The 71,372-nt window shown below is 35.2% G+C and overlaps 8 protein-coding genes and 2 long non-coding RNA genes across 10 annotated transcripts in view; 5 read left to right on the forward strand and 5 right to left on the reverse strand.

The window, feature by feature from the left end:
- The window catches only part of LOC126686600 (uncharacterized), a 3,208-nt gene extending 2,934 nt beyond the window's left edge, over positions 1–274 (reverse strand). The window contains exon 1 of the mRNA XM_056106447.1: positions 1–274. This exon is cut by the window's left edge and continues 402 nt beyond it. The gene's annotated coding sequence lies outside the window, so the exon portion shown is untranslated.
- A 31,976-nt stretch (positions 275–32,250) lies between these two features.
- On the forward strand, positions 32,251–32,770 carry LOC130015647 (uncharacterized). Its single transcript, XM_056106191.1, has 2 exons — positions 32,251–32,345; positions 32,485–32,770. The coding sequence occupies exons 1-2, from the start codon at positions 32,251–32,253 to the stop codon at positions 32,768–32,770; spliced, it is 381 nt and encodes a 126-aa protein (XP_055962166.1).
- Positions 32,771–35,184, reverse strand: LOC126686603 (uncharacterized). Its single transcript, XM_056106192.1, has 4 exons — positions 35,079–35,184; positions 34,882–34,989; positions 34,413–34,804; positions 32,771–32,774 (listed from the first exon to the last, which is right to left on the reverse strand). Exons 1-4 carry the CDS (start codon positions 35,079–35,081, stop codon positions 32,771–32,773), a joined length of 507 nt encoding a protein of 168 aa, XP_055962167.1. The 5' UTR covers positions 35,082–35,184.
- Positions 35,185–41,935: 6,751 nt separating this feature from the next.
- Positions 41,936–44,809, forward strand: LOC126686604 (uncharacterized). The gene is made up of 7 exons (XM_050380737.2): positions 41,936–42,172; positions 42,378–42,402; positions 42,445–42,485; positions 42,769–42,915; positions 43,059–43,898; positions 43,985–44,299; positions 44,429–44,809. The coding sequence occupies exons 1-7, from the start codon at positions 41,936–41,938 to the stop codon at positions 44,807–44,809; spliced, it is 1,986 nt and encodes a 661-aa protein (XP_050236694.2).
- A 448-nt stretch (positions 44,810–45,257) lies between these two features.
- LOC130015713 (uncharacterized) lies at positions 45,258–46,557 on the forward strand. The gene is made up of 3 exons (XM_056106400.1): positions 45,258–45,402; positions 45,543–46,060; positions 46,187–46,557. Exons 2-3 carry the CDS (start codon positions 45,735–45,737, stop codon positions 46,377–46,379), a joined length of 519 nt encoding a protein of 172 aa, XP_055962375.1. The 5' UTR covers positions 45,258–45,402; positions 45,543–45,734; the 3' UTR covers positions 46,380–46,557.
- A 226-nt stretch (positions 46,558–46,783) lies between these two features.
- LOC126686279 (uncharacterized) lies at positions 46,784–49,564 on the reverse strand. The gene is made up of 5 exons (XM_056106193.1): positions 48,430–49,564; positions 48,016–48,324; positions 47,836–47,923; positions 46,996–47,763; positions 46,784–46,894 (listed from the first exon to the last, which is right to left on the reverse strand). The coding sequence occupies exons 1-5, from the start codon at positions 49,398–49,400 to the stop codon at positions 46,784–46,786; spliced, it is 2,247 nt and encodes a 748-aa protein (XP_055962168.1). The 5' UTR covers positions 49,401–49,564.
- Positions 49,565–50,016: 452 nt separating this feature from the next.
- LOC130015648 (uncharacterized) lies at positions 50,017–51,313 on the reverse strand. Its single transcript, XM_056106194.1, has 4 exons — positions 51,305–51,313; positions 50,697–50,960; positions 50,479–50,565; positions 50,017–50,210 (listed from the first exon to the last, which is right to left on the reverse strand). Exons 1-4 carry the CDS (start codon positions 51,311–51,313, stop codon positions 50,193–50,195), a joined length of 378 nt encoding a protein of 125 aa, XP_055962169.1. The 3' UTR covers positions 50,017–50,192.
- Positions 51,314–51,941: 628 nt separating this feature from the next.
- On the forward strand, positions 51,942–54,416 carry LOC130015626 (uncharacterized). Its single transcript, XR_008790901.1, has 4 exons — positions 51,942–52,035; positions 52,121–52,199; positions 52,305–52,372; positions 53,479–54,416. It is a non-coding gene; the product is annotated as an uncharacterized LOC130015626 (long non-coding RNA).
- A 5,775-nt stretch (positions 54,417–60,191) lies between these two features.
- On the forward strand, positions 60,192–62,639 carry LOC126653639 (uncharacterized). The gene is made up of 4 exons (XR_007632291.2): positions 60,192–60,301; positions 60,387–60,465; positions 60,571–60,638; positions 61,745–62,639. It is a non-coding gene; the product is annotated as an uncharacterized LOC126653639 (long non-coding RNA).
- A 3,976-nt stretch (positions 62,640–66,615) lies between these two features.
- LOC126653629 (uncharacterized) lies at positions 66,616–67,469 on the reverse strand. Its single transcript, XM_050347568.2, has 2 exons — positions 66,955–67,469; positions 66,616–66,885 (listed from the first exon to the last, which is right to left on the reverse strand). Exons 1-2 carry the CDS (start codon positions 67,458–67,460, stop codon positions 66,684–66,686), a joined length of 708 nt encoding a protein of 235 aa, XP_050203525.1. The 5' UTR covers positions 67,461–67,469; the 3' UTR covers positions 66,616–66,683.
- Positions 67,470–71,372: the final 3,903 nt, after the last annotated feature.

The raw sequence follows: 71,372 nt of genomic DNA on the forward strand, positions 1-71,372 counted from the left end.
AAATGAGCCACCCAAAACGCAGAGTTTTAAAAACGTCACTTTTTAGCGACGGAATTATATTTCCGTCGCTAAATTATTGGCGCTAATTATTCCCTCCAAAATCCCGCCAATTTAGCGACGGCTTAACGACGGACATTCCGTCGCTAAATTGGCGGGCACCGTCCCGCCAAAGTTTTCAATGATTTTGGCGACAGATTGCTCTTCTGTCGCCAAATCCGTCGTAAATATGTGATTTTTGCGACGGACATGGAGTCCGTCGCAAAAGTCCGTCGCAAAACGATGGTTTTCTAGTAGTGTTTTGTTCAGCTTCCAACTTCATCCGGTACGCGTAGGGGGTCAAAAAAAGCACCCAAACTCCCCTCCATGAGCAATTTTGGTGGATGCAGAAAAGCCCCAAAAACGGGATAAAATGATCATTTATTTATCAAATAACTTTTCTATTGTTATAATTAATCTCAACTATAAATGTTGTCCGAATAACCTAAACTTATCGGTCGAACAAAATTCCTAGTTAAACTCAACTTTTCAAAAATCCCTTTTCTAACCTACTTCGGGCTATCAAAACGCTTACTTAAATTAATCTGATTACCAAACCAATTGAACATTCTTATTTTCCGAAACCTCATCGATAACTTCCGCTTAGGTTCCAACTTCATCTTTTACACGTAGGAGGTCAATAAACGCACCCAAATTCCCCTCCCTAAGCAATTTTGGGGAATGCAGAAAATTCCCAAAAACGGGATAAAACGATAATTTATTTATTAAATCACTTTTCTATGATTATAAATGATCCCAACTAGAAACATTGTCTGAATAACAAATAACTTATCGAGCTAACAAAATTCCTAGTTAAACTCAACTTTTCAAAAATCCCTTTTCTAGCCTACTTCGGGCTATCAAAACGCTTACTTAAAACAGTCTGATTACCAAACTAATTAAACATTCTTATTTTCTGCAACACCGTTTAAAACTTTTGTTCAGCTTCCAACTTCATCCGGTACGCGTAAGGGGTCAAAAAAAGCACCCAAACTCCCCTCCCTGAGTTGTTTTGGGGAATGCAGAAAAACACCAAAAATGGGATAAAACAATAATTAATTTATCAAATAACATTTCTATGATTTTTATTAATCCCAACTAGAAACGTTGTCCGAATAACCGATAACTTATCGAGGTAACAATATTCCTAATTAAACTCAACTTTTCAAAAATCCCTTTTCTTGCCTACTTCAGGGTATCAAAACACTTACATAAAACAATCTGATTACCAAAAAAATTGAACATTCTTATTTTCTGCAACACCGTCTAAAACTTCCGTTTAGGTTTCATCTTCATCTGGTACACGTAGGGGGTCAATAAACGCACCCAAATTACTCTCCCTAAGCAATTTTAGGGAATGCAAAAATGTCCCAAAAAGGGATAAAACAATAATTTATTTATCAAATCACTTTTCTATGATTATAAATAATCCCAACTATAAACTTTGTCCGAATAACCAATAAATTATCGAGCTAGCAAAATTCCTAGTTAAACTAAACTTTTCAAAAATTCCTTTTCTAGCCTACTTCGGGCTATCAAAACGTTTACTTAAAACATTCTGATTACCGAACTAATTGGACATTCTTATTGACTGCAACACCCTCTAAAACTTTTGTTCAGCTTCGAACTTCATCCGGTACGCGTAGGGGGTCAAAAAGCGCACCCAAACTCTCCTCCCTGAGCTGTTTTGGGGAATGCAGACTAGCCCCAAAAACAGAATAAAACGATAATTAATTTATCAAATAACTTTTATATGATTTTCAAATATCCCAACTAGAAACGTTGTCCGAATAACCGATAACTTATCGAGGTAACAATTCCTCTCTCTTAGCAATTTTAGGGAATGCAGAAAAGTCCCAAAAATGGATAAATAAATAATTTATTTATCAAATCACTTTTCTATGATTATAAATAATCCCAACTATAAACATTGTCCGAATAACCAATAAATTATCGAGCAAACAAAATTCCTAGTTAAACTCAACTTTTCAAAAATTCCTTTTCTAGCCTACTTCGGGCTATCAAAACGTTTACTTAAAACAGTCTGATTACCGAACTAATTGGACATTCTTATTAACTGCAACACCGTCTAAAACTTTTGTTCAGCTTCTAACTTCATCCGGTACTCGTAGGGGGTCAAAAAAAGCACCCAAACTCCCCTCCCTGAGCCATTTTGGGGGATGCAGAAAAGCCCAAAAACGGGATAAAACGATAATTTATTTATCAAATAACTTTTCTATTAATTTAAATAATCCCAACTAGAAACGTTGTTCGAATAACCGATAACTTATCGAGCTAACAAAATTCCTAGTTAAACTCGACTTTTCAAAAATCCCTTTTCTAGCCTACTTCGGGCTATCAAAACGCTGACTAAAAAAAGTCTGATTACCAAAATAATTGAACATTCTTATTGACTGCAACACTGTCTAAATCATCCGTTTAGGTTCCAACTTGATCCAGTATGCGTTAGGGGTCATAAAACGCACCCAAACTCCCCTCCCTGAACTGTTTTGGGGAATGCAAAAAAGCCCCAAAAATGGGATAAAACAGTAATTAATTTATCAAATCACTTTTCTATGATTATAAATAATCCAAACTATAAACTTTGTCCAAATAACCGATAACTTATCGAGCTAACAAAATTCCTAGTTAAACTCAACTTTTCAAAAATTCTTTTTCTAGCCTACTTCGGGCTATCAAAACGTTTACTTAAAACAGTCTGATTACCGAACTAATTGGACATTCTTATTTTCTGCAACACCGTCTAAAACTTTTATTCAGCTTCCAACTTCATCCGGTATGCGTAGGGGGTCAAAAAAAGCACCCAAACTCCCCTCCCTGAGCTGTTTTAAGGAATGCAGGAAAGCCCCAAAATCGGGATAATACGATAATTAATTTATCAAATAACATTTCTATGATTTTTATTAATCCCAACTAGAAACGTTGTCCGAATAACCGATAACTTATCGAGGTAACAATATTCCTAATTAAACTCAACTTTTCAAAAATCCCTTTTCTTGCCTACTTCAGGGTATCAAAACACTTACATAAAACAATCTGATTACCAAAAAAATTGAACATTCTTATTTTCTGCAACACCGTCCAAAACTTCCGTTCAGGTTCCATCTTCATCCGGTACACGTAGGGGGTCAATAAACGCACCCAAATTCCTCTCCCTAAGCAATTTTAGGGAATGCAAAAATGTCCCAAAAAGGGATAAAACAATAATTTATTTATCAAATAACTTTTATATGATTATAAATAATCCCAACTATAAACTTTGTCCGAATAACCAATAAATGATCGAGCTAAAAAAATTCATAGTTAAACTAAACTTTTGAAAAATTCCTTTTCTAGCCTACTTCGGGCTATCAAAACGTTTACTTAAAACAGTCTGATTACCGAACTAATTGGACATTCTTATTTTCTGCAACACCGTCTAAAACTTTTGTTCAGCTTCCAACTTCATCCGGTACGCGTAGGGGGTCAAAAAAAGCACCCAAACTCCCCTCCATGAGCAATTTTGGTGGATGCAGAAAAGCCCCAAAAACGGGATAAAATGATCATTTATTTATCAAATAACTTTTCTATTGTTATAATTAATCTCAACTATAAATGTTGTCCGAATAACCTAAACTTATCGGTCGAACAAAATTCCTAGTTAAACTCAACTTTTCAAAAATCCCTTTTCTAGCCTACTTCGGGCTATCAAAACGCTTACTTAAATTAATCTGATTACCAAACCAATTGAACATTCTTATTTTCTGAAACCTCATCGATAACTTCCGCTTAGGTTCCAACTTCATCTTTTACACGTAGGAGGTCAATAAACGCACCCAAATTCCCCTCCCTAAGCAATTTTGGGGAATGCAGAAAATTCCCAAAAACGGGATAAAACGATAATTTATTTATTAAATCACTTTTCTATGATTATAAATGATCCCAACTAGAAACATTGTCTGAATAACAAATAACTTATCGAGCTAACAAAATTCCTAGTTAAACTCAACTTTTTAAAAATCCCTTTTCTAGCCTACTTCGGGCTATCAAAACGCTTACTTAAAACAGTCTGATTACCAAACTAATTGAACATTCTTATTTTCTGCAACACCGTTTAAAACTTTTGTTCAGCTTCCAACTTCATCCGGTACGCGTAAGGGGTCAAAAAAAGCACCCAAACTCCCCTCCCTGAGTTGTTTTGGGGAATGCAGAAAAACCCCAAAAATGGGATAAAACAATAATTAATCTATCAAATAACATTTCTATGATTTTTATTAATCCCAACTAGAAACGTTGTCCGAATAACCGATAACTTATCGAGGTAACAATATTCCTAATTAAACTCAACTTTTCAAAAATCCCTTTTCTTGCCTACTTCAGGGTATCAAAACACTTACATAAAACAATCTGATTACCAAAAAAATTGAACATTCTTATTTTCTGCAACACCGTCTAAAACTTCCGTTTAGGTTCCATCTTCATCCGGTACACGTAGGGGGTCAATAAACGCACCCAAATTACTCTCCCTAAGCAATTTTAGGGAATGCAAAAATGTCCCAAAAAGGGATAAAACAATAATTTATTTATCAAATCACTTTTCTATGATTATAAATAATCCCAACTATAAACTTTGTCCGAATAACCAATAAATTATCGAGCTAACAAAATTCCTAGTTAAACTAAACTTTTCAAAAATTCCTTTTCTAGCCTACTTCGGGCTATCAAAACGTTTACTTAAATCATTCTGATTACCGAACTAATTGGACATTCTTATTGACTGCAACACCCTCTAAAACTTTTGTTCAGCTTCGAACTTCATCCGGTACGCGTAGGGGGTCAAAAAGCGCACCCAAACTCTCCTCCCTAAGCTGTTTTGGGGAATGCAGACTAGCCCCAAAAACAGAATAAAACGATAATTAATTTATCAAATAACTTTTATATGATTTTCAAATATCCCAACTAGAAACGTTGTCCGAATAACCGATAACTTATCGAGGTAACGATTCCTCTCTCTTAGCAATTTTAGGGAATGCAGAAAAGTCCCAAAAATGGATAAATAAATAATTTATTTATCAAATCACTTTTCTATGATTATAAATAATCCCAACTATAAACATTGTCCGAATAACCAATAAATTATCGAGCAAAAAAAATTCCTAGTTAAACTCAACTTTTCAAAAATTCCTTTTCTAGCCTACTTCGGGCTATCAAAACGTTTACTTAAAACAGTCTGATTACCGAACTAATTGGACATTCTTATTAACTGCAACACCGTCTAAAACTTTTGTTCAGCTTCCAACTTCATCCGGTACTCGTAGGGGGTCAAAAAAAGCACCCAAACTCCCCTCCCTGAGCCATTTTGGGGGATGCAGAAAAGCCCAAAAACGGGATAAAACGATAATTTATTTATCAAATAACTTTTCTATTATTTTAAATAATCCCAACTAGAAACGTTGTTCGAATAACCGATAACTTATCGAGCTAACAAAATTCCTAGTTAAACTCGACTTTTCAAAAATCCCTTTTCTAGCCTACTTCGGGCTATCAAACCACTGACTAAAAAAAGTCTGATTACCAAACTAATTGGACATTCTTATTGACTGCAACAACGTCTAAAACTTTTGTTCAGCTTCCAACTTCATCCGGTACGCGTAGGTGGTCAAACAACGCACCTAAACTCCCCTCCCTGAGCTGTTTTATGGAATGCAAGAAATTCCCAAAAACGGGATAAAACGATAATTTATTTATTAAATCAGTTTTCTATGATTATAAATGATCCCAACTAGAAACATTGTCCGAAGAACAAATAACTTATCGAGCTAACAAAATTCCTAGTTAAACTCAATTTTTCAAAAATCCCTTTTCTAGCCTACTTTGGGCTATCAAAACGCTTACTTAAAACAGTATGATTACCAAACTAATTGAATATTCTTATTTTCTTCAACATCTTCTAAGACTTCCGTTCAAGTTCCAACTTCATCCGGTACGCGTAGGGGGTCAAAAAGCACACCCAAACTCTCCTCCCTGAGCTGTTTTGGGGAATGCAGACTAGCCCCAAAAACAGAATAAAACGATAATTAATTTATCAAATAACTTTTATATGATTTTCAAATATCCCAACTAGAAACGTTGTCCGAATAACTGATAATTTATCGAGCTAACAAAATTCCTAGTTAAACACAAGTTTTCAAAAATCTCTTTTCTATTCTATTTCGGGCTATTAAACCACTTACTTAAAACAGTCTGATTACAAAACTAAATAGACATTTTTATTGTCTGCAACACTGTTTGAAACTTCTGTTTAGGTTCCAACTTGATCCGGTACCCGTAAGGGGTCAAAAAACGCACCCAAACTCCCCTCCCTGAGCAATTTTGGGGATAGCAGAAAAGTCCAAAAACAGGATAAAACGATAATTAATTTATCAAATAAATTTTCTATTATTTTAAATAATCCCAACAAGAAACGTTGTTCGAATAACCGATAACTTATCGAGCTAACAAAATTCCTAGTTAAACTCAACTTTTCAAAAATCCCTTTTCTAGCCTACTTCGGGCTATCAAAACGCTGACTAAAAAAAGTCCGATTACCAAACTAATTGGACATTCTTATTGACTGCAACACCGTCTAAAACTTTTGTTCAGCTTCCAACTTCATCTGTTACGCGTAGGTGGTCAAACAACGCACCTAAACTCCCCTCCGTGAGCTGTTTTAAGGAATGCAGAAAAGCCCCAAAAACGGGATAATACGATAATTAATTTATCAAATAACATTTCTGTGATTTTTATTAATCCCAACTAGAAAGGTTGTCTGAATAACCGATAACTTATCGAGGTAACAATATTCCTTATTAAACTCAACTTTTCAAAAATCCTTTTCTTGCCTACTTCAGGGTATCAAAACACTTACATAAAACGGTCTGATTATCAAACAAATTGAACATTCCTATTTTCTGCAACACCGTCTAAAACTTCCGTTGAGGTTCCATCTTTATCCGGTACACGTAGGGGGTCAATGAACGCACCCAAATTCCTCTCCCTGAGCAATTTTAAGGAATGCAGAAAAGTACCAAAAAGGGATAAACAATAATTTATTTATCAAATAACTTTTATATGATTATAAATAATCCCAACTATAAACTTTGTCCGAATAACCAATAAATGATCGAGCTAAAAAAATTCATAGTTAAACTAAACTTTTGAAAAATTCCTTTTCTAGCCTACTTCGGGCTATCAAAACGTTTACTTAAAACAGTCTGATTACCGAACTAATTGGACATTCTTATTTTCTGCAACACCGTCTAAAACTTTTGTTCAGCTTCCAACTTCATCCGGTACGCGTAGGGGGTCAAAAAAAGCACCCAAACTCCCCTCCATGAGCAATTTTGGTGGATGCAGAAAAGCCCCAAAAACGGGATAAAATGATCATTTATTTATCAAATAACTTTTCTATTGTTATAATTAATCTCAACTATAAATGTTGTCCGAATAACCTAAACTTATCGGTCGAACAAAATTCCTAGTTAAACTCAACTTTTCAAAAATCCCTTTTCTAGCCTACTTCGGGCTATCAAAACGCTTACTTAAATTAATCTGATTACCAAACCAATTGAACATTCTTATTTTCTGAAACCTCATCGATAACTTCCGCTTAGGTTCCAACTTCATCTTTTACACGTAGGAGGTCAATAAACGCACCCAAATTCCCCTCCCTAAGCAATTTTGGGGAATGCAGAAAATTCCCAAAAACGGGATAAAACGATAATTTATTTATTAAATCACTTTTCTATGATTATAAATGATCCCAACTAGAAACATTGTCTGAATAACAAATAACTTATCGAGCTAACAAAATTCCTAGTTAAACTCAACTTTTTAAAAATCCCTTTTCTAGCCTACTTCGGGCTATCAAAACGCTTACTTAAAACAGTCTGATTACCAAACTAATTGAACATTCTTATTTTCTGCAACACCGTTTAAAACTTTTGTTCAGCTTCCAACTTCATCCGGTACGCGTAAGGGGTCAAAAAAAGCACCCAAACTCCCCTCCCTGAGTTGTTTTGGGGAATGCAGAAAAACCCCAAAAATGGGATAAAACAATAATTAATCTATCAAATAACATTTCTATGATTTTTATTAATCCCAACTAGAAACGTTGTCCGAATAACCGATAACTTATCGAGGTAACAATATTCCTAATTAAACTCAACTTTTCAAAAATCCCTTTTCTTGCCTACTTCAGGGTATCAAAACACTTACATAAAACAATCTGATTACCAAAAAAATTGAACATTCTTATTTTCTGCAACACCGTCTAAAACTTCCGTTTAGGTTCCATCTTCATCCGGTACACGTAGGGGGTCAATAAACGCACCCAAATTACTCTCCCTAAGCAATTTTAGGGAATGCAAAAATGTCCCAAAAAGGGATAAAACAATAATTTATTTATCAAATCACTTTTCTATGATTATAAATAATCCCAACTATAAACTTTGTCCGAATAACCAATAAATTATCGAGCTAACAAAATTCCTAGTTAAACTAAACTTTTCAAAAATTCCTTTTCTAGCCTACTTCGGGCTATCAAAACGTTTACTTAAATCATTCTGATTACCGAACTAATTGGACATTCTTATTGACTGCAACACCCTCTAAAACTTTTGTTCAGCTTCGAACTTCATCCGGTACGCGTAGGGGGTCAAAAAGCGCACCCAAACTCTCCTCCCTAAGCTGTTTTGGGGAATGCAGACTAGCCCCAAAAACAGAATAAAACGATAATTAATTTATCAAATAACTTTTATATGATTTTCAAATATCCCAACTAGAAACGTTGTCCGAATAACCGATAACTTATCGAGGTAACGATTCCTCTCTCTTAGCAATTTTAGGGAATGCAGAAAAGTCCCAAAAATGGATAAATAAATAATTTATTTATCAAATCACTTTTCTATGATTATAAATAATCCCAACTATAAACATTGTCCGAATAACCAATAAATTATCGAGCAAAAAAAATTCCTAGTTAAACTCAACTTTTCAAAAATTCCTTTTCTAGCCTACTTCGGGCTATCAAAACGTTTACTTAAAACAGTCTGATTACCGAACTAATTGGACATTCTTATTAACTGCAACACCGTCTAAAACTTTTGTTCAGCTTCCAACTTCATCCGGTACTCGTAGGGGGTCAAAAAAAGCACCCAAACTCCCCTCCCTGAGCCATTTTGGGGGATGCAGAAAAGCCCAAAAACGGGATAAAACGATAATTTATTTATCAAATAACTTTTCTATTATTTTAAATAATCCCAACTAGAAACGTTGTTCGAATAACCGATAACTTATCGAGCTAACAAAATTCCTAGTTAAACTCGACTTTTCAAAAATCCCTTTTCTAGCCTACTTCGGGCTATCAAACCACTGACTAAAAAAAGTCTGATTACCAAACTAATTGGACATTCTTATTGACTGCAACAACGTCTAAAACTTTTGTTCAGCTTCCAACTTCATCCGGTACGCGTAGGTGGTCAAACAACGCACCTAAACTCCCCTCCCTGAGCTGTTTTATGGAATGCAAGAAATTCCCAAAAACGGGATAAAACGATAATTTATTTATTAAATCAGTTTTCTATGATTATAAATGATCCCAACTAGAAACATTGTCCGAAGAACAAATAACTTATCGAGCTAACAAAATTCCTAGTTAAACTCAATTTTTCAAAAATCCCTTTTCTAGCCTACTTTGGGCTATCAAAACGCTTACTTAAAACAGTATGATTACCAAACTAATTGAATATTCTTATTTTCTTCAACATCTTCTAAGACTTCCGTTCAAGTTCCAACTTCATCCGGTACGCGTAGGGGGTCAAAAAGCACACCCAAACTCTCCTCCCTGAGCTGTTTTGGGGAATGCAGACTAGCCCCAAAAACAGAATAAAACGATAATTAATTTATCAAATAACTTTTATATGATTTTCAAATATCCCAACTAGAAACGTTGTCCGAATAACTGATAATTTATCGAGCTAACAAAATTCCTAGTTAAACACAAGTTTTCAAAAATCTCTTTTCTATTCTATTTCGGGCTATTAAACCACTTACTTAAAACAGTCTGATTACAAAACTAAATAGACATTTTTATTGTCTGCAACACTGTTTGAAACTTCTGTTTAGGTTCCAACTTGATCCGGTACCCGTAAGGGGTCAAAAAACGCACCCAAACTCCCCTCCCTGAGCAATTTTGGGGATAGCAGAAAAGTCCAAAAACAGGATAAAACGATAATTAATTTATCAAATAAATTTTCTATTATTTTAAATAATCCCAACAAGAAACGTTGTTCGAATAACCGATAACTTATCGAGCTAACAAAATTCCTAGTTAAACTCAACTTTTCAAAAATCCCTTTTCTAGCCTACTTCGGGCTATCAAAACGCTGACTAAAAAAAGTCCGATTACCAAACTAATTGGACATTCTTATTGACTGCAACACCGTCTAAAACTTTTGTTCAGCTTCCAACTTCATCTGTTACGCGTAGGTGGTCAAACAACGCACCTAAACTCCCCTCCGTGAGCTGTTTTAAGGAATGCAGAAAAGCCCCAAAAACGGGATAATACGATAATTAATTTATCAAATAACATTTCTGTGATTTTTATTAATCCCAACTAGAAAGGTTGTCTGAATAACCGATAACTTATCGAGGTAACAATATTCCTTATTAAACTCAACTTTTCAAAAATCCTTTTCTTGCCTACTTCAGGGTATCAAAACACTTACATAAAACAATCTGATTACCAAACAAATTGAACATTCTTATTTTCTGCAATACCGTCTAAAACTTCCGTTCAGGTTCCATCTTCATCCGGTACACGTAGGGGGTCAATAAACGCACCCAAATTCCTCTCCCTGAGCAATTTTAGGGAATGCAGAAATGTCCCAAAAAGGGATAAAACAATAATTTATTTATCAAATCACTTTTCTATGATTATAAATAATCCCAACTATAAACTTTGTCCGAATAACCAATAAATTATCGAGCTAACAAAATTCCTAGTTAAACTCAACTTTTCAAAAATTCTTTTTCTAGCCTACTTCGGGATATCAAAACGTTTACTTAAAACAGTTTGATTACCGAACTAATTGGACATTCTTATTGACTGCAACACCGTCTAAAACTTTTGTTCAGCTTCCAACTTCATCTGGTACGCGTAGGGGGTCAAACAACGCACCTAAACTCCCCTCCGTGAGCTGTTTTAAGGAATGCAGAAAAGCCCCAAAAACGGGATAATACGATAATTAATTTATCAAATAACATTTCTGTGATTTTTATTAATCCCAACTAGAAAGGTTGTCTGAATAACCGATAACTTATCGAGGTAACAATATTCCTAATTAAACTCAACTTTTCAAAAATCCCTTTTCTTGCCTACTTCAGGGTATCAAAACACTTATATAAAACAGTCTGATTACCAAACAAATTGAACATTCTTATTTTCTGCAACACCATCTAAAACTTCCGTTCAGGTTCCATCCTATCAAAACGCTTACTTAAATTAATCTGATTACCAAACCAATTGAACATTCTTATTTTCCGAAACACCATCGATAACTTCCGCTTAGGTTCCAACTTCATCTGGTACACGTAGGGGGCCAATAAACGCACCCAAATTCCCCTCCCTGAGCAATTTTGGGAAATGCAGAAAATTCCCAAAAATGGGATAAAACGATAATTTATTTATCAAATCACTATTCTATGATTATAAATAATCCCAACTAGAAACATTGTCCGAATAACAAATAACTTATCGAGCTAACAAAATTCCTAGTTAAACTCAACTTTTCAAAAATCTCTTTTCTAGCTTACTTCGGGCTATCAAAAGGCTTACTCTAAACAGTCTGATTATCAAACTAATTGAATATTCTTATTTTCTTCAACACCTTCTAAAACTTCCGTTCAAGTTCCAACTTCATCTGGTACGCGTAGGGGGTCAAAAAACACACCCAAACTCTCCTCCCTGAGCTGTTTTGGGGGATGCAGACTAGCCCCTAAAACAGGATTAAACGATAATTAATTTATCAAATAACTTTTATACGATTTTCAATAATCCCAACTAGAAACGTTGTCCGAATAACCGATAATTTATCGAGCTAACAAAATTCCTAGTTAAACACAACTTTTCAAAAATCCCTTTTCTATCCTATTTCGGGCTATCAAACCACTTACTTAAAACATTCTGATTAAAAAACTAAACAAACATTTTGATTGTCTGCAACACTGTCTAAAACTTCCGTGTAGGTTCCAACTTGATCCGCACGCGTAAGGGGTCAAAAAACGCACCCAAACTCCCTTCCCTGAGCTGTTTTGGGGAATGCAGAAAAGCCCCAAAAATGGGATAAAACAATAATTAATTTATCAAATAACTTTTCTATTATTTTAAATAATCCCAATTAGAAACGTTGTTCGAGTAACCGATAACTTATCGAGCTAACAAAATTCCTACTTAAACTCAACTTTTCAAAAAACTCTTTTCTAGCCTACTTCGGGCTATCAAAACGCTGACTAAAAAAAGTCTGATTACCAAACTAATTGGACATTCTTATGGACTGCAACACCGTCTAAAATTTTGTTCAGCTTCCAACTTTTTCTGGTACGCGTAGGGGGTCAAAAAACGCACCTAATTTCCCCTCCCTGATCTGTTTTAAGGAATGCAGAAAAGCCCCAAAAAGGGATAATACGATAATTAATTTATCAAATAACATTTCTATGATTTTTATTAATCCCAACTAGAAACGTTGTACAAATAACCGATAACTTATCGAGGTAACAATATTCCTAATTAAACTCAACTTTTCAAAAATCCCTTTTCTTGCCTACTTCAGGGTATCAAAACACTTACATAAAACGGTCTGATTATCAAACAAATTGAACATTCCTATTTTCTGCAACACCGTCTAAAACTTCCGTTGAGGTTCCATCTTTATCCGTAGGGGGTCAATGAACGCACCCAAATTCCTCTCCCTGAGCAATTTTAAGGAATGCAGAAAAGTACCAAAAAGGGATAAACAATAATTTATTTATCAAATAACTTTTATATGATTATAAATAATCCCAACTATAAACTTTGTCCGAATAACCAATAAATGATCGAGCTAAAAAAATTCATAGTTAAACTAAACTTTTGAAAAATTCCTTTTCTAGCCTACTTCGGACTATCAAAACGTTTACTTAAAACAGTCTGATTACCGAACTAATTGGACATTCTTATTTTCTGCAACACCGTCTAAAACTTTTGTTCAGCTTCCAACTTCATCCGGTACGCGTAGGGTGTCAAAAAAAGCACCCAAACTCCCCTCCCTGAGCTATTTTGGGGGATGCAGAAAAGCCCCAAAAACGGGATAAAACGATAATTTATTTATTAAATAACTTTTCTATGATTATAATTAATCCCAACTAAAAACGTTGTCCGAATAACCTAAACTTATCGAGCTAACAAAATTCCTAGTTAAACTCAACTTTTCAAAAATCCCTTTTCTAGCCTACTTCGGGCTATCAAAACACTTACATAAATTAATCTGATTACCAAACCAATTGAACATTCTTATTTTCCGAAACACCATCGATAATTTCCGCTTAGGTTCCAACTTCATCTGGTACACGTAGGGGGTCAATAAACGCACCCAAATTCCCCTCCCTGAGCAATTTTGGGGAATGCAGAAAAGTTCAAAAAATGGGATAAAACGATAATTTATTTATCAAATCACTTTTCTATGATTATAAATAATCCCAACTAGAAACATTGTCCGAATAACAAATAACTTATCGAGCTAACAAAATTCCTAGTTAAACTCAACTTTTCAAAAATCCCATTTCTAGCCTACTTCGGGCTATCAAAAGGCTTACTTAAAACAGTCTGATTACCAAACTAATTGAATATTCTTATTTTCTTCAACACCTTCTAAAACTTTCATTCAAGTTCCAACATCATCCAATACGCGTAGGGGGTCAAAAACGCACCTAAAATCCCCTCCCTGAGTTTTTTTGGGGAATGCAGAAAGCCCCAAAAACGGGATAAACCGATAATTAATTTATCAAATAACTTTTTTATGATTTTCAATAATCCCAACTAGAAAATGTTTTCCGAATAACCGATAACTTATCGAGCTAACAAAATTCCTTGTTAAACTCAACTTTTCAAAAATCTCTTTTCTATCCTATTTCGAGCTATCAAACCACTTACTTAAAACAGTCTGATTACAAAACTAAATAGACATTTTTATTGTCTGCAACACTGTCTAAAACTTCCGTGTAGGTTCCAACTTGATCCGTACGCGTAAAGGGTCAAAAAACGCACCCAAACTCCCTTCTCTGAGCTGTTTTGGGGAATGCAGAAAAGCCCCAAAAATGGGATAAAACAATAATTAATTTATCAAATAACTTTTCTATTATTTTAAATAATCCCAATTAGAAACGTTGTTCGAGTAACCGATAACTTATCGAGCTAACAAAATTTCTACTTAAACTCAACTTTTCAAAAATCTCTTTTCTAGCCTACTTCGGGCTATCAAAACGCTGACTAAAAAAAGTCTGATTACCAAACTAATTGGACATTCTTATGGACTGCAACACCGTCTAAAATTTTGTTCAGCTTCCAACTTTTTCCGGTACGCGTAGGGGGTCAAAAAACGCACCTAATTTCCCCTCCCTAAGCTGTTTTAAGGAATGCAGAAAAGCCCCAAAAAGGGATAATACGATAATTAATTTATCAAATAACATTTCTATGATTTTTATTAATCCCAACTAGAAACGTTGTACGAATAACCGATAACTTATCGAGGTAACAATATTCCTAATTAAACTCAACTTTTCAAAAATCTCTTTTCTTGCCTACTTCAGGGTATCAAAACACTTACATAAAACGGTCTGATTATCAAACAAATTGAACATTCCTATTTTCTGCAACACTGTCTAAAACGTCTGTTAAGGTTCCATCTTCATCCGGTACACGTAGGGGGTCAATGAACGCACCCAAATTCCTCTCCCTGAGCAATTTTAAGGAATGCAGAAAAGTCCCAAAAAGGGATAAAACAATAATTTAAAGAAGGATGCTAACCTGCTTCCTAACTCCATCATTGAAGACATCTTCACTAAGGCAAGCGCCATTGCTGGAGATAACAACTCTACCACTCCAGGCTCTCTCATCGACCTTCAGACTGTGCAAGGACAGTCTTCTGATAAAAGAATTGCTCCCCTATAATGGTGGGTTGTTGTATCTCTTCCCTCTATTATTATTTTTAATGAATTTAAGTCTCTTTATTTGGAATTGCCAAGGGGAAACAAGTGATGCCTTCTGATAGGAGTAAAATACTCCTATATTACGAGTCACTTTTGCATTGCTTTGTATACTTTTATCGCATGTTTCGAGTGATTATATCGCTTATTACGTGTGTCAGTGTTTCAGGATAAACGGAGCGTATGTGAAGGGTTTTGAGTCCAAAAGAGCAAAGAATCGATGATATTTGGAAGTCGGGAGATGGATTGAAGCGAAAGAGCAATTAAAGATCGAATGAAGCTTATTTCTGCATGGTCTCGATCGAGAAGCAGATTATGCCTTGGCTTCTCGATCGAGAAGAAAGACCATATTTTCCAGATTTTTGAGAATTATTGCTTCTCGATTGAGAAGCTGACTTTAATGAAGCTTCTCGATCGAGAAGCCCCAGATTTCAGCATCTCAAATCCTTTTGGGTTCTTGTGTTCTCTTGGCCCATTTCCACTTTTGGCCAAACAAGCTTGTAATAGGATGTTTTTTATTTCCTTTTTGGGTTTCACTATTTGTAGGCACCTTATGTCACATTTTAGGTCAAGCCTCCTTTTGGTAGAAACAATTAATTCTCTAGCAATTATTCTTTTTTTACTTTCTTGCTTGTTCTTGGAGATACCTCCATTGTTAAGGCTTCAAGCTTTTATTTCCAGATTTTGGGGTTTTGAATTCATCTTTAATACAAGCTTAGTTATTAAATCTTCATTATCTTGTTCATGCTCTATTGTTCTTCATTGTTATTTGAGGTAAACTTCCTCACTTTTATTATGTTGATTTAGTATTGCTTAGTTGTTGTTCTAGCTTTAATCATGAGTAGCTAAACTCCTAGTCTAGGGGTTGTCTATGATTGCCATGTTTAATTGCTAGATGATTGGTTAGGGTTGTATGGGTTAGGGTTTTGTTGTGTTCAAACGATCTTAATGCTTAGATTAAGTTAGCTTCTTAATCTTTGATTAGTGTTTGATTAGTGAGGGCGAGAGTTAAGCTAATCGAATAGACCTAGTTGAGCATAAGCTTAAGACTTAAGTGCGCGAGAGTGATTTAGGGATTTAGCGGTTGTTTGAGTTTGCGGATTAATCGGATTGATTGTTGTAGTCGAAATCCAACTCACTCTCGCACAATTGGATGTCGACTACAACAATCAATCCGATTAATCCGCAAACTCAAACAACCGCTAAATCCCTAAATCACTCTCGCGCACTTAGGTCTTAAGCTTATGCTCAACTAGGTCTATTCGATTAGCTTAACTCTCGCCCTCACTAATCAAACACTAATCAAAGATTAAGAAGCTAACTTAATCTAAGCATTAAGATCGTTTGAACACAACAAAACCCTAACCCATACAACCCTAACCAATCATCTAGCAATTAAACATGGCAATCATAGACAACCCCTAGACTAGGAGTTTAGCTACTCATGATTAAAGCTAGAACAACAACTAAGCAATAGTAAATCAACATAATAAAAGTGAGGAAGTTTACCTCAAATAACAATGAAGAACAATAGAGCATGAACAAGATAATGAAGATTTAATAACTAAGCTTGTATTAAAGATGAATTCAAAACCCCAAAATCTGGAAATAAAAGCTTGAAGCCTTAACAATGGAGGAATTTCCAAGAACAAGCAAGAAAGTAAAAAAAAGAATAATTGCTAGAGAATTAATTGTTTCTACCAAAAGGAGGCTTGACCTAAAATGTGACATAAGGTGCCTTCTTTCGTACTTTTCTTTCTTTCCGCAAATGTTATAATCCTACTCTTGTTGTCTAAGTCAAACCCAGAATTGCAGGGATCAAAGCTGACAAATTCATCCGTCACTCTGGCTTTGATTATTCTCATCGAGTGGAGGATCAAGGGTTTTCCAGGGGGATTTGCCTCCTTTGGAACTCTAATATTACTGTTTCGGTGCTTCTCAACCACCGTCAATTCGTCCATGCTTCTATCAACTATAGTGACGGGACCAGCAGTGCTAACTTTCTCTTCACTGCTATTTATGGCAGCCCTCACCCTCATCCCCGCCAAGTTTTATGGAGAGAGCTTTCTTCCCTTGGCTTTAGAATCTCTAAACCTTGGCTTCTTGCAGAATATTTCAATGCTATTCTTAGCGCTAATGACAGAAAAGGGGGTTCTCGTATCAGAAACTTTGGTTGCCCTTCCTTCAATCAGTTTCTGAATATTAATGCTCTTACCCAAACTGATTTTGTTGGCCCAGGTTTCACTTGGAGGCGTGGGAGTCTTTTCCAACGTCTGGATAAAGGCATCTGCAATAATAACTGGCTGCAAACCTTCCCTGATGCCGTTATCCATCACCTAGCGAGAATTCATTCCGACTACAGACCCATTCTCGTCAAGCTCAGTGCTGGAAATCATATTGTTCCTTTGCAAAGACCTTTCCGTTTCCTTGCTCCTTGGCTAACCCATCAGGATTTTTCTGTTTTAGTTAAAGATTGTTGGAACAACTATGATTCTATCCAAAATAACATTGCTTCTTTCTCTTCTAGGATTAAAGATTGGAATTACAACACCTTTGGTAATGTGTTCAAGCAGAGGAAGATCTTGTTGGCCCGTATAAATGGCATCCAGAAATATCTCGATAATTGCCCTTCCACTTTTCTTCAAAATCTGGAAATTCAGCTTAAGAATGACCTGGATGAAATCCTCCTCCGAGAAGAGGCCATGTGGCTGCAAAAATCTAGATCCAATTGGATCATGTTCGGCGACAAAAACACGTCTTACTTCCACGCCAAAATTGTTGCTCGGAGAAAGAAAAAACGCATTCTTACCCTGAAAAATTGAAATGGCAGCTGGTGCGAAGACCAAACTGATTTGCGCAACATGGCCGTTTCGTTTTTCACTGATCTCTACACTGAAGATAATGCGAACAGGCCTGTGTACCAAATTCATGGCTTCTTCCCCGCTCTTGACAGCAAAATGGTGCATATGCTCAGCAATAATGTCAACAGTAGAGAGTTCCATCAAGCTCTTTTTCAAATGGACCCTTGGAAAGCTCCAGGCATCGATGGAATTCCGGCAGCCTTCTATCAACACCAATGGACTACTGTCGGCACTTCTCTTTGCAAAATGGTTCAGAGGATTTTCTTTGAGGGATGTATGGATATTGATACAAATAAGACTTTAATTTCCCTTATTCCTAAATCCTCCAAACTTGCTACTATCAAGGATTTTCGGCCGATTAGTCTTTGCACTGTCACGTATAAATTGGTTACAAAAGTTATGACTAATCGTCTCAAATCTATCATGCCTCGCCTTATCAGCCCTACGCAAGTTAGTTTTGTCGCCGGCCGCAATATCACTAACAACATCATTATTGCTCAGGAAGTTATTCACTCTATGCGTTGCAAAAAGGGAAAGGAAGGTTGGTTCGCTATCAAAATGTAACACCCCGTATTTTTCTAACTTGTTCCGTTAAGCCTTAACGGTACCTTGGGTTCGTTTGAGTGGTTCGACCACTTAGATTCGCGTTTCGAAGGTTCCAAACCTTTTAAAATGTGTTTTAAGATGTATTAGAAGTAACCTCGGAGTTTGAAACGTTTTCGATTTAAATTTCAAAATCTCAAAATTTCATCGGAGGCAGTAGCATTTCGCGGGCGCGACATGCATGAATCACGGGCGCGATTCATGTATCGCGGGCGCGATATAGGTGTAGCGGGCGCGACTCGTGCACTGTTCAGTTCGCTGATTTCTATTTAAACTCACCTTAATTCGACCTAATCTGATTTTACACTTTTCAAAAAACCCTAAAACGGCACATACTCTCTGATTTTCATATTCCACCTATTCCTAAGCCTTTGGTGATCATTGTAAGTATTTTTAATCATTTCCTTATGGTTTAATCCATTGATTATCATATCTATCAACTATAAATTCATTAGCTATCATATGAATTGGTTGTAGGCTGATTGTAGATCAATATTTTTCTGAGTTCCTCTCTTGATTGTTGTTCTTAGTTCATCTCAAGAGGTTAGTAACTTAAATCCCTTGTTTTGATTGTAGAGATTGCTATATATTCATTTGTTTTGATATCTTGGGTAATTTGATTATATTTTCTGTTTTGTATTGATCTAAATTCTGGAAATTTTCACTTGATGTTATATTAGTCTTTTGAATTTCAATTGTACATTGGGTGATTTGGTTTTAATGTTATAATTGATAGACTTATCGAATTGCTAAAGGTTTTGGGTTATAAACTGTTTTTGATGCTTATTTAAAAATCTGGAAATTTCAAAGTAATGGATCTTAGGGTAATAGATGCTAAACAATACATGGGGTTATTTTGAGAAATGGTTTAAATGGAATAGCGTATAGTTTGGGTTAACATTTTTGAATTTAAACTCGGTTTGAATTTATTACTAAGGGCTGGAAATTGTTTCGAAGATGGTTTAAAACTTGTTAAAAGAATGTTAGATTATCGTAGGTTGTGGTTTAATGTAAATTAAGTAATATAAGGCATACAAGGTATTATATGTCATGTAAGGTTTCGATTGAACTATTTTAGCTTCAAGATAATACTTGAAAGGTGTTGAGTTATTGATTCTATTTGAGGTGACTTAAATAAATGTACTTGGGATGCTACTTGCTAAGTGTTAGCAAGCTGATTTGTTTATGGCATTATTAAGTTACGGTGCGAGTTCTTATTTAAAATAAATTTGATTTTATTTAAGGTTTAATTAAAGACTTTGGTTTTAAACTTGGTTTATGGATGGGTCGGGTTAGACGTGGTCTCCCGACATGTTGTGTTGAGCTATACTCCAGTAAGGCTAACACACTACTTTGGGAACTGTAATTGTTGTGAAAGACTATTTAAGTATTTAAGTACTTTGGTTTCGTTTTAAAAGATAAGAACTCACCTAAGCTTAACTTGCCTTATTTGTTAATAAGTTGTATGGATATTTGGTGATATTTTAATTACCTTGTTTGAATCTTTGGTTGTTGTGCTGTGAAATGCTAGTACTATGTGGAGTCTAGTATTCTTAGAGTTAGGGATGGTTCGGATTTTGACTTATATATGTTTTAGACCCGTCCACTGCTCGTGCTTCGGAGTCTACGCAGGGTTAGCTGTTTGCCAAGATTCACGTGGACAAGCAAGCAATGAGTTTGTACTTGCTATTTACCGCTTTATTAAGTAAATTGCTATTTTAATATTAAGTATATATACAGTACGTATATTTCGAACTGTTTTTGTATTATGGCTCTTAGTTGGAACATGCTACCTAATGGGCATCATTAGGACTGCGTGCGCACCGGTAATGATCTGGGAAAGATAATTATGGTAATGTGGTAACTCGGTGTGAGCATAGCTCTCGGGACCAAGTAGAGTAACTCGGTGTAGCTCAGCTCTCGGGACTCTGGTATAAGTGTGGTCAGTGGTAACTCGGTGTAGCTCAGCTCTCGGGACCAGACCTGTTGGATTATGTTTATTATTTAGAATTGTGGATTAGGGTTCCAACTATTATTCGTAATATCGTATTTAAACGTTTTAAACGGTTTTAAAGGTTTTCCACTTAATAAATGTAGATAGTGGTATAAACTCATCTCAGTATATCTGACCCCATTGTTTTCCCAATTTTCCCCAGGGTTATGATCTGAGAGAGTCTGGTGATCTCCGCATTTACTTTTCCTCGGAGGTTTCTTTTATTTTTAATAAAACTGTAAAACTGTTTTATTCTTAGACCGCAGTAGTAACTAGACGTCTTTATTATTATTATATTTTTGTCGGATTGGTTCGACTGATTTTATTGCTTTGGCATGTTATATTATTTACATTGGTTGATGATAAACCTATTTTAGGCTCGGAATTGATTAAGCATGTTATATTAACTGTTGAATATTATAACTGTTAGTTTTAGGCTGAAGTCTCGGTTGCCCCCGAGTATTGGTTTTCTGCAGGTTTATGTGTTTATGTGATAAATGGAAGGCTAGCTACGGGTTTCGGTACTACATTACCCATACCCTAGCGCCGGTCGCGATTCATGAAAATGGGTCGTGACAAACGTTGACCTTGAGAAAGCTTTTGACCGTCTTAACTGGAACTTTATTGAGGACACGCTTTGTGATGCAGGCATTCCTCCTCACCTCACTCGGGTTATTATGTCATGTGTTTCGTCCTCCCACCTGAACTTACTTTGGAATGGTTCAATGTCTCAAGAGTTTAAGCCTTCTAGGGGAATCCGTCAGGGGGATCCCCTTTCCCCTTATTTATTTATTATGTGTATGGAACGCCTCTCGCATTGAATTGATTTTGATATCCGTAGAGGTGAGTGGCAGCCGATTAAATTAAATAAAAAGGGCCTAATCTTTCTCACCTCTTTTTTGCAGATGATCTAGTGCTATTTGGAAAAGCCAAAGAAGATCAGGTCATGAATATCAAGAAAATTTTGGATGATTTCTCAATCAGTTCGGGGCTGAACGTTAGCCTGTCAAAAACAAAAAATTTCGTCTCCTCCAATGTGGATTTCCAGCGAGCAGAGGCTTTTAGCAACATTTTGGGTTTCACAAAGTCAAATGATTTAGGAAAGTACCTTGGAGTCCCTCTTCTTCACTCGAGAGTCACTAAAGAGACCTATGCTTACATTTTAGACAAGATTAAGCAGAAGCTCAATGGCTGGAACGCTAACCTCCTTTCTCTAGCCGGAAGGATAACGCTTGCTAAATCTGTCCTCGTGGCTATTCCCGGTTACACTATGCAGACCACTTCTCTCCTGAATGGGCTTTGCGATAACATTGACCGTGTTGTTCGTCAATTTATTTGGGGTAGCAAAGATAGTTCTCGGAAACTCAGTCTTGTAAATTGGAAAGACATGTGCAACCCTTGCAACAATGGTGGCAGCGGTATTTGTGAGTTGAAGATGCAAAATAACGCCTTCTTAATGAACATTGGTTTTGCTATTATTTCTAAACCCGACCTGTTTTGGGTTCAAGTTATTCGAACCAAATACAAGTGGAATGACAATAATTCTCCTCCTAACATCAAAGGCCGTTGTTCGACTATTTGGAGAAACATTTCCTATCTTTAGACTGACATCTCTCATGGTACTCATTGGGCCTTGGGAAACGGTAAAGGAATCAATTTCTGGAGCGATACTTGGCTTGGAGACCTCGGTCCGCTGCGACTTCAAACAAATTCCATGCTTCAGAACTCTGACCTTGCAAAGACGGTGAATGACGTCGTTACCAACGGAAATTGGAACTGGGAGTACTTCTCAAATCTTCTTCCTTGCTCTGTGTTGCTTCGTATTGCTGCTGTAAAGCCTCCTTCAAACATTGATCATGCGGACCAAATGTATTGGGGCCTCTCTAGCTCTGGCAATTTCAGTGTTTGCTCCGCTTACAAGGCTCAGATCACGCTGCGCAAGGACGACGAAAACATCAACTGCAAAGCTATTTGGCAATGGCCTGGTGCTCATAGAGTTCAAACCATGCTTTGGTTAATTGCTAAAAATAAACTCCTAACAAACAGTGAACGTAGCAGAAGACATTTGGCTAACGATGAATCTTGCGAAATCTGTGGTAGCAGCGTTGAAGACAGGGACCATATCCTTCTTCATTGTATCTTTGCTAGGGAAGTGTGGAGGAAATTAATTCCCTCTTTTTCTGTTCATAATTTTTTCAGCCTGCCTTTTGATCTTTGGTTCTCCGATAATTTGCAGGAAAAAGATACTGAAGATGGCGAGAAGTGGCTTATCACCTTTGGCCTTACCTGCTGGTCTTTATGGAATCATCGAAATAACTTCATCTTCAACAACGACCGGAGTAGCTCTGAGATGCTTGTTCAATCAATCCTCTAGATGGCGCACTACACGATTTCTGCTAAGAAGTTTGTCAGCTTGTCCAATCCAGGCTTAAAGTCGAAAACGGAGCACCTTATCGGCTGGGATCCGCCCCCTGAAGGATGGGGTAAAATTAACACTGACGGAGCTGTCCGCAATTTTGATAACATGGCAGCAGCGGGTGGGTTAGCGCGCTCAAGTTGTGGTGATTGGATCTTCGGGTTCAGCAGGAATATTGGAGTTTGTTCGTGTTAGAAATATCAGAAAATATTAACTAAAGATTAATGCTAAGATCCTAGTCAATATTTTCCTGATTCTGGGCTAATTAATTCCCTGGTTAGCTGCTGTAAATTAGCTGTTAGGTTAGCTGATTTTATTGTTTGATTTGTATTTACAGCAAATGATTTCTTTCCTAGTTTAGGCTATGTCAACAGTGTATATATAGTTGGGTATGTGAATAAGAAAAAGTATCCAGAAATTCTCAATTTCATGGTATCAGAGCAAGGTTCAGCCAGGACCTAATCCAAAATTTTTTTATTGTTCTCCTAATCTCGAAACTATGGCTGGAATAATCCAGTCCCAAATCACATCTGATTCCTCCTCATCTATATCAAAATCCATACCTTTCTCTACCCCTGACCTCGGCCATACTCTGCAAATCACCCAACACAAGTTGAATGGATCGAATTTCAGAGAATGGTATCAATCCATTCTGCTGGTCATTCGAGGAAAAGGGAAAGTAGCCTATCTCACCGGCGACACTCATCAACCAGAAACTAATGATTCAAGTTATCAGCAATGGGAAGCAGAAAATTCTATTGTCATGGCATGGCTTATCAACTCAATGGAAACACGGATTGGCAGGACGTTTTTATTTTACAAAAATGCTCATGAAATCTGGAAAGGCGTCCAGGAGATGTACTCGGATCTTGAGAATACATCTCAGTGTTTTGAGATTCGCTCACTCCTGCGAACCACCCGCCAAGGTACAATGACGGTAACAGAGTATTACAATCGGTTAGTCGATTTATGGCAGGAAAGGGATTTGTTTTATTCTATTCCCTGGAAGTGCAGCGATGATGGAGTTCTGTACAGCCAAATTCTTGAAAAAGATCGCATTTTTGATTTTCTTCAAGGGCTTAACAAGGATCTTGATGAAGTCAGGGGGCGCATCCTTGGAATGAAGCCATTGCCTTCGCTGCGAGAGGTATTCTCTGACGTTAGTAGGGAAGAAAGCCGGCGAAGAGTTATGTTAACATCAAACCAAAGAAGAACAGCCACAAGGATCAGCCCTTGCTTCCTCACATTTTCAAAATTACAAGACGGATAAGGATGCCTTCCACCGGTGCAAGCATTGCAATAAACCCTTCCACACAAAGGCGAGATGTTGGGATATTCATGGAAAGCCAAAGGATTGGAAGCCGCAAAGCAAACGTATTGAAAATCCATCTGCTCATATAGCCGAGCAAGTCCAGGCAGCATGCTTCGACAACAACAAACTCACTCCACAAAAATTGGAGATTTTGAAGTCCCTTCTCCGTGAGTTGCAGTGTTCTGAAGCAACCGAACCAGCCCCGAAAACTGCTACCGTGCAGCGAGGTAACATCTCAGCATCCTTATTGACCAGGAAAGCTGATTTAAATGATTGGATTGTAGACACTGGCGCTACCGATCACATGACTGGACAGAATACAAATTTAAGCAACTACAAACCATGCGGTGATGATATTAAAGTATATGTGGCAAATGGCAACTTGCTACCAGTCGTAGGGATTGGTGATATGATATTTCAAGGACTTCACTTAAAATCTGTTCTTTATGTGCCACATTTAAAATATAATCTTCTTTCCGTAAGTAAATTGACTAAAGATCAAAACTGTCAAGTAACTTTTCGTTGCAATTCTTGTGTATTTCAGGATCCATGTTCGGGGAAGATGATTGACAATGCTAAAGTACAACGTGGTTTTACTACCTCAATGGTTCTCCAGATTGTCCAACTTCCTATTTGTCACTTTCTGCATCAAGTATGTTAAATTCAGATGTTATGCTTTGGCACAAACGTTTAGGGCATCCTAGTTTCCAATATATGAAGCTTTTATATCCAAACTTATTTATCAATAAAGATGTTTCTTCTTTTAATTGTGAAACATGTATTCTTGCAAAAAAAACACGAAAACACTATCCTATTCGTGATTATCAGCCCTCAAAACCATTCCACATTGTTCATAGTGATATTTGGGGGGCTGCTCGGACCGAAGATCTAACTGGCAAGAGATGGTTCATCACCTTCATAGATGACCATACTCGAGTATGTTGGGTTTTTCTACTCAAACACAAATCAGATGCTGCAAATGTGTTCATACAGTTCCACAAAATGATCAAAAACATATTACAAAGCAATATTCATATATTTAGAACAGACAATGGTGGAGAGTATTTCTCTCAAATTCTAGGAAGCTACCTCTCAGAAAATGGAATTTCTCATCAAAGTTCATGTACTTCAACCCCTCAACAAAATGGGATCGTTGAACGTAAAAGCAGACACCTTTTGGAGGTATCACGTTCAATCATGTTTTCTAGTCATGTCCCACATTCGTTTTGGGGGGGAATCAATCTTAACAGCTACTTATCTCATAAACCGGCTTCCCTCAAAACCCATTGGCTTCCAAACACCAATCAGTGCCCTTAAAAAGGCATTTCCTCATTCTCGAGTCATTAATTCCCTTCCGCCAAAGGTCTTTGGATGTTCAGCCTTTGTTCACAATATTAGTCCCACGAGAGGAAAACTTGATCCAAAATCAATCAAATGTGTATTCGTAGGATACTCATCAACTCAAAAAGGATACAAATGTTTTAATCCCCTCACAAAACGATTTTGTATATCTTATGATGTCACATTTCTCGAAGATCAGCCATTCCATTCCCATGATTCTCTTCGGGGGGAGAATTTTAGTGAAGACAGTCATTAGGATCCATCCATCTCTTTTCCAGTATTGCCTACTTGCGAACCATTATCACCATTTGTACCTTCAGCCACACAACACATAGCCATTCCTGAGACTGTTCAAGGGGGAGAACCATCTTTACGTGTCTACTCAAGGAGACCACGTGTAACTCAGCAGATCCAACCATTGGAACTGAATTTGGATTCTCCACAAGAATTGCAGCGGGAGGAACCTACAGTAGATAATCTTAATGTTCCTATTGCAATACGAAAGGGGGTAAGATCTTCTACTCAACATCCTATTTCAAATCATTTGTCCTATGATCGCTTGTCTAACACTCATAGGGATTTTGTATCTCAACTTGATGAGACCAACATTCCTTCAACCATTCATGATGCCTTAAAAGATCCAAAGTGGAAAGCAGCGGTCTTAGATGAGTTGAAGGCACTAAATGAAAACAAAACATGGGAAGTTGTTGACATGCCTGAGGGAAAGAAACTAGTAGGTTGCAAGTGGATCTTCACTGTGAAAGTTGGCAAGGAAGGGGTAATTGAGAGATACAAAGCTCATCTAGTTGCTCGAGGATACACTCAAACATATGGAATCGACTATGAAGAAACTTTTGCACCAGTCGCTAAGTTAAATTCTATAAGAGTTCTATTATCCATGGCAGCCAATCTTGATTGGGAATTACATCAAATGGATGTGTCAAATGCTTTTTTAAATGGAACTCTAGAAGAAGAAGTTTACATGAAGCTACCCCGGGGTTTCGAGCAGCAAGAGAAAACTGGATCTGTATGTAAATTGAAAAAATCATTATATGGGTTAAAGCAATCACCCAGGGCTTGGTTTACTCGTTTCAGCACAGTTATGAAGACTTTTGGATACAATCAAGGGCAGGCAGATCATACTCTGTTTGTTAAAGAATCAAAGAGCCAAAAGAGATCTATCTTGATTGTATATGTCGATCATATGATAATAACAGGAGACGATGTTGATGAAATCACCAACCTCAAACGACTACTACAATCTGAATTCAAAGTCAAGGATCTAGGAAAGCTACAATATTTTCTCGGAATGGAAGTTGCGAGAAGCAAAGATGGGATTTTCATTTCACAAAGGAAATATATCCTAGACCTTCTAATGGAGACAGGAAAGATTGGTTGTCGACCAGCAACTACTCCACTAGAAAAAAACTGGAAACAAAAGTTGACCGAAGAAGACCCTCCAACAGATAAAGAAAGGTACCAGCGATTGGTGGGAAAGCTAATCTATCTATCACTCACTAGGCCTGACATTGCTTATAGTGTTAGCGTAGTTAGTCAGTTTATGCATGCTCCAACTGTTCGTCATGAGAATGCAGTTTATCAGATTCTCAGATATCTAAAAGGAACACCTGGTAAGGGAATGCTTTATAGAAAAAGTGAGAATCGAAAAGTTGAGGGATTTGCTGATGCAGATTGGGCTGGTTCAGTGGAAGATAGAAAATCAACAACAGGGTATTGTACCAAGTTATGGGGGAATGTAGTCACTTGGAGAAGAAAAAAGCAAACCGTGGTGTCAAGAAGCAGCGCTGAAGCAGAGTATCGTGCCATCGCACAAGGAATTTGTGAACTAATTTGGCTGGACAGGTTGCTAACTTAACTGAAAATTAAAGTTGATGGTCAAATACAGCTATACAGCGACAGTCAGTCGGCAATCGCCAACATTCATAATCCTATACAGCATCATCGGATGAAGCACGTTCGTATTGGTAGGAACTTCATCAAGTCAGAGATTGAAAGTGGAAAAATGAAACTCTCTTATGTACCCTCGAAAGATCAAGAAGCTGATATTCTTACTAAACCTTTACTCAGGGCAGTTTTTGAGTTAAATGTATCCAAGCTAGGAATGATTGATATACATTCACCAGCTTGAGGGGGAGTGTTAGAAATATCAGAAAATATTGACTAAAGATTAATGCTAAGATCCTAGTCAATATTTTCCTGATTCTGGGCTAATTAATTCCCTGGTTAGCTGCTGTAAATTAGCTGTTAGGTTAGCTGATTTTATTCTTTGATTTGTATTTACAGCAAATGATTTCTTTCCTAGTGTAGGCTATGTCAACAGTGTATATATAGTTGGGTATGTGAATAAGAAAAAGTATCCAGAAATTCTCAATTTCAGTTCGGTCCTTCAAGCTGAGCTTTGGGGTGCGCTTGACGGATTAGAAGCTGCCTGGAACCGTGGCTACAGACATGTCATCTTGGAAATGGGCAGCAAGCTCGGAGTGGACAGCCTGAACAACGAAGACAATTGCGTTAATGGCAATACGAACATCCGAAGGGAAATCAGGAGAATGATTGACAAAGACTGGCATATTTCCATCGGTCATATTCGCAGAGAAGGCAACCGTGTTGCTGATCGTATGGCTAATATCGGATTCTCTCACCATGTTGGGCTGCTGCATTACGATAGTATTCCGAAGGGTATCTATAGCTTCATTACTGATGACAACGCCGGGATCTCTATCCCCCGTATGTGTAGGAGCTTGTAGCTTTCTTCTTCTTTGGCCTTGGCCTTTCTCTGTGATCAAAAAAAAATTGGTTATAAATATTAAATAATTAAGAGTAGATTTTATTTAGGGATGATAATAAATTGTACATCTTTAAGAAAAAGAAATTGTAATATATTATGTATTATCATATTTGATTCATTTTATTTTATTTTTTTATAAAGAGAAACCAAAAGCCTTGATTGTTCAAACTAGCAAAAAAGAAACAAAGGGATAAATCCCAAACAATAAAGCCTAATAAGAGAAACTAACAGTAGCTTATCAAATTATCTTTGCATATCTCTAAGGTAAACAAATTGAGGATGACTATCGTTTATATCCTATATTTATCTAACAAAATTTGTTAAATAGTATAATCATTTTGATTGAAAAATTCTTGTTTTTCACTCTCCAAATCTGGTAAATAGTAGTGGCGAGAATCAATCTTCTTAGTTCAACCAGCTTGCTTTTGCATGCTGCTCTTCTACAGAACCAACTCACGCATTCTGTGGTGAACCTGAGCATCACAAAGGGGAAGGATATGCTGCCAAACTTTTTTTAGCAAACTTGCAGCCAAAGAAGCAATGTTCTATAGACTCAACTTCAGTATTACAAAGGACACATATATCTTCTTCAATTACACCCTACCTTTTCAGCTTGTCTCTGGTTCTAATCTTGCACTTCATAATAAGCCAAAGCATGAAATTGCATCTAACGCAAAAAAATTGTAACAATTAAAAGAAAACAACATTTTAATCCAATTCAAAGAAATTACTCTTCCATCATTAGCTTTAAATAAGTGTATGAATTGGAACAAAATAAAAAATTTAAAAAGTAAATACCTAACATGTTTGATTCAGCTATTTCTTTTAGCTGGTGGCTGTTAGCTGTTGCTGATAACTGTTAGCTGTTGGCCGGTAGCTGATAGCTGATAGATTATGAGTGTTTGGTGAAATTCAATTAGTTGTAACTGTTTATATATAAAATGACCATAAAGGGCATAATTTTTATTTTTTTTTATTAAATTATGAGTATATTATATCTAAATTATGATACGCGCAAATAATATTATTTTTTTATAAAAAAAATATTTAGTTGAAACTTATTTAGATATTTTTTTAATAAATTTATAATAATTTTTAAAAAAATTATTAAATTATAATTGTTTTAATATAAATAAAATAATTTTGTATAATTTATAAATGATTAGAGTTAAAAATAATTCAAAAAAAATTTATATATTAAAAAATGATATATTCTAGTAGGGATAATTGTGTCTAAATAATTAAAAATATTGAAACAGCTATCAGTTGTTGGCAAAAAACTCCAAAATAGAGCTTTTCAAACAATAGCTGTTGGAGGTTCAAAAAGATCCAAAAGCTCTAAAACAATTCTCACCAAACACTTTGGTGGAGCTTTTTAAAAAGAGAGATTTATGTAGAGAAAAATTAATAAGTACCCAATATAGGCAAACTTATTATGAAATTTACGGTTGACAAAAAAAAATTGACAACATTAATTATTAGTTTATAAATTACACAAATAGATTAGTTAATATAACAAATACGGTGGATATGTGAGAAAGGAAAGATGGTGAATCTTTTGTAATGCTTAATTATAGCAACAGTTGTGGAAAAGATCCTGATATGATACAAATAAATCTATTAAAATCCTTAATTGCTAATAAAAGACCACATAAAACGGAGATTCAAGCAAAAGAAGAAAATCAAAAAGTCGAAAACTTGACAAAAAATAAATTTCAAGCAGAAGAAGACCTTCATAAAATCAGCCTTTCAAACGGGTTAGTGGTTTCTTGAATTAAAACAAAAAAATTCATATATATTATGCTGAAATTATCTATTATAGATGGTGAATTAGGTGTTTACTAATGATTCGAATCAGTGATGATTCGAAAACATTAGTGATTCAAAACCAACGATATAATAATTCATCAGCTTAAAAATTTGAGTTATAAGTAGTGAATTACATGTATATTGAAGAAAAAAATGTTAATGAACTTGCGTGCAATTGTTAACCTGAATGATGCATATTAATGATGATATTAACTGACAATTTTTTTTTCAAGTGAACTATTAGTGTACTAATCGTAAACTAAAGGTTAACTTAAGTAACTGATGACATAATTTATTTTTTTCAAAAACTGCAGGAATGACAACATTGAAGGTTCTTGTATACTATGATGGAGTATGGGATGAGAATCTAAACTACTCAAATTATAAGATCAAGGGTATTTTAGTTAAAGACGATAAGGAATTTGAAACTCTAAAAGCATTGATTTTCAGTATACTTAAGGTTAAATTTGGGGAAACTGAAATACACATCAAGTATCAGTTGGAACCAAATCAGCAAGATGTGGACATTGATGATAATGAAAGCCTTCAATTTTATATTGAGATTAAAAGAGAGGATGCTAGAATTACACGTTTTCCACTGTGCATCACAACTACAGGGTATGAGATTCAGAATGTCATTGAAATGGACACTGAAACAGTTGAAGATACGAATGAAGACATACATGAGGCGTCATATCCCAGTCCTACAGCAATGGATATTGTTACATATGCTGAAATGATATTCAAGCAGATGGAACATGACGAAGCAGAACGACAAACAATCGAGGACGGGGAGAATGAAATTGTATCGTCACAAAGTGTCAAAGAAGTCTTTAAAGGGCAGATATTCAAGGATAAAAAGACAATGAAATCATGTTTGTGTTTTTACGCAATTGAAAAAAAATTTCAGTTTGCTGTAAGTAAATCGTGCAAGCTCGAATACGTGATTCATTGCCTCTATGATCAATGCAACTGGAATTTAAGGGCTTCGAAAGGCGGAAAGACAAGCATGTTTATTATAAGAAGAATGGACGATATTCACACATGTCCCCCGGAATTCAGAATGGAAGAACAACGGCAAGCGACATATTCAGTAATTGGGGACTTGATAAAATCAAAATTCTTGAATATAAAGACTGTGTACACACCGGCAGACATTATTTCCGATATGCAAAGAGATTTTGGAGTTGTTTTACAACAAGGCTTGGAGATCCAGAGGAAAAGCACTTGAGTTAATTAGAGGTAAACCAAGAGATTCATATTCAGTTTTGCCTAATTTTTTGAATATGCTTGTGAAAACAAACCCAGGATCAGTTGTAGATCTACAAACAGCAGAAGGGAATAAATTTAAATATGTTTTTACCGCTTTGGATGCATCCATAAAGGGCTGGAATTTTGTAGACCGGTTATTGTAGTGGATGGAACTTTTTTAAAATCAAACTATCGAGGAACACTACTAACTGCATCTACACAAGACGGTGGGGGTAAGATATTTCCACTTGCATTTTGTGTGGTCGATTCTGAAAATGATGAGTCTTGGCATTACTTTTTTGAGAAAATAAAAGGAGCTTTTAGAGAAAAGGAGTAGTTATGTATTGTATCTGATAGACATGATAGCATTAAAAAGGCTGCAAATTCAGTATTTCCTCTTGCTAGTCATGGTATTTGCGCGTATCATCTCTTGTGTAACGTCAAAAAACAATTTAAAGTTAATCCTAAAAATCCAAAGAGTTTGAAGGACTGTTTTTTGGGGATGCGAAGGCGTACACGAAAAAAAGTTTTGATTACTTTATGGCAGAACTAGATAGCATCAACGTAGCAATACGACCATACCTTGTTGGTGTTGGGTTAGAAAAATGGGCAAGAGCATATTCAACTGAAAACAGGTACAAAAATTGATTACGATATTTTGTTTTGCTAAATAAATAATAAGATGTTTATAATTAACCTATAATTCACTATAAGATTACTTACAGTTAACCATTAATTTAGTTTTTTAAATACTAATCATTGGAGTTTTATCAGGTACTGGACAATGACATCGAATATTGCTGAGTCTTTTAATGCAGCAATCAAATCAGCAAGGGAATTACCAGTTGCAACACTTCTGGAATATTTGAGGGTATTAGTTCAAGAGTGGAGCTACAAAAATAGAAACATAGCTTCTTATACTATGACAAAACTGACAAATAAAGCAGAAGAAGCACTTAGGGAAAACTATTCACTAGCTAGAAGAATGATGGTAACATCAGATGTTATTTCAAATATATTTATACATTTAACTTGTAGAATAATTTTAGTAATTTTCTAGTTAACTAAAAATGTAATTAAAATGATACAGGTTATTCCATCAGTAACATGTATATACAGTGTGGAAGATGGCACAAAGACTTCAATAGTAGATCTCATTGAGAGGACATCACTACAAAAAATTTGGCTTCTTGTGACGAATAAAATTTATCATGTTAAGCCCAAAATTTGTCACAACAACGTTACTGTGACTACTTTGTGACGAATTTTGTTGGTCACAACAAACAAGTCACAATAAGTCAATTTTATAGTTTGTCACCATAAATTTTCTATTGTGATAAAATTGTTTTGTCACATTCATATTTATTGTGACGAAAATGTATATCACAAGTAATCCAATGTTGTCAAAATTTGTCGTAATATACATCGACTTCTAGTGACAAAACGCTAATAACATGACAAAAAAATATTTTTCACAATTCATATAAATTTGTCACTACATACACCGAGTTATTAGTGACAAAAAGATTATATGGTGATAAAACCATATTTATCACAATTAATATACATTTGTCACCACATACGCCGAGTTATTAGTGACAAAAAGATTGTGAAGTGACAAATAAATATTTATCACAAGTAATCAATCATAAAGTGACGAAATTGATTGCCATAATAATTAATTAATTGTGATACATGTAATTTATCACAACAAGTAATTTAACATAATGTGACGAGATTAATTGTCATTATAATTAGGTAGTTGTGATAAATTTAATTTATCATAAGAAGTAATTTAACTTAACGTGACGAAATTAATTGTCATAATAATTAGTTAGTTGTGATAAATTTAATTTATCACAACACGTAATATAATGATAATGTGACAAAATTAATTGTCATTATAATTTGTCGACGGTGACAAATTTAATTTATCAAAATAAGTAATTTATCATAACGTGACGAAATTAATTGTCATTATAATTTGTCAACGGTGACAAATTTAATTTATCACAACAAGTAAGTTATCATAACGTGACGAAATTAATTGTCATTATAATTAGTTAGCTGTGACAAAAATAATTTATCACAACAAGTAAGTTATCATAATGTGACGAAATTAATTGTCATTACAGTTTGTCATCGGTGACAAATATAATTTATCACAACAAATAATATATTATAACGTGACGAAATTAATTGTCATTATAAGTTGTTAACGGTGACAAATTTAATTTATCACAAGAAGAAATTTATCATTACGTGACGAAATTAATTGTCATTATTATTAGGTAGCTGTAACAAAATTAATTTGTCACAACAAGCTATTATTTCCATTTTTATTGATACCAAAATAATTGAATACGGTAATTTGTTGCTAAAATCAATGAATAAAAAACAAAATCAATTCAAATATTACATAAAATTATCAATGATTAAGTCTTTAATAACACTAAAATAACCGATCGTATGAAACATGTAAACTATTTGCTATAAAGAAAAGAAACTAAATTAGGCCTAACTTTTGATATAGGAGACGTCCATCTTCTTTCATTCAATTCCAATCTGCAAGAAAAAAAATACGTTTATTATATACACTTTTATTTTCAAACTGACATAATTAAGTGAATAATTTTCAAATTATAGAAAAAATTTAAAAGCGTAACGAATTAAAAAATATATTTAAGTAAGCCGTCACATACCAATCATTAGATGGTTCGTCATCAAGAGATTTTTCACAGCCATCGATACATGTTTCGTCGCCATCAATAGATATTTCCTCATCATCTTTTGCATTCAACATTTGTTGAACAAGATGCTTGAGTTTGCTATATGATTGAGAAATGTTATCAATTTTCACCTGTTGATTTTGAATTTGGTCATTTAGTTCTTTAACTTGCTTTTTAGTCTCAAACTTCTCTGCTTGTAAACGAGCTTCAAACTCTGATTCTTTAGCTGTTATCCGTTTGGCTCCATATCCGAGTCCACGAGCATAACCAGACTTCGGTATATCCAAAACCTTTTGTAGAATTTTCCTCCCATCAATTGCAACGCCTTCCTCGAGTGCTTTTGAGCGAATAGCTTCCATTTGTTCCTAATTAATTAAATATGCTTTAATAACACTTTATAAAATTGTGTTTAGATAACTATATATATAAAAAAAGAACTTACGTATTTATCTCCAGCTTCTGGGTCAATCCATGAGCCGTCTTTTTTACGGTGTGCTTGACTGTAGAGCCTCATTTCAGGTGGCTCTTCATCAATGACTTCAGATGTTTCCTATAACGTTCATACAATTGATTAAAAACTAAATGATAAAGAATTTAAATACGAAATCAAAAACAGATTACATATAAACTCATATTTACCATTTCATACAAACGTTGGCAATAAGACTTTGATCCCGAAGTGTGAGAAAAGGTCACTTTCTTGCGATTATTAATGTTTACAGTGCTTCGAGCCTATTATAATAAAGCCAACACATAAAGGTTTTAAAGGTACATATCATATTATCAATAATAAAAGTTTTATATAATTAGATATAAACTATTTTAACCAAAATAGTAGAGATATTCGTATCTCAGAAGCATAACTCGTAAACATGCCAAATACTCGGCGAAGTACAAGCATTTTCTCGAGTTATGTTAATTATGTAGACATCTGAACTCGAGGTAAGGCATAAAACTCGAAGAGTTTCAAGCCTTTCATCGAGTTTGAGCTTCTCAGATATGAACTAACTCGAGGAAGGAAAAAATACTCTACGAGATCATTCATTCCTCGAGATTTTCATTTCTGTATAAGCTCATTTTCGTGGAGAGGCTTTAAACTCGAAGTGTTTCAAGTCTAACCTCGAGTTTAAGCTTATTCAGAGTTAAAATAAATCATGAAAAGGTTAAAAATCATTTAATATTGAAATCCTTTGAACAAACCTCGTATTTTCGTTCAGAACACAATATGTGAAGCTAATTTAGATATAATTGGAAACATACTACCAACTAATTAGATAATAAAGTACTCATTTTTAGCAAACGATAATAGACAATTGTATATAAAATTGAAACATTACCTTAAAGTGTGCATGTTCATCAAAATGTTCACATAGGTTCTTCCAATCGTTAATTTTTACATCCTTGGGTGGATGTTTTTCAGCTTCTTCACGAGTAGGGAACGTCTTATAGTGTAAGTGACACTGATACTTGAAATTTCTAAATCGTCTAGCCATCATTCCATATACTACTTCTCTTGCATGTGGATCACTTAAATCAATCTCAAATTCACCCTATCAATAAAAAAACATATGAATAGTCACATATTATAAGAATACAATTATTCGAAATAACAAGTATGCTATAAAATAATTATTAATTTTACCTGAATAGTTGTAAGTAAGGCTTCCTTTTGTTCAGCGCTTATTTGAGACCAATAAAGTTTACCTAGCGGTGCCATTAATCGAGTGACAATACCAATTTCCATTTTGAATATCTTTTCTGAAGGACCAATTGGTAATCTATTTGTTTTTGCAATCACAATTCCACCAATTTTTGAACCATCTTTAGTCATTTTTTTAACTTCAAATCCTCTAGCTTTACCTCTACCATTCTTTTTTGGAAGAGGACCTAAGAAGTACAACAGTTTACCTCATGTTAGTTTGCTTTTTGTTTCCAAATTGATATGTACCTTTTTAAAAAAATAATTTATATGCAGTTTGTAAACGTTATAGTGACTGAATATAAAGTATATGTGAACCATAAGTCAACCTCAGAAAACAAAAAACAAACACAGAATAGAGAAATACGTAAGAAATACAAAACTTTACCTCATACTAGTTTGCTGCTCTATTAAACTTTATATGTAATTATCATACTATTTTAAAATTTCATATGTATGTCTTATACTATTTTTAAATTTAAATGCAGTTTTTAAGACGTTTTTGTGCCCAAATATGAATCTTATGTCAACCGCATGAAACACAAAATAATCACAAAAAAGAGAAACAAATTGATATGTATGTCTTATACTATTCTTAAACTATTTTTAAATTAAAACACATTTCTTTTTGGGAAGAAGACCTAAGAAATACTACAGTTTATCTCATGTTAGTTTTCTTCTCAATTCAAATTGATATGTATCTCTTATACTATTTTTAATTTTTATTTAGATGCAGTTTTTTATAGGTTTTTGTAACCTAATATGAACCTTATGTCAACCGTATGTCAACTTTATGAAACACAAAATAGAGAAAAAAAAACGAATTGCAAAAAATATAAGGTAAAAAATAACTTGAAAACAATATTTCCATTCCAGAAAAAGCATTGAAACACAATTTCATTTGTTAATTATATCAATTCTCTAAGCAAAATAAATGAAACACAAAATAAATTTAACCTAACCTTCATCAACGTTTGTTGGTTCACCGGACATGGTTTCAGTTTCACCATCCCTGTTAACTTCAGCAGCCACTGGTATTGCAGTTGAATCATCACGGTGGTTGTGATGTTCAATACTATTTGGGTTTTGAATTGGAGGAGACGGAGATGTTGTGTTCACCAAAGGAGGAATAGGTTCCGACTCAGTTTCGGTAGTCTGAGATTGTTGTGATATATTTTTCATCGATGGTTTGTCATTCCCCTTCCTCAAATGAGCTTTCAGTCTAGCTGATCTTTGTAATTCGTTAAACGATATAACTCTTTTTCTAGTATTAAGTGACATTGTTCAGAAAATCGTTGAAACAAATTGAATTGAAGAACAAGTATGGTGAGAATTGTTTGTAATTTTTTTTATGATCGATATTTTGATAAGAACAAAGAAACCACTTTATTTTGTCATTCAACAACGTGATTCCTGCAATTATGGTTAATGCCAAAGAATTTTCCTTTTAGAGGGAACTTCTTTAATTAAAAAATTAAATAAGGAACAAATTATTTTCGTTTCCCTCTCTTTTTTTTTCGTTTCCCTCCTATTTTAATATTTTTTCCCTCCTAATAAATTCGTTTTTAAATTTTCCTGATTTGATTTGCCAAAATCGTGTCAAATCTAATCAGTTTGATATATATTCTGAAAATCTTGTTGCAGAAATATTGTTTTTTACTCGAGGTAGTAGAGAAAGTCGACGAGTTTTATATGTTTCATCGAATATATGCTCTACTGAACTCGTCATAACTCGATGACGTACATGGAAAATATTCGACGAGTTTAAACAATATATACTCGAGTTAAAATCTATTTTTTTCAACTTAATCCAAATATCACCACTTTCCTTTAGATATAGAAGCAAAATGCAAAATAAAAAGTCTTTGTTTCCCATATTAAAAGCAAAACAAAGAGTCTAATGTTGATAAATGGTTGATTTTATGCTTATTTATGATTAGATATCAAAAATTTATGTGTTATTCAACGTAATAGTTGACCACTCCATTTTTATCGCTCTAACATAAATATTTCAAAACAATATTTTGTCTTAATTTTTTTGGAGGTAATATATGCCTTTTGCAAATAAATTGCAACAATAAGAAATTTTTCCACTTTTGCCTATTCTTATAATTTATTTTAATGTTTTTAATTAGTATAATTTGAATTTTTAATAGCTAAATTTATTCCGTTGAATATGATTTTACTCGCATAACCATTATTAAAATTGTATTTTAGGGTTTAGGGTTTAGGGTTTAGGGCTTAGGGTTTAGGGTTTAGGGTTTATGGCTTAGGGTTTAGGGTTTTGGGTTAGGATTAGTGTTAGGGTTAGAAAAAACAACATTAATTAGCAACATTCAATTTTTTTTAATGACCGCTAAAAAAATAAAACAATATTTAATTTATTTTTTTAATGACCGCTAAAAAAATAAAACAATTAATATTTTATTTAGTTTTCCAAGGACATCCATTTTTCATATCGTTGACATAAAAAAACCTCATGTATACTTGAGAACTGAACACGAAAGAATGATTTGTTTCAATTCCATTTTTACATTAACAAAGCAATGTGGCAAAATTTACATGAAGTTAATTTTATGAATTTTGATAAAAATTAAGAGAACTTAAAATATACGTTACATGTGCCTCAATTTAACGTTGCATGTGCCTCAACTTACGTGAGATGTAAAAATAAACCTACAACTTCAACCTACTCGTAAAATAAGACATGATTTCATCACAAATAAACTAACTCGTTTTTAAGTACATAAATCTCAAATTCATGTACATATCTTGCAACCAAGCACTTTTGCAATTTTGAAAACAGATTGGTTCAGGCAGTACACACTTTAATAATCACAAGTTATGAGTAGCACACACAGACATGTTATTATGTCGTTGCATTCTATAAAGTTTATACATTTAATAATGTACGTAATTTAAAATTTTATGAAACAAATTATCAAAAATATATAGATCATATCATAATATATTAATAATTTTAAATGTTTAAATATTAAAAAATCGACTCAACCAAAAAATAAAAGCTTAAAGACTGATGTAATCAAAATATTAATTACATATTTTTAAAATTTAAATATTTAAATTTGTAAAATATTAACATTTATTCAAATTTTCTAGATCATAATCCTTTTTTCTACGGATTTAGATATTTAAATATTAAAAATTGGTGGAAAAGAAAAATAAAAGCTAAAAGACCAATGTAACAAATTAATTACATATTTGTAATTCATAAATATTTAAATTTATCAATTTTTATTCTTTGGCTTTATAAGAAAAGTTAATCAATAAAAGTCATCTAACTATCCTAATTTATAACAATTTAACAAACTTAAATTTAAAGTTTTGTCAAAAAAAATATTAGTGTACAATGATCTAGAATTAACAAGTGTTAATATTCAAATTTGATAATAGCATTCAGAAATATTCATACTTGGTAATAACATTTCAGACCTACTAATAACACATGAGTTTATCACAATTAAACCTACTTATGTTCAAATACATAAACCTCCAAATTCAAAATACTAAATCCATAATCAACAGCTATGCATATACATCTGCTCCACGTCTTCAAAACTGCACCTCCAAGTCTCCAAAACAGCGTATCGAGAATTAGATATTTAGAACCAACTATGCAATCAGCCACCCATCTTATCTGCAATTTGGAAAACAGAGGATATTTCAGGAAGAAAAGTAATGCCCTGAAACCAAATGAATGACAGCATACAGATATGAAATAATCAAAATATTTTGGTTGTTACTAACCTAACTCTCCGGTGTATGTGGAGGTGAAGGATCATGTGCTCCCAAGGTGCCGAAACAAGCCTTCCATCGGCGATGTGACCTTCGTTGTTCTCTTTTAATCTCTTCGATAGATGTTTCAATATTAGTCAACCTGGACTTTGTTTCATTTAACAAAGAAAGTACTTCCTCTTCAAAAGCTCCCCTTCGCTTCGGCTTTCTTGGTCGCCTCACTTCCTCCTCTCTTGGTTGATCTATACCGACATCATCCCTCACCACCTCACCTTGACCATTCTCGGTTTCCAGTTCTCTACTTACATTATCCTCATCTTCGTCACAGTCATCTTCTATTTCTGCTTTTCTTCCCTTTCCTCTTCTCGGCTGGCCAATTTTAATTAAATAACAATTTCGGTCCTTTACATTCATCAATTCTCCATCCATATCAAGAATGTCGGCTTTACGGAGCATAGTTTCATTAAGATACGCATCCCCCAAACATTCCATCTTATGCAAATCATCCTCATCAATAGCACTATGAAGCAATGCTATACAAGTTACTAAATGACCATTTCCAAGTGCAACTTTAGATGATGTTGCCATGGTCATCATGCTTTTAAAAATTAAGTGTATGAAATCAACACTTTTTGCCGAACGTCGCACTAAATAGTCAAGTACTAGTAAATCATCCTTCGTTACTCTATTCGACTCCTTTTTACCACATATAGAATGACAAAGGAATTTATGAAATATAAGATATGATGGTTCAATTATGAGTCCATTAGGAGCTTGTTGTAAATCGACCGAGTCTTCACCGGTCAATTGCTTCCATACTCTATTAACATCAAAATTTGAAGGACAACCTCTAATGCCACCTTTAGGCAACTTCAATTTCTGATTCATAAAATCATACCCTATGCTATAATCAACCCCTTTTATTCTAAAAGAAATTGCTTTTTCATTCTTAGAGGCATAATTCAAGGTGGTATAAAATTCTCTAGTTAACTCTTTATAAACTTGATACTTACCATGTGCAATAAAATTTAAACCCATTCTACCAACTATTTCATCAATTTTTGATTTCAAACCCATCCTAGTCAACAAAGCCATAATCAAAATATCTAGGTATAACAATAGGCTTGCGTGAAATAGTTTCGTAACGAATACCTTCTTCGTCGGAGAAAATTGGAAATGGGCAATCATAATTTGAGGACAAATCTTCTCTTCTAACAAATTTCGGAGGCATAGTTGAACTTGATGATTTCCCTTTTGAAGCAACTCTTTTAGCTCGTCCCTTTGTTGATGCCATCATTTTGGTTAATGATTTGATAAGATTATGATAGCAATTTGATGAATTTAGAGGCTAGGTTTCGGGTTGTGGAATGGGGAAGATTTAGAGAATTTTTTTTTTCACTTGTTTTGATTCTAGGTTTCTAAAGAAAAGTGGGAGGTTTAATTTTCAATTGCAGTAATTTTCAAAATAAATCGAGGTGGGTCTAAATACTCGACGAAAACAAAGCCTGAAATCGAGTTTGGCATAACTGGACTAGCATAAACTCGATGTTAGGTTTAAACTCGTCGAATATTAACCCATCATCAAGTTTATGCAGCACTGAACAGAAACAAACTCGATGTTAGGCTTAAAACTCGTCGAGTATTTAGCCAGACATCGAGTATTTACTTGTCCAGTTCTTTATATGCACATACCCTAATTAAAATAATAATTTTAATCATTTAAATTATTAAAACTATAACAAATTAATTGAAATCTCAAAATTTTAAATTATTGATTTCATTTTTTTACCCTTGAAAAAATGCCTCTATTGAAAACATTAATTTATTTTCAACACCCTTTAAATTTTTTATTCCAATTTTATCCTCATCTAAGGTATATGTCTCTTTAGTGTGTGTCTAATGTATCATATAATTTACCTCTCCTTTTTTCATATAGCGGGAAATACCCATTTGATATTGCAAAATTTGATTTCATTCCTAAATAATCAAAACTCTTTTCTTCCTTCCTAATTTGCCGTGTTCTTCTTTATGACCTAAATCCATGGTGACTACACGGGCTGCCATTGAGAACGACGGTAATATCAAAATCGCTGATATGGGTAAGAAATCCGTTGCAAAAAAAGCTTCAAAAAACAAAAAGGTAGTGTCAACCGGAGAAGCTTCAGTTCCTCCATCTCCTGTGCAGTTGAGTAAGAAGAGACATGCAAATGATTCACCTCCGAAATCGAAGAAACACAAAGGCATTTCCAGAACTGAATCCAAGAAATCTCCTCCTAAGGTATGATTTCATTAGTTTAAAAGTCAATTAAGAACCTACTGCATTAGAATTGTTTGATGTCTTAAAATAATAAATTGACTCTGTTTATATGATTGTTTGAAATTATGTTTAAGTATGATTGTTTGGAATTATGTTTATATAAAATTGTGGTTAGGTTGGTTGGTAGATAGTTTTGAAGGTACAGTTATGAACTCTATTTTTTTAGGGTACTGAAATTTCAGTTTTTGAAGGTTAATTCCTCCATTCTACTGGGTTTGACAATGAAATTTCAGGTTTTGATTTGGTTATTTTTGGGCATTGTATTGAGAGGAATGTTAGAAATTGTTATGAACTCTAAATTACCCTTACTTGGCAGCTAAGTAGGATGGACAATTTACTCAATCAACATTCATGTATTGGAAACTTGGCGTTTCAGACACAAAATTGCAATTTTTATTATGGAAAATCTTGAAATAACAATGACTTGACGTCTACGTGTCCATATCTAAGTGTCTTGTTTACAAGTTTCCGAGTCCGTGTTACATAGCTTGGCAGTTTTAGTGTACATTTATGTAGATACTGGGAGACTTTTATGTTGGAGCTCTAAAATTTGAAAGCTTGAAGTGAACCTGAGCCAGCTTAGTGTTGTTTTACTTGCCTTGGAGGTTTATTACCTTAACCTACAAAATGTTACTTTTTGCACTGCTGAATTGGACCAGCAGTTTTACTTTGACAAGCGCTATAAATATCTGAAAAAGAGTGCTGTAAATCTGTGTGCATACTATGGGTTTAATTTCTGGCTTTTGTTATTTTCCGAATTCCTATTTTCGTCTGGCTCATGTCAACATGTTCTTTGTGAAATTTTTGATATCTAACAGTTTTCACTCTAATTTTCATACAGCTATAGCAGTTTAAAGTAAGCCGAGAAGATCGTGTTCACTCGAAGATTGATACGCGCATGTCATACGATGTCATTTCTGATATCAAATCGACTCTGACTCCAGGTGAATTGGAAAAGTTTAGACAATCTTGCTTTGGCTACTTTCTTGATATTCCCAAGATCAAAGTGCAAAATCAGATCATACATTGTTTATTGTTGAGGGAGGTGGAGCAGCTAAAGAAGTCTGAATTGTGGTTTGAGGTTGGCGGTCATAGGCTGAAATTCGGAATCGACGAATTTGCTTTGATCTCGGGTTTAAACTGTCAAGGTGACAGCAGTAAGTATGCCTATACAAAAGTTGAAAACGGCATTTTGGATAAGTACTTCAGCGGGCTGCAATCTGTTTCTAAACAGACCCTTCAGGACTTTTTCAAAGCTAGGCGTTGGGAGTCGGAGGAGGATGGGTTTAAGATAGCATTTATGCATTTTTTGCATAACTTCTTGCTTGCTTCACCGAGGACTGCTCGTATCCCTTTGAAGGACTTTGACGTAGTTGATTCGGCTGATTTGAACGACTATCCATGGGGTATTGACGTTTTCAAGTACACGTTTGATTCTTTGTCAAAAAGAGCTGTTCTTAGTCCGGGATCTCTTATTATTGAAGACAACATTTACCAGTATCGACTTCAAGGTTTACCATATGCACTGGTATGTTGGTTCTACGAGTGTTGCCCGGCGGTGGAAAATACCTTTGCTCAGCTAGTGAACAAAGATGCTATCCCGCGGATTCTGAGGTGGCAAGCATTCGTTCCTGCAAAATACATTGATGTTGACAGGGATTTATTTGTTGAGATTGCATCCGATGAGGTTCGTATGTGTTAAATTTTCAATTTTTCAAATGTAATTTATCATTGACTCTGTTTTCATATATGGTGTTCATTTGTTATGTGTAGATGATTTTCCGATCAATTGTTCCAACCCCGGCAGAGATGAATGCCCTTCGTCTAGGTGACTTATTCAAAAAAATTAAGGGAAACGAGGAGGGTTATTGTCCGGCATTTAATATATTGAAGGACGGTGAATCAACGTCGAACACTTCGAATTTAAATGTTATGGAAGAGAGGCTGGAAATTTTGATGGCTGGTCAAAAGACGATTAAGGATGATATAATGGATTTGAAACGTTTATTCACTTCCAAATGTTCCGAACTTTTGACAGTTGTCAATTCATTGAATGATAGGCTAACTCTGATTGGTGATTCTAAAACGGTAATTTGTTTTGATTTATGTATTTTGTACTTTTATCACTTAGAGTTTAGTTAAATATAATTTATGTTATTTCATATTATGTTATTGTAACCTGATGGGAACCTAATGTGAACTCCATATCTATATCAGGTTGAAATTGAGAAACATGATGTTTCTGATGGCTTGCAGACAAGGGTTGACAAAGGAAAAAAGGTTGTTCTTCCTGCAGAGGACATTTCAGTGAAACCAAGTAAAAATGGTACTTCTATAGTAATGGAACGAGAAGAAAGGGATGGTAGGGAGTCTGTTGTTCCTGTTTCTGCTGATACTAAAGCTACTTCCAGCAAAGAAAGGGATGGTAGGGAGTCTGCTGATGAAGAAAAAGGTGCTGAAAAAGTCGAATTGGAAGATTTGGTTTGCGAGAAGGCTGTACTTGAAGGCAAGGATGACCGTGGTGAACCTTGTGTTATTGTTTCTTCCGAACACGTTGATGTTATCTCTCCGAATTTTGAGGTATATTTAATAATTTGAAATTAAGCTGTTTTGATTAACTATATTAATTTGTTTATTGTCAATTTACTAGGTTTCGCGACAAAGCGAGTTGAATTTAAAATCTCCACCAGATGACACCATCAATCAGACTAAAAAAAATGCAAGTGAATCGATTGCTGAATTCAAATCAAAGGAGGTATTGTTTGCTTTAAATTATATTTATAGTTTAATTTTATAGTTTACTTACTGTATCCTCTCTTATGTTTTTGGTAGTCTGGTCCTTCTTCAAGCCGCTTCATACCGACGCAAACTGGTTGTAAAGTCCGTATTTGTCCATTTGATGCTAATCACATTTTATTCAGTGATGCCACCAAACAAGACATCATTCAGAATTGGCTGGAAGAAGGACGTCCTAAAGGGGCCAAGTTCGTATCTCGACTAACTTTTTTCAGTTCTGTTTTAATGCTCACTTATTTAATTTTTTTTTTCTTTGTTTGTTTAGAAGGCAAAGCTGGATATACGATCCAAAGATTGATAAATTCCATCCTCGTCTTTCTCTTGGCGTGGTTGATATTGAAACGAAATCCTGGTTTTACCATCTCTACCACGTTGGAAAGCCTCTTGAGTGTTCTGTAAGTATATCCATATTTCTTTTATTTGTTCTTTTTATTTTATTTCATGTGTTTATTATTTGAATTACTCACGATAGTTTTGTTAATAACATTGTTGTGACTGTATGGCTACTTAACCTTGAATTTTGTTTATTTGGCAGCATGTAGATGTTCTCTTTTATTATCTGAGAAAGAAAATAAAATCTGGATGTGCTGCAAACAGTAGATGTACGTCAACTGATAATTTTTTTGATCGGCGTATTCAAACTCTCTACACAGCATACAAGAAAAAGCAAGATGTGTCACTTGTTTCTTTGAAACATACAGTGGCTATCTACATTAAAGGTGGTGCTATGCGTTGCAATACGAATTGGGCTGATGTTGACGATGTTCTTTTTCCGATCAATTGTGTTAACGATTGGCATTGGATTTTGGCTCGCCTGAATTTCAAGGAACGATGCATCTATATCTACAATTCGTTGAGGTCGGCGCAATATGACAGATCAGCAACTGAATATGTTACTTCCTATAGTGTGTTGCTTCCACTATTCCTTCAAGCTACCAATTTTTATGATTCTCGAGATGACATCGATACTACTGCCGGTGCTTATGAGGGAAAGAGAATAACTGATCCGTTCAGAATAGAGATTGTGGAAAACATGCCTATCCAAAATGATGTGTAAGTCTATAATTTGTTTTTAACTTTAGTTGGTTGGGTTATATTAAAGAGTTATGGTGACAGAATAGGAACCTAATGTCAACCTTGTTTCTTATTTTTTTTTATTTTTTTTCTCACTTTTCGTAGTGATTGTGGAGTTCATATGTTTTCCGCTGCTGAGTTCTTTGTTGATGGGAAAGTTATGGGGCATGATTATGATGTCAAAGAACACCGTGCTCGTTACGCTTCATCATTATATTTGTATGCTCGTTGGAAGGAAAGCTCTTCTTGTGTTAGTGAAGATGAGGGTCCTCTAAAACTCAAGAGAACATCTGCCTAGGGAGTGAAGAGGAAGCTAATTTATGGAGGTTCAAGATGAAGAATGTTATTGATTTTTGTTTGTAAAGAAAGTCTCCTTTTTGTCACACTTTTATTTTGCTTGGAGGACATAAATGTCCATTTATTTCTTATTTGAAGTCTATTTTAGAGTATTTGTAAAAACAGGTAATTACAATATGTGTAGTGTTTTAGCAAATTTCCGCAAAATTGTGAATTGTCAATAGTTATATTAAAAGGCAGGAGTTCAATTCTATTTTTCTGTTCTGTTCTATAGTAGAAGTACAAAATTGAGAAAAAATAATTGGTATTACACCAAACCTTAAAATCAAACTAAACCAAAGGAATCAATTGAATGTTTGGCTGATATCTCATATATAATTCCATAAGTTCAAACTCGATGTGTGGCTAATATCTCGACGAGTTTTCATCAACACATCGAGTTTCTGCTATCCAGTTTTCCACAAATTTCATGTTGGGCTGCATAACTACTGCCATAAAACACCAAAATTCTACAATCTACATTCAAGGCAATATAAAAAAGCATCTCTCAGTAAAATTCATACTTACAAGAATCCAAAAAGAGTTCAATAAGCGGTAAATTTCAGTCACTAATCAACGTCTTCGTCTTCATTGTCACTGTCATTTGAGTCTTCTAGTACATCAGTGTCGGCATCATCATAATTGATCGTAGTATCATCCTCCTCATCGCTAGAATAAATCGGGTTTGAGTTTTGACCTTGAAACATTTGACCAACATCAACTTCATCCGGTAATACATCTATAGGATGCAAGAGTTCCAAATTTTCACCACCATTTTGATCGACTTCATGACTATTATCTGCCTCGTATTGCTGATAGGGCTCATCATTCAATATTGAATCTTCATTGCACACTTTTTCCTTTTCTGGCACATCAAATATATTCCTGTGAAATGATTTTTGCACAATTTTCCAATGACCTCCATTTTTCATATCGCTGACATAAAAAACCTGCTGTACTTGAGAACTCAACACGAAAGAATCACCTGTATACCATTTACGGCTCACATTAACAGAAACTAAGTTGCCATCTGTTTTAATTCCATTTTTATCGCCAACATCCCACCAATCACATTTAAACAAGAAAACATGATTCCCATTAACATATTGGAGGTCAATGATATCTGTTAGCACACCATAAAACTCGATTTCTTTCGACTTATGCTCTCCCGTTACTGAAACTCCATTATTTTGAGTCCGACGAAAATTATCACGCTCAACTGTGTGAAACCTAACTCCATTGACAATTATCCCACTGTACCTAGCAATTCGTATATCAGGACCTAATCCCAACGCATATATATGATCTTTTGCTGCAACCAAACCAGTAGCACGTAAGCGTCCAACCTGAAAAATAAGTTTAATGGTGAAATTAGAGGCATAATTCAATATTTAGTACTTTTATAGCATCATACTTACACACTCCTTGAACCAACTAGCAAATCCTGCCTGGTGTCTTTTTTGCACATCTATAACACTTTCCTTTTGTAATTCTTCAATGTGAATCCTGCTTAACGTTTATAAAATTAGATAAAAAGTGTAAAATAAAGCTATTTTGAAACTCTAAAGTCTTTGTTTTTTCAAAATAAAATAACTTACTTAAGATATTCATCAACATCCTCACAATTGTTAAGCACATACCACTGCAATTTTTCAAAATCAGAATGGGATAACGTTTTATATTCTGTAGCTCCTAAAGGTCTTGCATTGTTTGAAAATATGGAAAATCCATTTTCCACTCCTATTTGCACAGGAAAATTATTTCTCTCAACGCGATTATATATTGTCTCAACACCATGAAAATACAGTGAACAAAAGTTCAAACATTCTTTAGTGATATACGCTTCAGCAATTGAACCCTCCGGTCGAGCTAAGTTACGTACATAATTTTTCAAAGTACGTAAGAACCTGCGCAACAAATTTGTTGTAAATGTGAATAAACCATATAGATATATAAAAATTAGTTAAAACTGCAGCAAGAAAACTAAAAATAAAATTTCCTTATCAATTAACCTCTCAATAAAGTACATCCACCTATAGTGAACAGGGCCTCCTAATTCTACTTCACGTGGCAGATGAATTGCCAAATGCATCATTACCACGAAAAAAGATGGAGGATATATCATCTCAAGTTTACATATTATCAAAATGATATCACTCTGCAACTTTTTAACTGTAGATCTTTTTAAAGTCTTCGAACAAAGCTCCTTAAAGAAAGAGCTCAACTCTGATAATGCAGTGTAAACCTCACTACGCAAAGACCCACAAATTGATGCTGGAAGTAACCGTTGCAAGAATATATGATAATCATGGCTTTTCATCCCCATAACTTTGCAGTCCTGAACACTTACACATCGAGAAAGATTGGAAGCATATCCGTCTGGCAACCGGATTGACTGCAACCATTCGCAAAACTTTCTCCTTTCAGGCTTCGGTAATGTATAACAAGCAAGTGGCATAAAAAATTTATTTCCCTTTTGCTGTAAATGTAACTCTTTTCTTATACCCATTGCTTCTAAATCCATTCGAGCCTTAATGTTATCCTTAGATTTTCCATCAATATTCATCAACGTACCCAATATATTTTCACATATATTCTTCTCAATATGCATTACATCTAAATTATGACGTAATTTTAATGTTTTCCAGTAAGGAAATTCAAAGAATATACTTCTCTTTGTCCAATTGAGCTCTTCAGGACCACGTGCACGCTTTTTTTGGTTAGGTGTCTTCCCAAAAACAAGGCTTTTTGGAAGCAAATCTAATTGCCTTAGAACTTCATCTCCTGACAACTCTTCAGGCTTTGACCCGTGCTCTGGTTTGCCATCAAATTTTCTGCTTTTTCTCCAAGAATGTTGGGCATGTAAATATCTCCGATGACCCATGTAACATTGCTTCACTCCATTTTTTAATGTTAGCGAACACGTCCACTTATTACACACAGGACATGCCAATTTTCCTTTTGTGCTCCATCCAGATAACATTCCATATGCTGGAAAGTCATTTATTGTCCATAATAATGCAGCATGTAATTGAAAATTCTTACCGCTATATGCATCATATGTTGTCACACCGGTCTCCCATAACTCTTTTAACTCATCAATTAATGGCCTTAAATATACATCGATATTATTTCCGGGAGATTCCTTACCAGGAATAAGTAGGGGTGTAAATGAACCGAGCCGAGCCGAGCTTTGGAGTGTTCATGTTCAGCTCGTTTAGCGAATAAGGTGTTCATGTTCGGTTCATGTTCGTTCGAGCTTTAAACAGGGTGTTCATGTTCGGTTCGTTTAAATTTTATAGTGTTCATGTTCAGTTCGTGTTCGGCTCGTGTTCGTTCGTTTAGCCGCTAAACGAACGAGCTCGCGAACGAGCTCGATAAGAAATAAACGAGCTCGTTCGCGAGCTTGTTCGCGAGCCTGATTGATAAGCCTGTTCGCGAGCCTGATCGATAAGCTTGTTCGCGAGCTCGTTCGTTTAGTGGCTAAACGAACGACCACGAGTTCAACTCGTTCGCAAAACACGAATACAAGCTGAATTAGTTTTGCCTAATAATGATTTTTTTTCAAACACATAATAAAATTTAAAGTACAGCTGATAAATCCAACAAAAAATTATCTAAACATAAATTACAAAATACATAAGCAACATAAAATTCTAAAGACAAAAATGTAATAGATGCATTTCCTTCTCTTTCAACATCTTCATTTTCAGCAATATTATCCAAAACTGGATTTGTTTGTGAGTTTTGAGTCAATTGAATTTGAATGACACCCTCATTTATATTCGACATTCTGTTACAAAACAATTAAACAATAAAATTAAAAGATACACAAAAAATGCTATTATAAATTTGAAACTAAATAAACAAATATTATCTAATAACAAGGCATCAAAAATCCATATTCAACTTTCAAACTCTATAACAATTAAATTACAGGTATTAAAGAACAGATATTAAATAACAACACCTACCCTAATTAATGATATTATACAGATGAAGTTTTGATTTAAGTGTGGCTGAAAATGGCATACTATAATAATTTTTTGTTGTGACATTACCTTGGAGAAAGCAGTAATTATTCTCGTCTCTTTATGGACTTTCATTATAGGCATTTCAGTGTCCTTTTTTGCATTTGATGAACAGCCCTATTAAATGTAATGAATGAGTTATTGTTGATTTGTTTAGGACGAGTGGGTGATTTGTTTAAAAAGCTATTATAAATAAACAAGAAAACAAAGTAACAAAGGATTTCAAACTCAGCTTTCAAATTACTAACCTCCGAGAAACAGATGTGGTCGGCGATGGAGTAGGGGATGACGAACACCATAATTGCCGAGTAGAAGCAGATCGACACGAACAAAAGAGGCGGCCGAAGAGCAGGTTGTTGAAGGGGCAGAGACGACGAAGACCAGATCGTTGAAGGAGCAGAGGCAACAAAGAGCAGACCGCTGTGGTGACGTGAAGAGTCACCGGCGTGAAGCGTTATTGGCTTAAAGAAATTGAAGAAGAAACTGAATATTGGAGAGGCAGCGTGAAGAAACTGAATATAGGAGAGACATCAGGGTTTAGAATTGTAAAGTCTGTTTAGGTTATTAGTTTTCTTAGCATTTTAGGTTATTAGTTTCAAAACTACGTAGTTTTGATGTTTTGTTAAATATTAATAATTTTAAAATTGTAAAATATATTTATATAAATAAATTTAAATACGAGTTAATTCACGAACACTTAATCGAGCTTAAATGAGCTTGTTTACGAACTCTTAATCGAGCTCGTTCACGAACACTTAATCGAGCTCGTTCACGAACACTTAATCGAGCTCGTTCACGAACTTGTTCACGAACACTTAATCGAGTTGTTCGCGAACGTAAACGAGCCGAACGCCACCATGTTCATGTTCGGCTCGTTTATATTAACGAACGAAAAATTGAGCTCGAACTCGGTTCGTTTAGAATCCGAACGAACATGAACCGAGCTCTTATCGAGCCGAACACCGAGCTGCTCGCGAACGGCTCGGTTCGTTTACACCCCTAGGAATAAGCAAAGATAACATCAAAAAATTCTCCTTCATGCATTTCCATGGTGGTAAGTTATATGGCGTCACAATCACCGGCCACATGCTATAACTCGTGCTCATATTTCCAAAAGGGTTAAATCCATCACTAGTGTAATATCCCGTATTTTTAAATTATTTTTTTAAATTATTTTTTTTATTTTAATTATCAATTTTTACATTCCGTCAAGCTTTATCTAAATTATCATTATTATTACTAAATTAGATATGTTAAGTATTTATTTTTATTAGAAAAAAAAAGGGAAAAAACGAAAAGAAAAGGAAAAAGCCATGCATGCAAACTTCTTCTTATGGTTCACGTGAACTATGGGCCATTTGTTTTTGTTGTAACATAATAGGCCAATAGGCCATGCCTTTAAAGCCCATACAAATTGGTTCCTAAACCATTTGCAGAATCATCTTCCTATTTATGATTTCACGTTTCTTTCTTCTTTTAACCTAATATTTTCTTTCAACATTTAACAAAAAAAAAACTCAGCCACCATTCCTCCTTAGCAAATCTGAGACCTCACCTACCTTCATTCGTTTCATCCTTTCCAATCCGGTAAGTATCTTCGCTTTGTTCTTTTCTTTGATTGATGTTCGATATCGTCTCGTGCCGTTGTTAACTCGTAGCCTCATTATTCTAGCATCGTATCGGTGGATTTATCGCAACTACAATCAGACGACTTCATTATTGTTAATCCTTACGTGTTTCATATCAAATTGGTACGTTGAATCTCTTGTTTTTAATGCCGTTCGGTTTATCGCTTTGGGATTCATATGACTACCGCTTTCTGGAATCTCATGAGCATGAAATTTTGTTAATGTTAGGCTTTGTTTATCTTGTCATTCGAACCTCATCCCATCTCTGAATCATCAAGCTTGTTGTTCTCCAAACGGTACGTACCAAACTCCCGTTTCGTCGCCGTTTCAATTTCGAAACGTTCATGTTATGTTTCTGCCGTTTCTTTTGTTCTTGATACTGTCTTTGGTTCATGTTGGTGGATGATTGTTATATCGTGGATCTCTTTGTTATTTGCTTGCGTATGCGACACGGTTTCATAGTCAAAAATGTTAAACTCGCTGCCATTGTTATGCTTCTGTTCTTGTTCTTGTTTATGAATTATAGCTTTTATGTAGTTGTAGCAATTGGCAGATTAAGTTAGAGGGAAAGTGGTTCTTTTGAAATAAAAGAGATGGTCAAATATCATGAATGATCATTGCATTGTTTTACCTAAATCAATTGAATTATTCAAGTTAGTTTTAACATATTAATCTTGTTTAATAATAGCTTGAACTCTTTTGATTTTAAATAGACAATTTGAATACGTAAAATATTTAATAACTTAAATTAATATAATTACTAGGGTAATTATATTTAATTTTAATGGATATGTCAATTTGGCTAATTTACAAATTAGTACCTGAAAGTTTCTAAAAGACTTATTTTAGTTTAGTTATAACTTTTGGACTTCTAATTGATTTATTATTTAGTAAATTAAGGATTGGAAATTAATTTGATATTCAATCGATTAAAGTACAGTTTAGTCCCTATTTGGCTAAAGTACAGTTTAGTCCCTAAACTTTTATAGACTTTAAATAATTTAGTTTTTGGGTTGTAACTTGGGTTACTTGAACTATAAGATATTAAATTCTATTTAATATAGATAATTGTTTTATCAAGTATTTTTAATTTAATAAACTCGGGTTTATAAAATTAATAAGTTTCGTTTGGGTTAGACTATGGTCACTCAACAAGTGGGAAGAAGCTTGGTAGTTTTGATAACTCGGCTGACTCACTTATATGGATTTATTTAAATTAATTTATATACCATTTTAAATATGTTTATGATTATATTTTATAACTTGGGTTATATTTGGAATGCATTTAATATACGTGTTTATTAAATGTGACTTGGTTTTGCGTTGTGCTAGTCCTATGTGGTGTCTAGTACTCTTTAGAGTTAGGGTCTGATTTTAATTATGATTTTAATATTTTATTTAGACCCGTCGACTGTTCGTACTTCAGAGGCGAACCAGAGTTAGATTGCTTGTCAGGATCACGTGGATTTAGCAAGCAGTGAGTTTATATCTCTATTTACCTCTTTATTAAGCAACTATTATATTTTGTATGTATATATATGTATAAACAGCTTTCGAACTGTTTTCCCGCATTGTGGATTTGATTTGGAACGTGCTACTCGATGGGCATCATCGGGACTGCGTGCGCACCGGTAATGATTATGGTATTGAGGTAGGTTTGAGATACGTCTCACCTTAGTGAGGGCACCGGTGGAAGATACGTCTCCTGGGCTCACTATTTATTAAGTGATAGTCGGGGATCGGTTATTGAGATACGTCTCACCGATACGACAATGGATTTAGAATTGTGGTTTAGGGTTTCATTGAAAATCCATAATGAAAATGTTTTATTAAACGTTTTAAAGGTTTTTAACTTAATAAATGTAAATGGTTATATAAACTCTACTCAGTAAATCTGACCCCGTTGTTTTCCCAAATTTTCCAGGTTTATGATTTGAGCGTTTGGTCGATCTCCGTTTCTTCATTCTCGGAGGTTTTTATTTTATTTTCAGAATAAAAGAGTCGAACTATTTTAAACTCTTAGACCGCAGTAGTAGTTTCATATTATTCTTGTCTTAGTCTTACGTTTATAGTTTTGACTATTGTTTGTTGGATTGGTCCAACTATTACTTTATCGCTTTGGCATGATTACAGTGTTTATGGTATTTATATTATATTGCCATACTGTTGGAGATTATTCTGAGATAAGCGTACGTTAAATATATATATTGCTCTATGTACTTCTAGATTAGGCCGAAGTCTCGGTTGCCCCCGAGCATGTGGTTTTATGCAGGTACATTATTTTAAATGTTATAAATTGGTTATCCGCAAGGCTAGCTACGGGTTTTGGTACAACCATACCCATACCCTAGCGCCGGTCGCGATTCATGAAAATGGGTCGTGACAAACTTGGTATCAGAGCTTTGGTTTCAAACCAAGGCCTTTTTAAATGTTAATTGTTTAATTGTTTTGGCATGCTAAGTGGTTAATTTACCCTAGGAACTACTGCGGAATTAGGATTCGAGTCTTGTCTTTGAAACGTCATCTTTTGTTTTCAAAACTTTCTGCCTACTCCTATAGGAATGTCGTGAGTCAATTATGTATGTTAATTGCTTTATTGCTTGATTTATTGCTATTTTCACTTGGGTGAATATATTATATTGCTGTTGATTTCTCGGGAAATCTTAATTGGTGCTTGTTTTATTTCATGCTTGGGTATGAAATTTTATGTGTATTTAAATTATTCTTGTTTCATTCTTAGGAATGAATACTCGTACTCGTGCTGCGGCTCAGCAAAATGCTGAGGCTGATGACGCGATCTCTATGGAGGTGGATCAGAATGAACCAGAGGTTCATGCTGGTGGAGGACTAGCAGGCAGAGGCCCAGCTGGTCGGGGTCGAGCTGGTCGAGGTCGTGGTGGCCGAGGCCAAGCTGGCAGAGGTAGAGGCAGAGGCGTAGGACGCGGTGCTGCAGGAGGTGCTCAAGCGCCAGGTGTGGCACAACCTGAGTTGGGCGACTTCGACTTCAACACGTTTTTGGCTGGAGTCGCGGCGTTACAACTCAACCAGGTTCAGCTGCAAGCGGGACAGGTCGCTTTGCAGGATCAGTATGCGGTTTTGGGTCAGATTGCCCAGCAACAGCAACCACAGGCTGGTGGTGCAGTAGTTGGTGGTGTTGGAACCACTGACAGGGATCTGGTATTGGCTTACATGAGGCTAAAGCCAACGGAGTTTGACGGTTCCGGAGACGCGCTGGATTTTCTCGAGGAGGTTGAGCAGAATGCTCGGCGACTACAGGCTACGGAGCGTCAGACCGTCGTTCTTGTAGAGATGTCTATGAAGGGTTCAGCTGGGAACTGGTTTCGTAGTTCTGTTCATGCTGACATGGCTACCATCTCTTGGGCTCAGTTTGTGGCGAGATTCAGAGCTTTCTTCTTGCCGTTTTCAGTGACAGAGGGTCACAGAGACAGATTGCTTTCACTTACTAGGGATGATAGGTCAGTATCCGAGTACACGACAGAGTTCGTGAGGTTGGGTCGGTTCGCGCCGGACTTGCAGACAGATCAGGAGAGGGTGAACAACAGATACGTGAAAGGCTTAGGGCGCGATTTTGTGAGTTTGCTGACTGAGACACGCAGGGATTTTACGGACGTAGTAGACAGTGCTCGGCGTATGGAGAGCTCGTTACTGCAGTTCGGGGATATTTCTGGTCCTTCTCAGACCAAGAAGTCTTCTGGCCCTGGACAGCAGAGTGGTGGTGGTAGCTACCAATCGGCACCTTCTCAGTACAAGAACAAGAAGAGGGGTGTCAAGAAGAGTTATCAGCCGTACACCTACAGTTCAGGCAACAGCGGTAGCAGCCGCAGTTTTGGGCGCGGTAACAGCGGAGGTGCTAGTTTTCCTTTCTGTCAGAACTGCAGACGTCGACATCCAGGCGAGTGTCGCTTAGCACCAGGGGGTTGTTTTACTTGTGGCCAGCCGGGTCACTTTGCCAGAGAGTGTCAGGCATCTGGACAGCAGATGTCGGCAGCTAGTGTCGCTCAGCCATCCTATCAGAGTCAGAGACCAGTGTTCTCTGCACCAGCAGGGTTTTCTCAACCTGCTGCTTCTTTTGGTGGCCAGCGGGGCCGAGGTTCTGGAGGGCGTGGTTTTGGAGGCCGTGGCAACGGCGGTAGAGGTTCTAGCAGCTATGGTACCGGGCAGAGCTCTCAGCAACAGAGTCAGGGTCAGGCCAGAGTTTTCGCCTTGACTCCTCAGGATGCTCATGCATCTAACGCAGTGGTGCAAGGTACTCTTCAGATCTCTTTCGTAGATGCACTTGTTTTATTCGATGCGGGTGCAACCCATTCTTTTGTGTCTACGTGTTTTGCTGCTAAGTTGGGTGTAACACCAACAAGTCTGGGTGAACCTTTATCTGTTTCTACTCCTTTGTCTGACTGTGTGGTGGTGGATGTTGTGTATCCATCGTGTTCCGTGGTTATCCATGGAAGGGATTTGCGTGCTGACTTAGTTGTTTTAGATGTTCTTTCATTTGACGTGATTTTGGGGATGGATTGGCTGGCACGCCATTATGCTTCGATCGACTGTCGAGGGAAGTCGGTTGAGTTTCGGATTCCAGGTGATCTACCCTTTTCTTTTCAAGGGGAAAAGGCGGAGACACCGAAGAATCTGATTTCTGCGATCAAGGCAAAGCGGATGATGAGTAAGGGTTGTCAAGCTTTCTTAGCTGTGGTTAGAGACATGGATGCTGAGGTGGGCAGTATGAACACTGTCCCTATAGTGAATGAGTTCACTGATGTTTTTCCAGAAGAGTTGCCTGGATTACCACCTGATCGGGATATCGAGTTCTGCATTGACGTTGTTCCTGGAACTGGTCCTATTTCGATACCGCCGTATCGGATGGCTCCTGCTGAGCTGAAGGAGTTAAAGGAGCAGTTACAAGAACTTCTGGACAGTGGCTTCATCAGACCGAGTACTTCTCCATGGGGTGCTCCAGTTCTGTTTGTTAAGAAGAAGGATGGTTCCTTTCGACTTTGTATCGACTACAGACAGTTGAACAAGGCTACCATCAAGAACAGATATCCTCTTCCTCGCATCGACGATTTGTTTGATCAGTTGCAAGGTGCGAAGTGCTTTTCCAAGATTGACTTGAGATCCGGGTATCATCAACTTCGGATTCGAGATGTCGATGTGCCTAAGACTGCTTTCAGAACGCGTTATGGGCATTTCGAGTTTCTAGTCATGTCGTTTGGGTTGACTAACGCACCAGCAGCGTTTATGGACATGATGAATCGGGTTTTCAAGCCGTTTTTGGATCAGTTTGTTATCGTCTTCATTGATGACATCCTGATTTATTCTCGGAGTGAGGAGGAGCATGCTTATCACTTGAGGACTATACTACAGACCTTGCGAGAGCATCAGTTGTATGCTAAGTTCTCAAAGTGCGAGTTTTGGCTGGAACAGGTTACCTTCTTAGGACACGTGGTGTCGAAGGATGGGATCAAGGTTGATCCGAAGAAGATTGAGGCGGTCATGGATTGGCAGAGGCCGAGGTCAGTTACCGAGATCAGGAGTTTTCTTGGGTTAGCTGGCTACTATCGTCGGTTCGTGCAGGATTTCTCTCGAATATCTGCACCTTTGACTAAACTAACACAGAAGGGTGTTAAGTTTGAGTGGACCGACAAGTGTGAGGCAAGTTTCGAGAAGCTGAAGGAGATTCTGACTACAGCTCCTGTTTTGGCGTTGCCTTCTGGCATAGAGGGTTTTACTGTGTACTGCGATGCTTCTCGGATTGGCTTAGGTTGCGTGTTGATGCAACATGGACAGGTGATCGCCTATGCTTCTCGTCAGCTGAAGAAGCATGAGGTGAATTACCCTACACATGACCTGGAGTTAGCTGCTGTAGTTTTTGCTCTGAAGATCTGGAGGCACTACTTGTACGGTGCGACTTGCGAGATCTTCACTGATCACAAGAGTCTGAAGTACATCTTTGATCAGCGAGAGCTGAATCTGAGACAGAGGAGGTGGCTAGAGTTACAGAAAGACTACGACTGTACTATTCAGTACCATCCTGGTAAGGCTAATGTGGTAGCCGATGCGTTAAGTCGCAAGTCTTCGGGCAGCTTAGCCCATATTTCTGAGGTTGGACGTAGACCCATGGTTCGAGAATGGCATGGTTTGATAGCTTCGGGCTACGGTTTTCAGGTTTCTCAGAACGGGAGTTTGTTGGCACATCTGCAAGTGCAGCCGGTTTTGATTGATAGGATTAAAGCTTTACAAGCTGAGGATCCACAATTGAAACGGATTATGGACGAGATCCATCTGGATGGGAATTCCGAGTTTGTTTTTGTTGACGGAATTCTCAGGTTTGGTTCGAGACTGTGCGTTCCGGATTCAGATGGTTTGAGAGACCAGATTCTGGAGGAAGCGCATAGATCAGCTTATAGTGTTCATCCGGGATCTACCAAGATGTACCATGACCTCAAGGGTACGTATTGGTGGAGCGGAATGAAGAAGGATGTTGCAGAGTACGTTTCCAAGTGTCTGACTTGCCAGCAGGTGAAGCTGGAACATCAGAGACCTTTTGGCTATCTACAACCACTACCTATTCCAGAGTGGAAGTGGGAGCGGATTGCCATGGACTTTGTTGTTGGTTTACCACGTACTCGACAGGGGTACGATTCCATCTGGGTGATAGTTGACCGTATGACCAAGTCAGCTCATTTCCTTCCGATCAAGGTTTCGTATCCTGCTTCGAAGTTGGCTCAGTTGTACATCGACAGGATTGTCAGTTTGCATGGTGTACCGGTTTCGATTGTTTCTGACAGAGGTTCTGTTTTCACTTCGAGGTTCTGGAAAGCGTTACAGGAGTCCTTGGGTTCTCGATTGGACTTCAGTACAGCTTTTCATCCTCAGACTGACGGTCAGTCTGAGAGGACTATTCAGACGTTGGAGGATATGCTCAGGATGTGCATTCTTGACTTTCAGGGTAGCTGGGATACTCATTTTCCGTTGATTGAGTTTTCCTACAACAACAGTTACCATGCGAGCATTGAGATGGCACCTTATGAGGCTCTGTACGGACGCAAGTGTCGATCTCCTATCTGCTGGGAAGAGGTCGGCGAGCGGAAGTTGTCTGGTGCTGAGATTATTCAGATTACCTCAGAGAAGGTACCGTTGATAAAACGGAGGTTGGAGACAGCTTTTAGTCGGCATAAGAGTTATGCTGATCCGAAGAGGAAAGACATCGAGTTTCAAGTGGGAGACTTTGTGTTTCTTCGGGTTTCGCCTATGAAAGGCGTGGTTCGTTTTGGTGTCAAGGGAAAGTTGGCACCGAGGTACGTTGGTCCTTATGAGATTTCAGAGAGGATTGGAGCGGTGGCATATCGTCTGGTTCTGCCGCCAGACATGTCGTTAGTACATCCTGTGTTTCACATTTCTATGTTGAGGAAGTGTATTTCTGATCCTTCGCATGTGATTGTGCCTCAGAGTGTTGAGATTGACCAGGAGCTGTCCTATGAGGAACAGCCAGTTGAGATTGTTGATACGCAAGTGCGTAAATTGCGGAACAAGGAGATTCCGATGGTCAAGGTTCTTTGGCGCAATCATTCTGTAGAGGAGTGTACTTGGGAGACCGAGTTGGATATGCGGAATCGCTATCCTTTTCTTTTTCCGTGAGGTACGATATCTTAATTTCTGTGATTTTTTATGATTTTTACTTGTGTTACGTGTTGTTCTGGTGTTATTTGTTTATGTGTTTAAATTCGAGGGCGAATTTTTAATAAGTTGGGGAGAATGTAATATCCCGTATTTTTAAATTATTTTTTTAAATTATTTTTTTTATTTTAATTATCAATTTTTACATTCCGTCAAGCTTTATCTAAATTATCATTATTATTACTAAATTAGATATGTTAAGTATTTATTTTGATTAGAAAAAAAAAGGGAAAAAAAGAAAAGAAAAGGAAAAAGCCATGCATACAAACTTCTTCTTATGGTTCACGTGAACTATGGGCCATTTGTTTTTGTTGTAACATAATAGGCCAATAGGCCATGCCTTTAAAGCCCATACAAATTGGTTCCTAAACCATTTGCAGAATCATCTTCCTATTTATGATTTCACGTTTCTTTCTTCTTTTAACCTAATATTTTCTTTCAACATTTAACAAAAAAAAACTCAGCCACCATTCCTCCTTAGCAAATCTGAGACCTCACCTACCTTCATTCGTTTCATCCTTTCCAATCCGGTAAGTATCTTCGCTTTGTTCTTTTCTTTGATTGATGCTCGATATCGTCTCGTGCCGTTGTTAACTCGTAGCCTCATTATTCTAGCATCGTATCGGTGGATTTATCGCAACTACAATCAGACGACTTCATTATTGTTAATCCTTACGTGTTTCATATCAAATTGGTACGTTGAATCTCTTGTTTTTAATGCCGTTCGGTTTATCGCTTTGGGATTCATATGACTACCGCTTTCTAGAATCTCATGAGCATGAAATTTTGTTAATGTTAGGCTTTGTTTATCTTGTCATTCGAACCTCATCCCATCTCTGAATCATCAAGCTTGTTGTTCTCCAAACGGTACGTACCAAACTCCCGTTTCGTCGCCGTTTCGATTTCGAAACGTTCATGTTATGTTTCTGCCGTTTCTTTTGTTCTTGATACTGTCTTTGGTTCATGTTGGTGGATGATTGTTATATCGTGGATCTCTTTGTTATTTGCTTGCGTATGCGACACGGTTTCATAGTCAAAAATGTTAAACTCGCTGCCATTGTTATGCTTCTGTTCTTGTTCTTGTTTATGAATTATAGCTTTTATGTAGTTGTAGCAATTGGCAGATTAAGTTAGAGGGAAAGTGGTTCTTTTGAAATAAAAGAGATGGTCAAATATCATGAATGATCATTGCATTGTTTTACCTAAATCAATTGAATTATTCAAGTTAGTTTTAACATATTAATCTTGTTTAATAATAGCTTGAACTCTTTTGATTTTAAATAGACAATTTGAATACGTAAAATATTTAATAACTTAAATTAATATAATTACTAGGGTAATTATATTTAATTTTAATGGATATGTCAATTTGGCTAATTTACAAATTAGTACCTGAAAGTTTCTAAAAGACTTATTTTAGTTTAGTTATAACTTTTGGACTTCTAATTGATTTATTATTTAGTAAATTAAGGATTGGAAATTAATTTGATATTCAATCGATTAAAGTACAGTTTAGTCCCTATTTGGCTAAAGTACAGTTTAGTCCCTAAACTTTTATAGACTTTAAATAATTTAGTTTTTGGGTTGTAACTTGGGTTACTTGAACTATAAGATATTAAATTCTATTTAATATAGATAATTGTTTTATCAAGTATTTTTAATTTAATAAACTCGGGTTTATAAAATTAATAAGTTTCGTTTGGGTTAGACTATGGTCACTCAACAAGTGGGAAGAAGCTTGGTAGTTTTGATAACTCGGCTGACTCACTTATATGGATTTATTTAAATTAATTTATATACCATTTTAAATATGTTTATGATTATATTTTATAACTTGGGTTATATTTGGAATGCATTTAATATACGTGTTTATTAAATGTGACTTGGTTTTGCGTTGTGCTAGTCCTATGTGGTGTCTAGTACTCTTTAGAGTTAGGGTCTGATTTTAATTATGATTTTAATATTTTATTTAGACCCGTCGACTGTTCGTACTTCAGAGGCGAACCAGAGTTAGATTGCTTGTCAGGATCACGTGGATTTAGCAAGCAGTGAGTTTATATCTCTATTTACCTCTTTATTAAGCAACTATTATATTTTGTATGTATATATATGTATAAACAGCTTTCGAACTGTTTTCCCGCATTGTGGATTTGATTTGGAACGTGCTACTCGATGGGCATCATCGGGACTGCGTGCGCACCGGTAATGATTATGGTATTGAGGTAGGTTTGAGATACGTCTCACCTTAGTGAGGGCACCGGTGGAAGATACGTCTCCTGGGCTCACTATTTATTAAGTGATAGTCGGGGATCGGTTATTGAGATACGTCTCACCGATACGACAATGGATTTAGAATTGTGGTTTAGGGTTTCATTGAAAATCCATAATGAAAATGTTTTATTAAACGTTTTAAAGGTTTTTAACTTAATAAATGTAAATGGTTATATAAACTCTACTCAGTAAATCTGACCCCGTTGTTTTCCCAAATTTTCCAGGTTTATGATTTGAGCGTTTGGTCGATCTCCGTTTCTTCATTCTCGGAGGTTTTTATTTTATTTTCAGAATAAAAGAGTCGAACTATTTTAAACTCTTAGACCGCAGTAGTAGTTTCATATTATTCTTGTCTTAGTCTTACGTTTATAGTTTTGACTATTGTTTGTTGGATTGGTCCAACTATTACTTTATCGCTTTGGCATGATTACAGTGTTTATGGTATTTATATTATATTGCCATACTGTTGGAGATTATTCTGAGATAAGCGTACGTTAAATATATATATTGCTCTATGTACTTCTAGATTAGGCCGAAGTCTCGGTTGCCCCCGAGCATGTGGTTTTATGCAGGTACATTATTTTAAATGTTATAAATTGGTTATCCGCAAGGCTAGCTACGGGTTTTGGTACAACCATACCCATACCCTAGCGCCGGTCGCGATTCATGAAAATGGGTCGTGACAACTAGCAAGCCCAAGTCGCACGTTACGAGCATCTTTGCCAAACCAAGCATATTTCTGGTCAAAATCTTTCCATTCCGTAGCATCAGCTGGATGTCTAATCGTATCATCATCTACACGTTTCTCCTTATGCCACCTCATATTTTCACCAATATCTTTAGACATAAATAACCTCTGAAGTCTAGGTACTAAAGGGAAGTGTCTAAGAATTTTTTGAGCAACATTCTTGCGTTTTCCGAAACCTAATTTCCATCTAGGGGCCTTACAAGTTGGACACGTGTCAAGATTTTCATTTTCCTTCCAAAATAGCACACAATCATTTACACAAGCATCAATAGTTACGTAACCGAGTCCTAAATCACGCATCAATTTTTTAACCTCATAACTTGAGCTTGGAAGGGTTTCTCCTCTCGGGAGTGCATCCTTGAACAACTCCAAATTCGAAAAAAATGACTTATTACTAGAATTTGTGAGTGCTTTGATATTAATCATCTTAAGAAGAAAAGAGAGCTTTGAATATTTTTGACTTCTAGGATATAGTTCACAATGAGAATCATTCCACAATTTAGCAAATTTTGCTACTTCTCCTTCTAGCATGTTATTATCTTGATTGGGAAGTCTGTCTTCCATGTCGGTGTCCATAAAAGTTGCATTACACATATCATCTAACATTTATGAAACATCATTTCCACTATCCTCCAATTCATTGTCCGAATTAATAGAGCCATCTAAACTATCACGAGGTTGAGAAGTTTCACCATGGTGCACCAAGTTTGTGTAGTTTTCACTAATTCCATATTGATATAGATCCATTTTTACTTCTTGCAATGGCTTCAAATAAATATTGATGCAGTTCTTGCATGGACATCGAACTCTGCCATTTGAATCAGTAAAGTCTTTTGCAACATTCAGAAAATTTTTGACCCCTTGAATATAACATGAACTAAATCGGTACGACGTCATCCAACTTTTGTCTGATGGCGTCCCTTTAATACCAAAATAATATATTAGGCAACATCAATATTTGGTACAAATCTATCAATTGAAAATATAATTAAAACTTACCCATTACAAATCAGATACCGTTAGCTATTTTAAAAATATATCCAATTTCTTTCCCTGAACTACCTGCAGTTCTAAAACAAGGCTAACATTTGGTTAGTGTTACTGTTAAAACATACTCGAGGTCAGCCTATATAGTCGACGAATTTTTAAACTTAACTCGAGTTTATACGTCGTTTGCAATGTTAAACTCGATGTCATGCTTAATAGTCGACGAGTTACATCCTTAACTCGACTTTTTTATCTCTGTCAAAGCACAAACTTGATGTAAGTCTTAATACTCGACGAAATGGAAGCAAAACCTCGAGTTCTTGATTTTACTGAGCTAATAAACTCGAGAATAGGTGATAAGTCGTCGAGTTTTAAGCCCGACCTCGAGTTTGTACGAATCAGTTAAAAAATTAAATTATCAATTGAACAAATAAGCAATTTGAATGTGAAATTCATCCTACATTAATCAATTTAGTCTCTTTTCATAAGTTAAAAAATACCTGGACAAATAAGCATCAACAAACACAAATCAATGAAAGTGCGGCGGCGTGAGAAGCGTACAAACGTATGGAATTGATGCGGTAGTGTGGTGTCAATATTCAGCAAAAAAAGTTTTTCCCTAATGAAGAGTGCTTCGATTAACCTAATTTGGATATTTGAATCTTAATTGTCATATACCTTTTTTTATCAAAATAAAATATAATTTCATAACCCATTTAAACCTGTTATCATAAAATTTTTTTTCAATTCCATGGTGACAAAACATTTATTAATCACAATATCATTTAATTTCGCTTAATTGCTGAAAAATAAAATTATTCACAATATTTTTACATATTATGATAAAATTTATTTTATCATAATAACTGTATTTTTAATATACAGTGATAAAACAGTTTTTGTCAAAACCCATTGTCACAACAAACACAATTAATTGCTATAGTGACAAAAATATTTGACACAATATTTAATTATCACAACATTATATAAGTTTAATTAATTGCTGAAAAATAAATTCGTTACTAAAGTCTTTAAATATTATGCTAAAATTTATTTTTTCATTATAACTGTATATATTTTCTATTTTACCATTTATTTTCTGCAATTAGTTTTTCTTTCTCTATTTTGTGTGTATTTTGTGTTTCATAAGGTTGACATATGGTCAATAAACGGTTTATTTACGGTTATTATAACTATAGTTTAAAATACAAGCACAAAACATTTGTTTTGGCAAATTACTTTGTCACAACAATATATTTACTTTTTTATATAGTGACAAATAAATATGACACAATAAATATTATAACTGTCTTTTTAAAATATCGGAACCAAACATTTGTTTTGGCAAAATATTTTGTCAGAAAAACAAATTTAGTTTTTTTATTGACAAATAAATTTGACACAATAAACAGTAGTGGAAAGAGTTTTTTTCGAGTTATTCCTTAACATATATATTTTCTGCACTTCCTTTTTCATACTCTATTTTGTGTTTTATAAGGTTGACATAAGGTTGACATCAGGTCCATATGCAGTCTATATAACTGTAGGTTTAAAATACGAAAACAAAACATTTGTTTTGGCAAAATACATTGTCACAAAGACATATTTACTTTTTTATAAGTGACGACAAAATTTGACACAATATTAATTTATTACAATATCTTTTATTGGCAAAATACTTTGTCACAACAAACGTAATTAAATTTTATAGTGACAAAATATATCTAATTGCTGCAAAATAAAATTTGTCACAACTTTTTTAAATATTATGATAAGAATAATTTTGTCATAATAAAAATATTTTAAATTACGGCGACAAAACATGTTTTTGTCAAAATAGTTAGTCACAACAAACATAATTATTTTTTATAGTGACAAAAATGGTTGACACAATATGTATTTGTCGCAATATCATTTCATTGAACTCTCATTGTGACAAAATAATTTTTTTTGTCACAACTAACCTATTTATTATGACAAAATATAGTTTGTCACATATTTTTTTGTCACAAGAAGCCAAATTTTTTGTAGTGCATGCAGTTGTTGTAGATTCCAAAAAGATGAGCTACCTTGTGCACATGCAGTTGCAGTGTTTTGCAAATACCACATGGATCCCTATCAACATTGTGCAGAATTTTTCAAAAAAGAAAATTTAGTGAAAATATATGAGGCTATTGTTTTTCCGATGCCTAGCCAAAGCGATTGGGATGACGCAGAAGACATGGAATATGCCGACGTTCTTCCGCCAATAGGGAAAAATTCCAGCAGGACGACCGAAGAAACAAAGATTGAAGCCATGTCATGAGAGAAAGGGAAAAAAAATACATGTAGCAGATGTGGAAACCGGGGGCATAACAAAAAAACATGCCGTAATCTTCCAAAGTGAAGTTAATTTTGTCATATTTCTAATTTAAGAAGAATAATGTTATTTTAGATGATTTTAAATTGTTGTTTATATTTAAAAATTATTATCATTTTTAATAAAAAAAATAAACCCTTACCATGTTAATTTTAAATTTTTTTAGTAATCCCTTAACTATGAGCAATTACCTATTAGTTAACTAGTATGGTTTTAAAATTTATTGTTAATTCCTTAACTGTGTGTAGTTAACTATTAGTTAACTAGTATGGTTTTTAATATATATTTATTAATTTTGTATAAATATTCTTTAAACATAAAAAGTCTTAGTTAACTAATAGTGACATATAAGATAACTTGTAATAAACAACAATTTAAAAAAATGTACGACATAATTAAATAAAACAGATAATATATAAAAAAAATACAATATATGATTGAATAACGAATGTTTGCAAAAAAACAAGGTCGGATAAAAACAGTTAAACACCTATTAATGTTGTAAATCTAAAAAAAAAACAAAACAATTCCAATGTGTAAAACAGAGTTAAATTCTGATAACGCCCTTCATCTTTGGTTTGGGTTCCACCTCCTCATCACTGTCAATGTTGTTATCATGCTTCATGGTTGCATACTTAAAAAACAGATACGCAATCCGTTCACGATGGCTCTCAATCAAAAACTCTGATGGAATTGGTTGACTTTTGATCAAATGTTCAGCGAAAGCCAAAACAAATGCTCCGCAATCGCTAATGAAAAAGAAAAACAAGTAAATAAATAGGAATAAAAGATATGTAATTCAATATAAAAAAAATCACCTTTTCTTCTGAATTGGTAGATCAGTGACATATGAAATGGAAAAAGGGGAATCCGGCAATTTATTTCGATAGGCAGGTGATTGTAGGTCTATGTCTGTCCGAAGATTGTAAATATCCAAAAGAGCGAAAATCCTGGGAAGCACGACTGAATATTTCTTCGCAGCTTTTTCTGATTCTTTCTTGGACGTAGCAGTGTCCAACGAATTGTAAACGTAGACACACCTGTCTTTAAACACAAGACGACCCAAAACCCAATGTTTTTTGTTGGTTAAATGCATTGGAAACAGCACCTCATCCACATCTTTCCATGGAGTGTTGCATAGAATGCCATAACCTTGGACGTAATCAGCAGCAATGTTTAGATCGACGACCGTTGATGTATCGCCCTTGTTTTTCGTATAAAGCATAAACAACCCCTGTATTCTGTCATCAAATAGACAATCTGTGGTGGTTATTCGCAATCCATTGTGTGGATTATACTTAGCCTTCTTGCGAATAAAATACATGTCGACGTCGATATGCTGCATTAAAAAAAGTTAAAAGTTAATATACATAATTAAAAAAAAGAGTTGGAAGTTAACCATTAGTTAACTGTTAAGTTATATAATGAACAATTATACTATTAAATCCTTAACTTATATCAATACAAGATAACTGTTATGTAACAAAATAACTATAAGTGTATTATTAGTTAACTAGTAGTTAACTGTGAACATGTATTATATTTTATTATAACTAACAATGACATAAGGACTTACAGTGTCGTCCAAGAATATGCCACGATAAACGAGTGAATGCCACCACAGCTTTACGTAAATGGTGAGAACTCCTAGATTTAAACCGTGGTCCAATATGTTGTCAGCAGGTGCATAGTTATTTCTCCTATAAACAGCAAACAAAAAAGTCAAACAATTCAATATTTTTACAAATAGTAGTTTTTTAATTTAAAAACACTTGAATCACATAGCTTACTTAAATCCAATGTCAATCCAAGCAAGCCACGCATCCATCTGAGGTGAATGTCTGATGCTACCAAGATTATCATCAAGAGGATTCAAACCTTTGACCTTCCTGCGTGGAACATAAACAGCTACCGGAGTACAATCAATAGGTGGGTCCTGAGAAATAGTGAAAACAAAACCATTAATTAATGGTTAACTTGTAGTTCACTAATATTTAAACAGTTAACTAATAGATAACTAATAATTAACTATGCTTTATGTTAAACACTTGGATCAGTGGATGCCACCTTAAAAAGATAAAATAATACATTTAATTTGATCAAAGAAAGTATAGCAATATGCGACTGATAATATTTAAAAAAAACATGTAAAATTACGGCCATACCTCCGTTGCATTTGAAATTTCAAACTCCCTCTCAACTATGTCTGCTGCTTTGTGTAACGCACTTGGATCAATGTCGTCAAAGAGACTTGGACATTGAAGTTCATTGAATGCAACAACCTTATAGAAAAAAAAAATATCAACCTTTTAGTGAAAACACCAAACTTGAATGAAAATATACAAAAAATTAAAAGATATTAAACCTTTTCAGCAACTTGTTCATGGCCAGGTTGCTCAGTTCCTTGGTCTTCATGCAGGGCTGTTTCACTCTCTTTTGCTTGGTGTTCATGGTTAGTTCCTTGCTCAGTCTCTTTTTCTTGACCAGCATGTTCAATTCCTTGGTGTTCATGGTTAGTTCCTTGCTCACTCACTTTTGATTCTTCATGAAGGGCTGTTTCATGTTCAGTTCCTTGGTCAGTTGCCTTTCCTTGATCATTTTGGTCAGTTGAGTCAATTGTTTCATTGACATTTGCCACAATGTCATGACCTTCAAGCCAGGTTTCTTCTTTTTTTTCGGAACTATTTGAAGTTGTCTCATCGTCAGATGCATCTGGGGTTTGCTCGTCGTCTTCAGAATCGTCCTCCTACAAACACAACCAGTTAAAAAAAACAATTGGAATCTAAAAAGTACAATCCTGTTAAAGGTTTACCTTGACATGTTCGTTATGAACACTATTCGAAACTAGGCTCTTCAAATCCCCAAGAAGACCAACAACTTCTGAGAACTTATTCTCGACAAAACTCTTGAACAATGTAAATTCAGTATACATACTGGTTTGATCCATGTCTAGCTTTTTAATTTTTGCATGCAAACTAGCATCAACATTGCCTCCATGCATTGTTTCCTCGATTGCCGCTTTCCGCTTCTTTTTCAGGAACATGCCACCCAAATTAAGTACTGATCTCTCCTCAGCAGTTGGGTGTAGGTTGGACGGTTTCAACTGAATTAAACAAAAGTAAGTCAAGTTTATTGTAAGCATATGTCTTGATCAATGCAACATAAAAGAAAATATAAATTGGTTAACTAGCTAATGTCTAACAGTTAACTACCAGAAAACTAATTATGTATATTATGTGGTTAACTAATAGATAACTAATATATAAGTAATAAGTAAGTTATGCTAACTTATAAGCATAAAACAATTAAGTAAAAGTAATACAATATAATTATAAGACCTATGCTTTGAAAATGGAACAATAACAAATACCTTTTCAGCAGATTGTGAAAAAAAATGTCGATCTAAATACTTGCGTTGCCTCAATTCTGTGATCTTCCATTTCAAAATACGAGGGATGTGACTTCCAGAACATTCAGCCAAGGTTCCATTTGACGCGGGGCAGCATTCAAAAAACCAACATTGAAAAGCAAGAGGAAAACCATCGTACCGACAAGTGTTGGGAGGTACACCAACATTCTTGTTTTTCTTAAGAAAATCACATCTTTTTACTGAACTCAACTTGCTTTTTAAAAACTCAATCGTACAGTGAAAAATATCTTTGCCCCAAGCAAAATTTTTATATTCCCCGTTACCCACAATGTTGATATGTTCCTCACGAACAATTGCGTCTGCCTGGTTATTATACAAAAATAGTTCGACAAAATACAAAACCGCCAATTTGAAAGACTCTTCTTCAGAGGACCAACGCTTCAATAAGAAACTGTCCTCTACATTTTTTTTTGAAACCTTTGTAATATTTCCAAAACAGTTGAGTTTAAAATCAGAATCAGATTTCTTGTACAATTTCATATCAACGTTTTCGGTACAATTAAGACCAGTAACTACTGCAAATTCATCAAGAGAGAATTTGAGCAATTTGCCCGACACATTAATCCACAGTTCATAATAGTTTGGTTGTTTTATTTCTCTCAAAAGTAAACTGTGGACCAATTGAGGTTGCAATATATAGTCGTTCATTTTAAGAAAAAACCCAAAACAACTTGTTGAAAACTTTTCCAAATTTTGAGGTGACAAAATTTTCTTAATATTTGATATAACATTTACCCCTTCAAAATGTTGAACCTTGACTGAAAAATGTTCATTAGGCTTGATAAAGTAGTCCCCATCCTACAAAGAAAACAATTGACAAACCATTAATGATATTAACTTATTAATAAACTGTAAAATAATGTAGTCTAGTTGACTAATAGTTAACCATCAGTGACCATATAGTTATACATAAGTTATTTAAAACTTACTCAGATTTAACAAAAAGCAATAGAACACAAAAAACATACTTCATACACACTAGATTGAGAATAAAAAAGATTAATATATCATTATAAGTTAACCCTTAGTTCCGATATAGTTATCAGAACACAAAAAACATACTTCATACACATTAAATTGAGAATAAAAACAGATTAGTAATCATTATTAGTTAACTCTTAGTTCCCATATAGTTACATACCCACAAAAAAGATAATTCATACACATTAAATTGAAATGAAAAAAAGATTAGTATATAATTATTAGTTAACCCTTAGTTCCTATATAGTTAAATACAAACTCACAAAACACTCAAATACCAACTCATTAAAGAACAATAAAACAATTAATTGAAAAAAATAAATAATAAACACCATCAATTAAAGAAATCACAAAGTTAATTGGTACAAACACTAACCCTAATATAGCGAGAAGGAAGAGCAATTTTGTTGTCCTTTTTGTTTTTGTTATCACTGACAGTCTCAAAATCACTGTCACTCTCTTCTTCATCATTCTGAAGCCTACGTTGCTTGCTAGTTGAAGGAATATCTTTGAATTCAACCTTCCTTTTGGTTGCAACAACTTTCGACTTCATAGGCGGGTTTTTCTTTGATTGAGATTTAACGGTAGGCGATTTGGAGGTGGCAGCCCTAGTATTCGCCATTACAAAACTGATTCAACCTACATTCAAAATGTTTTTGGTAATATTTGGTTAATTAGAAAATGTGCTAAACGGTTCCGAAAATCTAGAGAAAATCTTAAGCAAAAGGAAAGTAACAGATTGATCGTGGATGTTGCTGCATTAACGGCACCGTATTTGTCAATTTTAAAAACTTGTTTGTGTGAAACTTATCTTGTTAAATCAAA

This window comes from Mercurialis annua, linkage group LG6 (assembly GCF_937616625.2).
Source record: "Mercurialis annua linkage group LG6, ddMerAnnu1.2, whole genome shotgun sequence".
Classification (NCBI taxonomy): domain Eukaryota; kingdom Viridiplantae; phylum Streptophyta; class Magnoliopsida; order Malpighiales; family Euphorbiaceae; genus Mercurialis; species Mercurialis annua.

Coding starts and splice junctions, on each gene's coding strand:
- LOC126686603 (XM_056106192.1), bottom strand. Junction 34,805..34,881: donor CAGAAGCTGGAGATAAATAC/GTAAGTTCTTTT, acceptor TTAATTAATTAG/GAACAAATGGAAGCTATTCG.
- LOC130015713 (XM_056106400.1), top strand. CDS start 45,735: ATGCGTTGCAATACGAATTGGGCTGATGTTGACGATGTTCTTTTTCCG. Junction 46,061..46,186: donor ATGCCTATCCAAAATGATGT/GTAAGTCTATAA, acceptor CACTTTTCGTAG/TGATTGTGGAGTTCATATGT.
- LOC126686604 (XM_050380737.2), top strand. CDS start 41,936: ATGGTGACTACACGGGCTGCCATTGAGAACGACGGTAATATCAAAATC. Junction 42,173..42,377: donor CCAAGAAATCTCCTCCTAAG/GTATGATTTCAT, acceptor CTATTTTTTTAG/GGTACTGAAATTTCAGTTTT. Junction 42,486..42,768: donor GGCATTGTATTGAGAGGAAT/GTTAGAAATTGT, acceptor AAAATTTGAAAG/CTTGAAGTGAACCTGAGCCA.
- LOC126653629 (XM_050347568.2), bottom strand. CDS start 67,460: ATGTATTTTATTCGCAAGAAGGCTAAGTATAATCCACACAATGGATTG. Junction 66,886..66,954: donor CTACCAATTCAGAAGAAAAG/GTGATTTTTTTT, acceptor CTTTTTCATTAG/CGATTGCGGAGCATTTGTTT.
- LOC126686279 (XM_056106193.1), bottom strand. CDS start 49,400: ATGTTATCTGGATGGAGCACAAAAGGAAAATTGGCATGTCCTGTGTGT. Junction 48,325..48,429: donor TGGATGTACTTTATTGAGAG/GTTAATTGATAA, acceptor TTTGTTGCGCAG/GTTCTTACGTACTTTGAAAA. Junction 46,895..46,995: donor GTGACAATGAAGACGAAGAC/GTTGATTAGTGA, acceptor CCTTGAATGTAG/ATTGTAGAATTTTGGTGTTT.
- LOC130015648 (XM_056106194.1), bottom strand. Junction 50,566..50,696: donor ACCACATCTGTTTCTCGGAG/GTTAGTAATTTG, acceptor TACATTTAATAG/GGCTGTTCATCAAATGCAAA.
- LOC130015647 (XM_056106191.1), top strand. CDS start 32,251: ATGGCAGAACTAGATAGCATCAACGTAGCAATACGACCATACCTTGTT. Junction 32,346..32,484: donor GCATATTCAACTGAAAACAG/GTACAAAAATTG, acceptor GAGTTTTATCAG/GTACTGGACAATGACATCGA.